Genomic DNA, 72,089 nt, shown 5'->3' with positions numbered 1-72,089 from the left:
AGAATTGAAATAAGACGTTTGAAATATTAGGGATCAAATTAGGATTCAGCCCAAATATTCGGAACCAAAATAATATTTTATCCTTTTTTTATTTTTTAATTTACAAAAAAAGATATTTTAACATAATAACTAAACAGAAAATATTTTTATATTATTATATCAAAATAAAATTAATGAATAAAGAAATATTTTTATATAAAACATTTAAATATTATATTTTTTATTTTTTAAATTAATTTTAAAAAAATTACTTATTAAAAGCTCATCCAAATAAATTCTAAATACAAGAAGCTAATTTTTATTTAGTTAATATTAATCAATTTTTTTATTATAAAATTTAATTTTTTAACCGTCATTTTTAAAAATTTAAGATTTAGAGTGAAGATTTAGTTAGAGCTTAAAATTTAAAATTATAAAATAATTATAAAAATTAATTAATATTAGTATTAATTTTCTAGCTAAACTAGGATAAACCAAGACAATAAAAAAAACCATAAGCCATTTTACCTCTCAAAACCATGTGCCCATAACGTCTATAGTGGCTGGAAAAAAATATTATAAGGAACGAAGGATTTTAGAATGTATATAATTTAATTTAGGGTGAAATATTATTTTGATTTCTCAACGTTTGAGTTGAATCTTAATTTGGTCTCTAATATTTTGAACGTTCTATTTCACTCCTAAAAAATTTTAAACGTCTTATTTCTATTTTAAAAAAGTTTTAAGTGAATTTAATATTATTTCACCATTAGATTTGATACAAATAATTCGCATATTTAAGAGTTAATAGCATTTAATTTCAGTATGTAGTAAGTAAAATCAATCCATCAATAATTATTAATATAAAAATTTTTTCTTTGATTTTAAAGCATTGACGATTGATTGTTAGAATTTGTTGTTTTGTACAAAAAAAAATTACGGAAAAGTAGTCTTACAAAAAAATTTAGTTATATTCTTTTAACATATAAAAAAAATATGGCTCATTCTATTAATTATTAATGTCAAATTTAACGGTATTAGGACAATATTAAAACTGTTTAAAATTTTTTTAGATAAAAATAAAATATTTAAAAGTTAAAAACTAAATTAATATTTAACCTAAACATTAAGAACTAAAATAATTTTTTATCCTTTAATTTAAAACTTCGGAAAGTTACACAAAAATAAAAATATTAAAGAAGGAGAGAGAAAGAGGAGGATAAAAGGACAAAAATAAATTGAGTTGCTATAGCCAATTAACATTAAAATAATGGTTATGGTGTATAAAATTATTTGCCTAACTTATTAAAAAAAAGTTAAAAATTAATATTTAATTTTAAAAGTATAAAAATAAATAATTATTAATTAAATATTTAAAATCTGTCGTAAAAAATAAATTAAAAGAAATTTAGGTACCAAATTTATAGAATTTTTCTAACATTAAATGCTATTAAAAAAGAATAAAAACATTTTTTTAAAGAAAAAAACACAAGTTCATGAATAAAATAAATATATAAATAAATTTATCTAAAATGGTAAAATGTATGAATGAAAATGGCGAAGACAAAGACACTAGAAACAGGCGCTGCCAACAAACTAGAATTAAAGGCAGGCTGTACACGGATCGAATCGGATTGGATATAATCTATAATTTTATTCAATTTGTACTGTATTTATCAGATCGAATCGGATACAATATTCGTATTTTTAAGTTGGATACGATTCGATTCATATACTTGCGAATCAGATCGGATCGGATATCGGGTATATTCGCATAATTTAAAAAAAAATGTTTTAAGGCTCTTTTCTACTTTAAAAAATCTATTTTTTCACCTGTTTCAGCCTATTTACTCCTAAAATATTATTAATAAAAGCTCTCTTGAATAACAAAAGAAAAATAATAACACAAGATCTAAATTTAATTATTCGAAGTTAAAGTACAACAAAAAAATAAAAAAAAATATCATAGAATTCATAAAACAACACACTAAAGTTCATATCACATTAAGATTTACTTTTTTAAACTATACTATTTATATAAGACGTGCGGATATGCAGATCTGCGGATCAGATCCACGGATATAACTACCAAATCAGCAATCCGATCCTACCATAGTGCGAATCAGATAATATCCATAAAATTCAGATCAGATACGAATAATTACCACGAATATGCAAATATTATCCGATCTATGTGCAGCCTTAACTAAAGAAACATACGCATGTTGCAGACATGAATGATGAAAACCCAAGAGAATAGGTTGTTTAGGCATATTAACATCTTTTTTAGATTTATTAAAAATATAACTATTTATTTTATTTTTTTATTAATTTAAATTTTTAGAAATGATATTGTAACATATATAATATCAAAATTCTATATCTAAAAAATTTAAATTTAATTTTTGGTGAATTTTAAAAATAAAAAAATAATAGTATAAGACAAATAAAAAAAAGTTTATACAAAAAATTAAGCATAACAAAAAAAATTATTTAAAAAAATATATTAAAAATATTATCATTTATATTGTCTCTTTCTATGAGTTTAAATTTTAAAAAAAATAACATTATATGACACTGTCTTATAATATTTTTTATTTTATATATTAAAGAAAAATATAATATAATAAAAAATTGAACTATTTATTACTCCTAAATTAAATACTTTCAAACGCATTAATTTCTGGCACAGTATATTAGTCTTGCGTTTTATAAAACTTTGCTTTCAAGTTTCAACTTTTTTAAAAAGGTTACTTTATAATAAATTATTGCAAATAATACTCGAAAACTACAATCATATTCTTCTATTTTTTTATTATTATTATTATTTTAAATTGAGATGAAGAAACTTCTAAGAATATTTATTTTGTCAGAATATATATAACCTTCATAATTATGAGTGGATTTGTTCACAATTGCTTTTATTTATTTTTTAAATAAATATTTAAATTAATTCTAAGAAATTTTAAATTAGATACTTTAATTTTTAACTAATTTTTATTATTTTAAAATTTTTTAAGATGAATGAGTTCCTGTAGACCAATTTACCTTATAATGATATCTGTTAAAAATTTAATTATATCATAAAAATATTATTAAGATCGTATTTGTTCAATACGCATATTAAATATTTTATCATAAATAATAATGGGATCCAAATCGACAAGATAATATTTAGGGACTTCTAAAGTTATAAAGATTTACTAGAATCTAAAATGTCCGATCGGAAATTTATTGAGTATCAATTTGAGTGTACATATTTTTTTTAGAGAAGCTATCCGTTTAATATATTTAACTTTTAGACATACATAATTTTTTCTTTTTCATAAAGACATTCTTTTGATAACAAAAGACACTAGGGCACTCGAAACATTTAGAATTGACATGTTTTAATTATCGATCAATTTAAATATTTTATTATTATTTTTTCATTAATTTAATTAATTAGTAAATGTAATACTATGCTAATTCAAATAATTTTGATGAGATTCGTCTATTGCATTGATCTATCATAATTTTTTTTTAAAAAAAATACATGAATGATTATATACTAATAAATAATAAAAAATAATTTTTTTAAAAAATTTAATTTTGATATACTAACAATATATATATACAGTCGTCTAATCAAATATATTCTTTATTTTAAATGATCATTTTTACGGTTAATATAAAAGATAATTATTTTGTTGATATAATGTTACGTATAATTTAATGCACTTATAAAATAATTTTAAATTAATAGTGTATCAAAGTTAAATTCATTTTCAAATTATAAAATATTATATGTTAATGATGTAAAAAAATTTATATAATTATTTAATCATATTCGCTTTCTTTAAATGACCATTCGGGTTATCAATAAAAAAAGATATTTTTACTAAAATATCACTATGAAATTGAATACATACGTAAATTTATTTTACATCAACAATACATTCAAATTATATATATAATTTAATTTTCATGCATTGTCATAAAATATTTTAATTACGTAATGATACATAATAAAAGTAATTATCCTTTTATATTAACGATGTAAATAATCATCTAAAAAAAATAAATATCATTAAATGATTGTATACAATATTTTATACTATCGACGTACATAAAAAATAAACTCATATATATACTAGCAAATGGCATGTGCCATGCACGTGTGCGTGGAAGATGTTTATTTACTAAATTTCTCTCTTCGATTTTGTTCATAAAAAAAATTTATTGTTATTTTATTAAAAAATACGTGGAACACGTATTGATTCAAAAAAAAAATTAATACTTCAATTATCATTTTTAACAAAAGACACGGTAAAATTAAAAACTTATCAAAATATTATAGTTTGAATAATTTTCCTGAAAAAAAGCATGGCTTGAAGTTGATGATGCTGTCGGCTTGAAGTAGACTTTTGTTATAAATGATAATTGAAACCGAAAACATTACTCACGCATTTAGATTGTTTCCATATATCATATGTTTTTCTGTAAGATTGTAACCGAAAAAAATATCTATGTCTTTAAATAATAAAATTATAATATTTTAATTATCATTAATTTGTATCTTTTTACTATCTTTTTTAATCGACAATTTTTAGGACAAACTTTAACTAAATTAAAAAAAAAATAGATAAATTTATTGTAATAAAAAATAAAATTAACTATTGAGTTTTTCTTTTACTAATTAATTATTAAGATTATTTTTCTTTATAGCGATACTAATTTAAAATTTGAATTATCTTTTTTTATTTGTATAATTATGCCAACTAATATTTAATATATACTTAATCATGTGTTTTAAAAATTAATTACTTCATTTTAAAAAATTACCAAATCTTAAACAAACCTCAAAAGTGAAAAATATAGTCCTTATGATCAACAATTGATTTTATAGGTTTATGATCATTAGTTTATTGTAAATTAAAATAGAATAATCAAGCAAATATAAAATAAACATAAAGTGTAAAGATATTGCCTCCATCTTAAAAGATAAATTTTGATTTTGTTAATATAGGAGAAAGAAAATTAAAATAATAATAATATTATACTATCATAAAAAATGGAATATGATGCTTTATATATTTAGATTAAAAATTTAATCTTGAACTGAGATAAAATACATGAAGAACAAATTCGTTCTCTATAATTTTTTTGAATAAATCAGCTAATATTTTAGATCATTTAATATTTTAATGACAAGTGTAAAAATGCAATTAAAAAATATTTTAAAATTTTGAAGCACAATAAATCCAACTCATATGTTAAATATAATAATTAACAGATAATAAATAATTGAAATCTTTGGCATAAACCTTTCTCTTAGAAATTTCCATCAGTGACACTAAAATTAGGATCTATACTGCAAGTATTGTGGTGACGACCGGTGACCAATTTATTGATTCTATAACAACTACCTCTAGTTCCTTTGTAAAAAGCCATGGTATGCTCAGAAGAGTCAAAGTCACCACCAACATATTAACACAACATTTGAAGTGTAAGAATCATAAGGTTACTGCCGATTGAGATTTATAGAACAAATAGAAATCTCAACAACAACAAACTTATCATACACAAAAATTATTTTTCACCACACCAATTTATATATTCGTCTATTATCTTCAGCCTTGTATATGATAATTTTATCATCATTTAATGCAACAAATTGTGGGGTCAATTATGGCATGTATAAAAAAAGTATGGTATTTAAGATGTCTTAAAAATATCGAGAATTAGATACAATAAAATTTCAATTCAGCGTTAGATAATATAGAACTTTTAACACTATCATATTTTCTATTTGAACCGTCATCTTACAAGTATTTTTACCAAATAACTAATTATGTTTCAACCCTTGTTTTGCAGCATAGAAAAATATTAAGTATCAATTGACATGCTTAAGATAACAAAAATTATAATTCAGAAGTAAATCACTAAAATTCAGTGAGCTTATGAAAATAAAATACACTTAAATCCATTTATCGTTGCGCTTTTAATACTCCTAGAATTCTAATTGTGAAGTTGATTATAAACCTGAGAGTCAAAATCCTATTCTAAATCAACAATAAGTCCCTCGTCAGCTCTCTTAGCTAGAGTTTCATTTAATTGGTACCTCTCAATGAGTGATAACTAACAAACTTTTTTAAAAACTGTAAAAAAATGACTATCAAATAATCAAAATCGTAATTTTAAATTTATTGTATTAGACTATATTATCATTCTAAAATTGACAGACTAATTAATCAATTCTAAGAATAACCCTAAACCCAAACATATAACCATGCATGGCTCATAACTATAGAAGAATTCATTTCCATCTATCAAGTTGTTAAATTACAATTGCCAACTTGCCATTATGATCATGCATGCCAAATACAAAAATAAATAAATATTGAGACACATGGTTGATTTTCTTTTAGTTTGAAATGATATAATATTTAATTCCAAGACATCTAGTTAACTATAAATAAAATAATTTAAAAAGTATCAATATAAAAAATCAAGAGATATATGAGGAATGCTATTAACCAAACAGCTCAAGATATAATACGTTATTCCACAAAGTATATTATTTATTTTTACAAACAAAAAAATTAATTGATGCAGAATAATCTTATGTAATAATCTAGAGATAATAAATCTACTCTTTATCAGCAAGTTGAACATCAGTCATAACATATGGGGATTCTAAAAATTCTAACTTTACACACAACTCTTCCTGAAAACATGTATAATGTGATAGTTTCAAATTAAAAGCTAACAAAATTTCGTATCTAGAAATAAGGGGCTATGGACCAAGGAGAATTAAAGCAGTTATTTTCTTCACATTGGCCTTGTTTATTTGAATATCAAGAACTTCACAAAAGTCCAACAATTCTTCTTTTACACATACATTTGTCAATCATCTTTATCTTTTTCAGCTGTTTTTCAACAAAGAATTATAGACACAAATTTTACTTGCAGGTCAGTCACCACTTAGATGCTCAATGTTTAAGAAATGATATAAAATATGAAAACAATAAGAAAATAAAACAAAGGTCAATCTGTTTGAACTTTCTTAATTTCATGTTCTAATCTCTTTTTAATATATATTTTTTAACTCCCAAACTGACAGGAAGAACAGAAATTGCATCAAAGATTATATATAAATTAAAAAAAAAAAAACTAAGTTCATACTTGCGCTTCTGTCTCATAATTTTTAATGGTAGAGAAAGAACAAAAAAAAAAAAAACAAAATATCAATTAAAAAATAAATTTATCAACAAAGGTAGTAGTCATTGCCACAAAATTGAAGATTGAATGAAGGAAAGCTTTGCAGTCATAATAGTTTGTTTATTGCTTATCTGATCATTGGGTTCTTCATTTCTTCCTATAGCTTTATAGCGTACATCATAACAAAAAATAGCTTCTGAATTTTGCCTAATTGGCTATTTTTAGATTTCTATATGAAGAAAGTTCCATACAACTTTACCCCTTTTTTTTTCTAACTTTTTAAGAATGAAATCTTAATAGTTTTCTGCTCACAGATACAATAATTGTTAAAATACTCCTAATTTGTATGCCTATTCAATATGACTATATTCTTTTGAATTTCTTTTACCATATGCAGCGAGTTGAAGATCACACCTAAAAGATACCATGGTATGTTTCTAAGAGATGAAGATTTTTACAAAAAATCAGAACAAAATCCTATAAATTTCTTAAGTCATTAATTTGTTGGTTTCAGCTGAAATAATTGACCACAGAAAATTTTTAGATATTTTCAAAACAAAATCTTTTTCTTCAAATCAAATCCAGCAGATATAAAAGGATAACATTTTTTAGAAGGAAAATACTTTCAATATATTGTGGTACTGATTTGTTTTGAGTAAAGAAAACATATATGAAACAGTAAAATAAAACAAATTATCAATAATATCATCATGAAAACAAACCAAACCATAAATAAATAGTAAAAGTACATTAAAATGACAAAGAGAACTCAAAAACCACTTCACCTGGCTAAAAAGAATATCATACACAATAAAAATAGTCATAATTCTCAACTTCCTTCCTCATCATGGATATACCTATCTGATGACATGCCAAAAAAATTCTTTAAAAAAATGCACAAATTCGCATCAAAATATAGCATGAAGAACTGAAAGGAAAAAGGAGTGTATCATATGTATGACCTTTTTACGTTCTTCGTTGTGTTTTCTCCTTAAAACTGCTTCTGTGCCACCTTTCTTCTCCTCTTCTTATGCTTGTGAAACCCAGTAACATAGTCTTTTCACAACCAAGCCAAGATCCTCACTTTTATTAGTATTAGTACACACTTATAATCTAAATCACAATCACAATCACAAAAGTTGCAAACTTTTTGCAGCACAAACATAAATTTCAGAAAATTAAGGAATGGGGAATCGCCTATTTTTTTGGCATAAGAAGGAAAAAAATTAGGAAGAAAACATGAAGAATTTTAAGTACCTCATTCTTGTTTGAACACAGAAAATAGACTCTCTTATCTGCACTAATTCAAGAGAGGAATCCTAAGTCAAGAGAGCTTACACATTATAATGGTACAATGCTTTGGATTCTCATGTTTTGAATGAAAAACTAAAAAAAGATACGACAATAATAACGCATGAGACCCACCTCAGTAACTGGAAACTCCACAATATGTTTAGCTACTGGACTCACTGTTTTCTCAATGACAACATCCATCTTTACGAATTCCCCATCTTTGCTTAGCTCTCTATATTTCACTGGAATTTTCTCAACTCTAACGTATTTGGAAATAATACAAAAAATTAAAATTAGATACACAAACACAGGTTTTTGCATGTTGCATTGATTGTGGGATTAAATCTCCTTTTATTATATTGATGTTTAATCTTGATTAAAACATAGGAAATAGAATGCCTAAGATCATTATGAAACTAACTTTCAAATCATGACGAAGTTTTAAATTTTTCTCAAGATTGCTTTTGAAGTTTGATGGGATAGAAAACACACCATGAGTAAATTGGATGTAACACCTTACCACACAGAGCCTTACGCTTAAGTCGTAAAGTAGAGGTGACGAGGTATTACGACATCTAAAAGAAAAGAATTATATAAATATAGTTGAAAGAAATTATATCTAGGAGCCTTGAAGAATAAGTTAAACAAAAGCGAAAATAGAAAATCGTTTCACACTCGCGTGGATAATCGTAAAACAGATAGGTAAGATCAAAAGAAGGCTAAAAACATAATATACAGATCAGAGTTCCAAAACACAAATATCAAGCTCCAGACTTGACCTGCAAAGCTAAGACCAGCCAGAGTATATAATTATATACATATATGTACACCCAAAATAAAACTCAAACTACAAAATAAACACCAATTTCTCTAAGTCAACATTTAGGAGGGACGAAATATAGAATATACATGTGGAGATTCTATAAACATATATACATAGCCTAAAACAAAATATGATAGTCCAAAAAATAGTTCTTCGCCTGTAAGGAGGGTCTCCAAACGCTCAACGAGGCGCCTCTCGACCTTCATCTGAAAAACAACAAAATATATATGGAATGAGAACTGGAGGTTCTTAGCATGGTAAAGGTGCCCGCATAGTTAATATAAAAGGTCTCGGGAAAGCCGAAGGCGTTCCTAGAACTCCGACACTCAGATTTCAGCTTAAAGGTCCAACTAAACTAGAAATTAAGTAAGTTATCTAAGGTATTCAAGTTCTAAATCTAACTTTAACCTAACGCTTTCTGTCTCCTCCAACTCTCCGAATCATTGGTGGAACAACCCTTCCCACACCTCCGCCAAGAAGCGTTTCTCAGAAAACATACACATACAATTCAAACAAGAAAAACACAGACAGAGGTGTATTTCCAACAAATAGAACAAGTAGCAAATAAGCAGAGTTAAGCAATTAAGCAAACCAAAACAATGCACACCCAAACAAAACATACAAATGCACATGATGTATGCCTGTCCTATAGCTGATGAGTCCAATCTGTCCGTTATATAGCTAAACCTGACATGTCCTGGTAGTTAACCATTGGACAGTTCCTCTGTGCGCGCATCCCCAAGCTCAAAAATAATATTCATGGAGTCAAACTCCAAGATCAATAATTTAATATTCCATGCAGTCAAACTCCAAGTTCAATAATTTAATATTCCACGGAGTCAAATTCCAAGTTCAAATTCATATATATATGCGTGCCCATGGGGGTACTGACGAACGGATTCTTGATGGTTTAGAATTTCACAAATGAATTCTCGTTGCAAGTATAGTTCCTAAACCAAACAATAATCCTTTCATACAAAAAGTTGTTTGTCACTAGTACAAACCCCTAAAATTTATAAACCGAAGTATTGGACCTCGGGTCGTTCTCCCTAGGAATTACAATAAAGTGTCTTGTTATTGGTTATGAGTTATTTTGGGATTTTGGATAAGAAGCATGAAAAGTAAATGGCAATGAAAAATAAACTAAAAACTATAAAAGGCTCTTGGAAAGGTGTGAGAACTAGAAGTCCTATCCTAGTTATCCTTCTCAATTGTGATGAGAATTGTTCATTGCTACCATTTAGTTAACCCTTACTAATTAAAGGAAAGTCAAGTGGATGAATTGACTTGAGCCACAAGTCCTAGCCAACTCCCAAGGAAAGACTAGATTTAGTGCATTCCAAACCAATTAGCAATTTCTCCAATTATCAATCAACAAAGGAATTAGATAACTCAAGTGTCACTAATTACTCTACCATAGCCAAGAGGAACAAAATCTATACTAAAATCCTACCAAGCATTTCATCAAACACTTAGAAGGCATAAAAGAAAAGCAAAGTAATTTGATAACAAAAATAGAATCTATCAACAATTATGGCAAGGAATTAACAACAACAATCAAAAGGAACACAATTATTATGAATTACCTCTAATTGAATTGAAAGAAAATAGAAGGAGCAAAAGTAGATCTACAATAAAACATAAGAACAACATAAAGGAAATTACAACTAAAGAATAGAAGAAGATGAATGTAGCAACAAAGAATTGAGAGGTAGAATGAGATGAAAGCATGAATTAAAATCTAGATCTAAGATTATTAAACTAAACCTAATCCTAATTCTAGAGAGAAGTGAGAGCTTCTCTCTCTAGGAACTAACTCTCAAAACTAAACTAAAACTAAAAGTGATTATATGTCAAAAGATGATTAGTCAAAAGTGTTGATTGCCATCCCCTTAATCCTTCATCCTTTTATTCCTTTCCCTTAGCAATTTGGCGCCAAAAATGGGTTCAGAAACCCTCTCAAATCGCCAGGCACGTGTTGCATTTAATGAGGTCATGTGCCATCATCGACGCGTGCGCGCACGGTACGCGTGCGCGTCCCTGGCTAATTCTGTGATGTGCGCGCGAGCGCTTTGTGCGCGTGCGCGTGCATGGCTGACTTTGCTTCTTTGACTTTTTATGCTTCTCTCCACTTGTATGCTTCCTTCCTTGCTTCCTTTGATCCATGCCTAGCCTATTTCAATCCTGGAATTACTAGCAAACACATCAAGGCATCTTATGGAATCAAAGAAGAACTAGAATTCATCAAAATAAGGCTTAAAGAGCATATTTTTACACTTAAGCACAAATATGGGAGAGATAACAAAATCATGCTAATTCCTAGGCTAAATGTGACAAAAGGTTATCAAAATACTCTAAATTCAATGCAAAACAAACCATCAAATTGGGGTTTGTCAACCTCCCCACACTTAAGCCTTAGCATGTCCTCATGCTAAAATAAGAAGGAACTAAGGGTTATGACATTTATTGAATGCAACTAAACTATATGAGTCCTATCTAAATGCAATTATCTAAAGCAATTGGAAATGCTTAGTTCAAACAAATCAATTCCCAAGAGAGCATGTGTAAGCACAAGAGCTAGGCAATAAGGACTAAGTCCAATACCACAATTGTATTGAATTGTCAAAAAGAGTTCAAACTTGCAAGAATATAGATAATATGGGTGAACACATGTGATTGAATCTTTGAACCCTCACCGGATGTGTATCCGCTCTATTCACTCAAGTGTTTAAGGGTTAATTCACTCAATTCTCTTCTAATCATGTTTTCCAAAATTTGATTTTCTTCTAACAATCAACACTTATTCAATGCATGCATACATTCATCATGAGGTCTTTCATTTAGGTTGTAATGGGGTTAGGGTCAAGGTAGGATCATTTATGGTCAAGTGGACTAGGATTTGAATCTTTGATTAGCATAGACTTTCCCACCTAACCTATTTAATGACCTATACAAATGAAAGCTATTCTAACTACCCATTTTTCACTTCTTTTTTTTTTCTTACATACTCATGCATTTTCTTTTCATTTCACAACACTTATGCATTGATTCTTATTGAGCTTCACTTTGGGGCATTTTGTCCCCTTTATTGCTTTTCTCTTTTTTTTTTTCTATATACATTTTTTTTTCTTTTCTTTTCATCATTTTTTTCCTTTATATATAATTTTTTTTTCTTCTTTCAAACTAAGTACAAGAACATCAATGCATAAGGTCTCTACATTTAATCAATACATGAATATGTGCCCAATTCCTAAACATAAAGGTGTACTGCCCCTTTTATCCCATCCAATGTTCCCAAGCCTCACCAACTTTGAATAATAAAACACTCTCACTAGCCTAGGTCAATCAAAGATCCAAACAAGGACTTTTCATTGGTTTTCCGCCTTAGGCTTGTAATGTGCTAAAATAAGAACAAGTTGGTTAAGCATCGGCTCAAAATTGGCTAACAATGGGGAGTAAAAGGTCGGCTATTTGGGTAAGTGGCTAATGAAATAATGGCCTCAATCATATAAATGCACAAACACAAGAAATAAACGGATATATAGAATCAAGCAAATCAAGGATCACAATCATGGAAAGAGAACAATTTCACACAAGAATGGAAAATAAGTGGTTATAAAATGTAACCACATCAATAGGCTCAAGTCTCACAAGCTTGTGTTCTTAGCTCATAAATCATGTTCCACAAAATATATAATTCAAGCAAGTTCTATGAAAAGTTTTCCACTCAAATCAATTGGTGCCCTATAGATAGAAATCCTTGGAAAATTTTATTATTTTGACTAAGCTTATTGTGTATATATATGCAAAAATAAGAAAATGCAACAAAAATCCAAAAAACCTAAAATGAAATGCAAAAGTGTTGGGAGTAGAAATTTGTCACCCAAAATCGCCGACCGGTCGGACGACCTCCCCACACTTAAAAGTTTGCACCATCCTCGGTGCACTCAAAGATGAGTAAGGGGGTGCGGCGACTCTCCGGATTGCTATGTGTTCTTTCTTCCACTTCCATGGTTGCTTGTGGTGCATTCGTTATGAAAAACAAAAATATAACACCATAAGATGAGAAGATATAAAAGCAAGGAAGCATACATTGTTGGAATGAGGTAAATCACTAGAATGAGGTGAGTGAATTAGTGTGACATTAAGAAATATTAGGTGTGTGAATTCTAAATTGCGCGGTTTAGAACACACATTAGTATAAAGAGCTATGTCACAAAAGAAGCATGCACTGTACTCATTCTAGCGTGCTTGAGATGCTTTAAGTAAGCTTGTAAGGTAAGACAAGCATTAGAGAAGCATAAAAGCATTCAAGTCAAACATATGGATGGATATAATCATGAAATACAATGCATTAAGGTAAATGCTCAACATCATCCATCAAGAGATTGCCTAATCAAAGAATACGGTTCAAATCACATGGTGGCTAGCTACAACATGCAATTCAAAAGAGTTATAAGCTCGAAGACAATTCTCATCACTTGGTATTTTTCAAAAGGTAAGCATGAAGAACTCAAAACCAAGTAACAAAATATAACCTCAATCATAGGATCCAACAAAGATTATCTAAAAACATTCATGCTAAAATAGCATTTAGGCAATAAGGGATATAGCAATGTATAGTAAACAAAGTCAATACTCCAACACTTATGATGAAAAGAGAGAAAATAAAATGAAAACTAAACTAAAACTAACTAATTAACTAACTAAAATAAATGGTTATCCATGGTGTTTGGAAGTGTTGGATGAGGGGTAGGAGAAGGGAAGAAGAAAGGAGAAGGAAAGAATTGGAAAGAGGAGAAGAAAAGAAAAGTGGATGGGAGAAAGAAATCCGCGCGTACGCACGCATGGCGCGCGCGCGTCGTTGGCTTATTTCGAGAGTGGCGCGTACGCGTCATGTGCGCGTGTGCGCAAGTGGGGTTTGTGCCAGAGGCACAACGTTGGCGCGGCGCAGGCACAACTCTCTGGAAAATGTATGGAGGTTGGAACTTCTCAATCCGCGCGTACGCACGCATGGCGCGCGCGCGTGGATGGTCGAAAATGCTGGAAGTGTGCGTACGCGCCATGTATGCGTACGCGTGGATGGTGCTCTATTTTTCAAAAAAAAATTTTCTATGTTTTTGCACCAATCCAAGCATTCCAAACCTCCAAACAGCTACCAAAACACCATAAAACCTTATTTAACATATTAAACTACCAATTAAACTCAACTATCTAAACAAACATGAAATTAAACTAATTCTATCAATATGTACAAAAGAGAAAATGAAAGGATTTTACCATGGTGGGTTGTCTCTCACCTAGCACTTTTGTTTATTGTCCTTAAGTTGGACTTATGGGGAGCTTTTCTCAAGGTGGCTTGTGCTTGTACTCATCTTGGAACTTCCACCAATGCTTGGACTTCCAATAAGCTCCATCATTCAAGATTAATATCTCCAAGCTTTGATGGAGTTCTTCACAAACCATGGGCTCCCAATGTTGATCCTCATGTGTTCCCGGATCCCATATTTTGTCTTCACACCCATCTCCAAGTTGATTATCATTAATCCATGTGGGTGGTGAGCAAGGTGAATTCTCAACAAAGTGACCAAACATCCTTCTAGACCCATGTACTCTAGTTATACACCAACCTTTGCTATCAAGCTTTGGACACGTGACCATAATGAACCTAGAATGATGCTTCCAACCACTAACCATCTCCTTTTTACTCTTAAAGCCACTAATTTTTCTAAGTTGACCATCCGTCTCAAGCAAACCATATTCAAGGGGAATAACAAAGCTTAAGTATAAGGAATTTACCCACTTGAATGAGAGAATGGATGGTGGTGGCTTGGGGAGAGGTATCTCCAATGTGCTTGCAAGCTCTACTCCCTTATTTGCTTCCTTGTCAATCTCCACCTCTTCTTCTTCATCTTCAATCCTTTGTTCATCAACTTCCTCTAACTCTTCAACATCACTCAAGTCATAAATGGGAGGTTGAGAGAAATCTACCTCCACATCACTTTTAAATTCATTGGGAGAAGGTTCTTCAAGTTCAAAGGATTCTCCACTACTAGGACTTGATGCTTGCTCTTTATTGCCATGGGAACTCAGTCCTTGCTCTATCCCATCCAAGTCTTTATATGGAATATAACTTGGAAGGTGTGCACTTTCCTCCCTAGCATCAATTTCAATCATCTTGGAGGGGTTTTCTTCAACTCTATGTTCCCATGGAAGCTCTGCATCTCCTAAGTCTTCTACCACTTCTTCCTTGTCTTCAACAAGTAAAGCTTCCTCCAATTGTTCCAATACAAAGCAACTTTCCTCATTTCCCACCGGAGTTTCCAATCTCTCCTTCATGCTATGTCCTTCATTCGTTTCTCCACATGTAGCCATGGGAGTTCCTTGAGTGTTCAAGTATTGGGAGGCTAATTGATTTGTTACCGCATCCAGGGCGGTCATGAAATTTTGCACATCCCTTTTCATCTCTTCTTGCCCTTGAACAAGAACACTAAAGGTTTCATCCATTAGAGATTGGGGTGGGTGGAAGGGTCCATCAAATTGGGGGGAGGGTTCATAGTAGGAAGGTGGTTCTTCTTGGTAGAGTTGTGGTGGTTCTATGTTTTCCACTCTTTCCACTTGTTGCACAACACACTCCATGGTTGCTTGAAATTGATCCAATGCTTCCTTGAGACAATCCCTTGACTCTTGTTCCTCTTGGATAATATGATTAGGATCATGTGGCTCTTGGATCAATGGATATGAGTATTCTTCCATGGGAGGTTGTGGTGGAAAGTAGTATTCATCTTGTGGTTGAAAATTTTCATATATTGGAGGTGGTTCATCTTGGTAATAATGTGGAGGAGGTGACTCTTGAAAATGTTGATGTTGGCGTGGTGGTGGCTCTATGTGTGGTTCATATTGCTCATATGGTTGTTGGTAGGATGGATATGGATTAGGGTCATATGAAGATGGTTGGTAAGAAGGGGCTTGTGAGTATGGTTGGGAGTTATGTTGAGGGTATGGATCATAGGTGTATGGTGGTGGTTCTTGGAAGTCACAAGGGGATTCACCATAACCATTGGATTGGTATGCATCATAGAATGGCTCTTCTTCATAGTGCATTGGTGGAGGTTGTTGCCAAGAGGATTGATCATATGCATATGGCTCCTCCCACCGTTGGTTATCCCATCCTTGATGCACATCTTCATAGAAGTTCCCATTTCCTACAACATAGTTGTAATCACACTCATAGCCAAAGTGAGAATTCATAGTAAAAGAAAAAATAAGAAACAAAAGCTAACAAGAAATAGTGAAACAAAGTCCTAGAACAAGCAAAACTAACAAGCAATCCAAAAATCAAGCTATTCACAATATTCACATATATACAATAACCAATGACATAACACCATTGCAACTCCCCGGCAACGGCGCCATTTTGACGAACGGATTCTTGATGGTTTAGAATTTCACAAATGAATTCTCGTTGCAAGTATAGTTCCTAAACCAAACAATAATCCTTTCATACAAAAAGTTGTTTGTCACTAGTACAAACCCCTAAAATTTATAAACCGAAGTATTGGACCTCGGGTCGTTCTCCCTAGGAATTACAATAAAGTGTCTTGTTATTGGTTATGAGTTATTTTGGGGTTTTGGATAAGAAGCATGAAAAGTAAATGGCAATGAAAAATAAACTAAAACTATAAAAGGCTCTTGGAAAGGTGTGAGAACTAGAAGTCCTATCCTAGTTATCCTTCTCAATTGTGATGAGAATTGTTCATTGCTACCACTTAGTTAACCCTTACTAATTAAAGGAAAGTCAAGTGGATGAATTGACTTGAGCCACAAGTCCTAGCCAACTCCCAAGGAAAGACTAGATTTAGTGCATTCCAAACCAATTAGCAATTTCTCCAATTATCAATCAACAAAGGAATTAGATAACTCAAGTGTCACTAATTACTCTACCATAGCCAAGAGGAACAAAATCTATACTAAAATCCTACCAAGCATTTCATCAAACACTTAGAAGGCATAAAAGAAAAGCAAAGTAATTTGATAACAAAAATAGAATCTATCAACAATTATGGCAAGGAATTAACAACAACAATCAAAAGGAACACAATTATTATGAATTACCTCTAATTGAATTGAAAGAAAATAGAAGGAACAAAAGTAGATCTACAATAAAACATAAGAACAACATAAAGGAAATTACAACTAAAGAATAGAAGAAGATGAATGTAGCAACAAAGAATTGAGAGGTAGAAGGAGATGAAAGCATGAATTAAAATCTAGATCTAAGATTATTAAACTAAACCTAATCCTAATTCTAGAGAGAAGTGAGAGCTTCTCTCTCTAGGAACTAACTCTCAAAACTAAACTAAAACTAAAAGTGATTATATGTCAAAAGATGATTAGTCAAAAGTGTTGATTGCCATCCCCTTAATCCTTCATCCTTTTATTCCTTTTCCTTAGCAATTTGGCGCCAAAAATGGGTTCAGAAACCCTCTCAAATCTCCAGGCACGTGTTGCATTTAATGAGGTCATGTGCCGTCATCGACGCGTGCGCGCACGGTACGCGTGCGCGTCCCTGGCTAATTCTGTGATGTGCGCGCGAGCGCTTTGTGCGCGTGCGCGTGCATGGCTGACTTTGCTTCTTTGACTTTTTATGCTTCTCTCCACTTGTATGCTTCCTTCCTTGCTTCCTTTGATCCATGCCTAGCCTATTTCAATCCTGGAATTACTAGCAAACACATCAAGGCATCTTATGGAATCAAAGAAGAACTATAATTCATCAAAATAAGGCTTAAAGAGCATGTTTTTACACTTAAGCACAAATATGGGAGAGATAACAAAATCATGCTAATTCCTAGGCTAAATGTGACAAAAGGTTATCAAAATACTCTAAATTCAATGCAAAACAAACCGTCAAATTGGGGTTTGTCAGGTACCTGGAGAGTTAAAGTGCCCGGTCACATCTTGCGATAGAGGGTCAACAATTAGTCTCAAATATACAAACCATATAAAAATATTTTTCTTGTTCAAATAACACTTCAAATCAAACTCCAATTTTTATTGAAATTTCGGTAGCATCTCCTCTAAAACTCAACCTTCTGCCACCTTTCAAGGGTTCCAACTACCAAACCAAAAACCTCTCAGTTATTCAAATCATTTCTAGTATCAAATCATTTCAAAATCAAACCAATTCCAATATTAAATCTTTTTCCAAAACCAACTAACTCCAATAACAAATCGTTTACAAAATTGAATCACACATCTCTCAAGCAATCCATTCAATTCAATTTCACAAACCCAACATCAACCCTCAACACATCAACAATCATCATGATTTTATACTCATCAAGGTTACAATCCAACACATACAAATTTATTTATCCTTTATACACACATAGTATACCATATACGTAATCCATTATTAATTCATTCAGTTCATTCTTATCTTATAGTCTTCTAGCCTAAGTTTTCACGTGACATTAAATATTAACTATGAGAAATCAAAATCATACCTTGGCCGATTCCTCAAAAGAGGTTAAAATGGCATTTATATTATGGTGGTTTTGAAGAACCGCCATAATATTTGGATATTCCGGTGTTTTCCATTGCTTCCATAATTGAATTTTGGATTTGTGGCGGTTTTGATAATTAGGGCGGTTTTGAACCACCATTATCACCTAGGTATCAAAGAAGAATTATCAATCCCTAATTTCAGAAACCCTTACTTCGTTAAAACACTACGCCGTGACGCTGTTGCTCCTGGATGGCCTGTGCGACGATCTCCGATTCTCTTGCGTTCTCTGACAATCTTTTCCGGTAACATCTCCTCCGGTATCGATCTCCTTCGGCGACATCTCCTACAGCGGCGATTTCCTCCGATGACGTCTCCTCCAGCTTCCTCTCCTTGTCGTCCTCTGTGTCTTCTCCACCAAAATCGTCAATGCATTCCTCTTCAACGATCTAGGCTAGCTTCCTTTCCTTCCTTTCCTCTCCTTTCCTTCCTCTGTGATGAGTCCCTCTTTTTAGGCCCTTTGCGAGGATTCATCGCGAGTGGAGAAGTTAGTTCCGCAGTTTGCGCCGCCGACAACGTTCCTCCGCAATTTGTGTTCGACTGGTCTCGTTGCACTCCCATCGCCGACGTTCCTCCACTCCTCTACTTCGTGCCTTTGCCGCCGTCCTTTGCTCTTCCAAATGCCTCATTTGTGTTTCGTTTATGTTAGGTATTGTATTTTCTGTTTCAGTTTTCATCCATTTGTAACATTAAACATAAAAATTTGCTGTGGTTTCCTGTTTCTAGTAGCACTTCATCAAGCACCGAGCCTTTCGATGAAGATACAAAGAACCTAGATTGTGAGTTTGCAGTTTCATACCGGACTAATTCGTTGTGGTTTCCTGCTTTGGAATTTTTGCATGGAGTTTGATTGAGTTTGGAGATTCTAAATATGCTAGCATTAATGGGATCATTGATAAACCACTATTTTATGTTTTATTTTGTATTGAATTGAGTGGATTTTGTCAATTATTCTCACACTTATCAATATAAATTGCATGTTTTTAAGTTTTCTTCCTAATTTTGTGCTATGATTGAAAACATGCTTCTTTGACCTTAAAATTGCCAATTCGTAATCTTCTTTTATTACTATCGATGTCGTGATACGTACGTTAAGTGATTTCAGATTTTCTAGGGCAGTAATGGATTATAGGATGGAAAGGAAGCATGCAAAAGTGGAAGGAACACAAGAAATTGAAGTTTTGAGAAGCTGGCCTTGACGCGCACGCGTGGATGATGCGTACGCGTGGCCAGTGAAAAGTCCATCGACGCGTACGCGTGACGAGCGCCGCGTGCTGCAATTAACAGAAAAGGCTGTGGGCGATTTCTAGGCTGCGTTTGACCCAGTTTCAGGCCCGAAAATACAGATTAGAGACTGCAGAGTGGAGCTGGAAATGGGGGGGGGTCAATCACTTTCATACACATACTTTAGGTTTTAGATGTAGGTTTTCTAGAGAAAGAGGCTCTCTCCTCTCTCTAGGTTTTAGGATTTTTAGTTTTATTTCTTCTCCAATTCAGATTTCCATCTTGTTTTAATTTAGTTTCTCTTCTAAATTCTATTATTCTAGCATCTTAGTTTATTTTCTCTTGTTGACTGATGAGCGGATAATTTATACGCTTTTTGGCATTATTTTTAGTATGTTTTTAGTATATTTTAGTTAGTTTTTATTATATTTTTATTAGTTTTTAAATAAAAATCACATTTCTGGACTTTACTATGAGTTTGTGTGTTTTTCTGTGATTTCAAATATTTTCTGGCTGAAATTGAGGGACCTGAGCAAAAATCTGATTCAGAGGCTGAAAAAGGACTGCAGATGCTGTTGGATTCTGACCTCCCTGCACTCAAAGTGGATTTTCTGGAGCTACAGAAGCTCAATTGGTGCGCTCTCAATTGCGTTGGAAAGTAGACATCCTGAGCTTTCCAGAAATATATAATAGTCCATACTTTGTCTGAGATTTGATAGCCCAAACCGGCGTTCCAAGTCAGCTCAAGAATTCTGGCGTTTAACTCCAAAACTGGCACAAAAGCTGGAGTTAAACGCCCAAACTGGCACAAAAGCTGACGTTTAACTCCAAGAAAAGTCTCTACATATGGAAGCTTCAATGCTCAGCCCAAGCACACACCAAGTGGGCCCGGAAGAAGATTTATGCATTAATTACTCATTTCTGTAACCCTAGGCTACTAGTTCTCTATAAATAGGACCTTTTACTATTGTATTTTCATCTTGGTTCTTCTGGTTCCCTCTCTAGGGCCGAAGCCAATGACCTCCATTATCACTTTTGTATTTTTAACGGTGGAGTTTTTACACACCATAGATTAAGGTGTGGAGCTCTGCTGTTCTTCATGAATTAATATAATTACTATTGTTTTTCTATTCAACTCAAGTCTATTTCTTCTCCAAGATATTCATTCGTACCCAAGAACATGATGAATGTGATGATTATGTGACATTCATCACCATTCTCACCTATGAACGCGTGACTGACAACCACTTCTGTTCTACATGCAAACAAGCTTGAATGTGTATCTCTTGGGTTTCTAATCTAAGATTAGAACCTTCGTGGTATAGGCTAGAATTATTGGCGGCCATTCTTGAGATCCGGAACGTCTAAACCTTGTCTGTGGTATTCTGAGTAGGATCTGGGAAGGGATGACTGTGACGAGCTTCAAACTCGCGATTGTTGGGCGTGTGACAGACGCAAAAGGATCAATGGATCCTATTCCAACATGATCGAGAACCGACAGATGATTAGCCGTGCGGTGACAGCGCATTTGGAACGTTTTCACTGAGAGGACGGGAAGTAGCCATTGACAACGGTGATGCCCAACATAAAGCTTGCCATGGAAAGGAGTATGAATGATTGGAAGAAGGCAATAGGAAAGCAGAGGTTCAGGAGGAACAAAGCATCTTCGTACGCTTATCTGAAATTCCAACCAAAGAATTACATAAGTATCTCTATCTTTATTTTATGTTTTATTTAATTATCAATTCTCCATCACCATCTGAATCCGCCTGACTGAGATTTACAAGGTGACCATAGCTTGTTTCAAGCCGACAGTCTCCGTGGGATCGACCCTTACTCACGTAAGGTATTACTTGGACGACACAGTGCACTTGCTGGTTAGTTGTGCGGAATTGTGACAAAGTTTGATTCACGTTTGAGAGCTCCAAGTCCTTTGGCACTATTATTGATGATCATAATTTTGTGCACCAAGTTTTTGGCGCCGTTGCCGGGGATTGTTCGAGTTTGGACAACTGACGGTTTATCTTGTTGCTTAGATTAGGTAATTTTACTTTTTATTTTCGAAATTTTTTTTAAAAAAAAAATACAAATTTTTTTTTTCTATTTTGTTCTTCAGAGTTTTTAAGAATGAATTCTAGAGTTTCATGATGATTTGTTGAAGTCTGGCTGGCTGTGAAGCCATGTCTAATCTCATTGGACCGAGGTTTCAACTTATCATCACAAGAGCTTGTTGATTTCTATCAATTTTGCTGTTGTTAGCAATGATCTGCTAAAGCTTGGCTGGCCATTGGCCATGTCTAGTGTTTTGGACCGGAGCTTTCATTGAAAGCTTGGCTGGCTAGTAAGCCATGTCTAATTCCTGGACCGGAGTCTTAGACTAGCATTGCAATGATTCCTGGAACTCTTATTAAAAATTTTGAACCCCTTTATTTTCTTTTCCACTCAATTTTCGAAAAATCATAAAAAAATGTATAAAATCATAAAAATAAAAAATATTTTGTTTCTTGTTTAAGTCTAGTGTCTAATTTTAAGTTTGGTGTCAATTGCATACCTATAATTTTCGAAAATTACATGCATTATGTTCTTCATTAATCTTCAAGTTGTTCTTGATGATTTCATTGCTCTGATCTTTAAATTCTCTTGTTTTGTGTGTTTTGTTGTTTCTCATATGCATTCTCAATTTGTTAGTGTCTCTTATATGAAAATTTTTAAGTTTGGTGTCCTGCATGCATTGTTTGTTTGATTTGAGTTTCCTAAGATTAGTTGTATTTTGATTGTTTCTCATCATTGAAAAATTCAAAAAAATTCTCAAAACTATGTCTTTTCAAGTCAATAATAAAGAGAATTGAAGATTCAGAACATTCAGCAGAGGAATCAAACAGAAAAAGTTGGGCGTTCAAAACGCCCAGTGAAGAAGGAAAACTAGCGTTTAAACGCCAGCCAGGGTACCTGGCTGGGCGTTTAACGCCCAAAAAGGTAGCATTTTGGGCGTTAAACGCCAGAATGGATGCCATTCTGGGCGTTTAACGCCAGGATGACACTAGAGGGAAGATTTTGTTTTTAATCCAAATTTTTTTCAAATCTTCATAATTTTTCAAAATCAAATCTTTTTCAAATCATATCTTTTCAATCATATCTCTTCAAAATCAATTTCTTTCCATTTTTTTATTTATTATTATTTTTGAAAATCCTTGCTACAATTAATGATTTACTTCAAAAATTTCAAGTTGTTACTTGCCTATTAAGAAAGGATCAAATTTTAAATTTTAAGAATAATATCTTTTAATTTCTTGTTAGTCAAGTAATCAACTTTAATTTTAAAACTTTCTTTTTTTAAAATTGATTTTCAATCATATCTTCTCAATCATATCTTTTCAATCACATCTTTTTCAAAATTAACTCTCAATCATATCTTTTTGATTTCTAATTTCAAAATCCTTTTCAAAAATCACTTAATTTCTTTCCTAATCTCAATTTTCGAAAATCTCAATCAAATTTTCAATTTTTTTTTATTATTTCAAAATCTTTTTAATTTATTTTCAAAAATTTTCTCCCTTCTCACATCCTTCTATTTAAGGGACTAACACTCCTCCTCAAGGTGCAATTCAAACTCTATCCCTCTTGATAAGTTCGAATTCTCTTCTATCTACCTCCTCCTTCTATTCTTCTTTTCCTCTGACACCTCAAGGAATCTCTATACTGTGACATAGAGGATTCCCTACTTTCTTGTTCTCTTCTCTTTCATATGAGTAGGAGCAAAGATAAAGGCATACTTGTTCAAGCTGATCCTGAACCTGAAAGGACCTTGAAGAGAAAGCTAAGAGAAGCTAAAGCACAACTCTCTCTAGAGGGCCTAACAGAGCTCTTCAAGGAGGAAGAAGCCATGGCAGCCGAAAACAACAATCCCAACAATGCAAGGAAGGTGCTGGGTGACTTTACTGCACCTACTCCCGACTTCTATGGGAGAAGCATCTCAACCCCTGCCATTGGAGCAAACAACTTTGAGCTTAAGTCTCAATTATTTTCTCTAATGCAACAGAATTGCAAATTTCATGGACTTCCATTGGAAGATCCTCATCAGTTCTTAGCTGAATTCTTGCAATTCTGTGACACTGTCAAGACCAATGGGGTTGATCCTGAGGTCTACAGACTTATGCTCTTCCCTTTTGCTGTAAGAGACAGAGCTAGGACATGGTTGGACTCACAACCTAAAGAAAGCCTGAACTCTTGGAAAAAGCTAGTCAATGCCTTCTTGGCAAAGTTCTTTCCACCTCAAAAATTGAGCAAGCTTAGAGTGAAAGTCCAAACCTTCAGACAGAAGGAAGGTGAATCCCTCTATGAAGCTTGGGAAAGATACAAGCAATTGATTAGAAGGTTCCCTTCTGACATGCTTTCATAATGGAGTATCATAGGAATCTTCTATGATGGTTTGTCTGAACTGTCCAAGATGTCATTGGACAGCTCTGCTGGAGGATCTCTTCATCTGAAGAAGACGCCTGCAGAAGCTCATGAACTCATTGAGATGGTTGCAAATAACCAATTCATGTACATTTCTGAAAGGAACCCTGTGAATAATGGGACAACTCAGAAGAAAGGAGTTCTTGAGATTGATACTCTGAATGCCATACTGGCTCAGAATAAAATATTGACCCAACAAGTCAATATGATTTCTCAGAGTCTGTCTGGAATGCAAGCAGCAATAGGCAGTACTAAGGAAGCTTCCTCTGAAGAAGAAGCTTATGATCCTGAGAACCCAGCAATAGAAGAGGTGAATTACATGGGAGAACCCTATGGAAACACCTACAATCCTTCATGGAGAAATCATCCAAATCTCTCATGGAAGGATCAACAGAGACCTCAACAAGGTTTCAACAACAATAATGGTGGAAGAAACAGGTTTAGCAATAGCAAGCCTTTTCCATCATCTTCTCAGCAACAGATAGAGAATTCTAAGCAAAGCCACTCTGGCTTAGCAACCATTGTCTCTGATCTAATCAAAACCACTCAAAGTTTCATGACTGAAACAAGGTCCTCCATTAGAAATTTGGAGGCACAAGTGGGTCAGCTGAGTAAGAAAATTACTGGACTCCCTCCTAGTACTCTCCCAAGCAATACAGAAGAGAATCCAAAGAGAGAGTGCAAGGCCATAAACACGTCTCACATGGCTGAATCTGGAGAGGAGGAAGAGGCAGTGATCTCCACTGAGGAATACTTCAATGGACATCCACTAGCCTCTATGGAGTTCCCTGATGAGGAACCATGGGAATCTGAGGCTCACACAGAGACCATAGAGATTCCATTGAATTTACTTCTGCCATTCATGAGCTCTGATGAGTATTCTTCCTCTGAAGAGGATGAAGATGTTACTGAAGAGCAAGTTCCTAAGTACCTTGGAGCAATCATGAAGCTAAATGCCAAGTTGTTTAGTAATGAGACTTGGGAGGATGAACCTCCATTGCTCATCAAAGAACTGGATGACTTGACTAGGCAGAAACTACCTCTGAAGAGACAAAACCCTGGAAAATTCTTAATCCCTTGTACCATAGGCACCATGACCTTTGAGAAGGCTCTGTGTGACCTGGGGTCAAGTATAAACCTTATGCCTCTCTCTGTAATGGAGAAGCTAGGGATCATTGAGGTACAAGCTGCTAGAATCTCACTAGAGATGGCAGACAATTCAAAGAAACAAGCTTATGGACTTGTAGAGGATGTCTTGGTAAAGGTTGAAGGCCAGTACATCCCTGCTGACTTCATAATCCTAGAGACTGGGAAGTGTATGGATGAATCCATCATCCTTGGCAGACTCTTCCTAGCCACAGCAAAAGCTGTAGTTGATGTTGACAGAGGAGAATTGATCATTCAAGTGAATGAAGACTCCCTTGTGTTTAAAGCTCAAGGATATCCCTCTGTAACCATGGAGAGGAAGCATGAAGAGCTTCTCTCAATACAGAGTCAAACAGAGCCCCCACAGTCAAACTCTAAGTTTGGTGTTGGGAGGCCACAACCAAACTTTAAGTTTGGTGTTGAACCCCCACATTCAAACTATAAGTTTGGTGTTGGGAGGTTCCAACATTGCTCTGAACATCTGTGAGGCTCCATGAGAGTCCACTGTCAAGCTATTGACATTAAAGAAGCGCTTGTTGGGAGGCAACCCAATCTTTAATTATCTATGTTAAATTTCTATTTTCTTTTGTTATTTTATGTTTTCTGTAGGTCGATGATCATGTGAAGTCACAAAAACAATTGAAAAAGCAAAAACAGACTGAAAAACAGAATGAAAAATAGAACACCCTGGAGGAGAAACTTACTGGCGTTTAAACGCCAGTAAGGGTAGCAGAATGGGCGTTAAACGCCCAGTCTGGCACCATTCTGGGCGTTTAACGCCAGAAATGGGCACCAGACTGGCGTTTAACGCCAGGAATGGGCAAAAAGCTGGCGTTAAACGCCAGAAATGAGCAGCAGCCTGGCGTTTAATGCCAGGATTGGCAGAAAGGGGCATTTTTGCACGCCACTTGGTGCAGGGATGAGATATCATTGACACCTTAGGATCTGTGGACTCCACAGGATCCCCACCTACCCCACCTCTCTCTCTCTTCTTCACCCATTCACCAATCACCTCAATACCTCTTCCCCAAAAACCCCTCACCTATCAAATCCCACCATTCTCTTCACCACTCACATCCATCCTTCATAAAACCCCACCTACCTCACCATTCAAATTCAAACCACTTTCGCTCCCAAACCCACCCATAATGGCTGAACCTTACCCCCCTCTCCACTCCTATATAAACCCATCTTCACTCCTTTATTTTCACACAACATAAACACCACTTCTCCTCCTTGGCCGAAACACTAAGCCCCTCCATCTCCTCTATTTCTTCTTCTTCTACTCTCTTCTTTCTTCTTTTGCTCGAGGATGAGAAAACCTTCTAAGTTTGGTGTAGTAAAAGCTAAAGCTTTTTGTTTTTCCACAACCATTTATGGCACCAAAGGCCGGAGAAACCTCTAGAAAGAAAAAGGGAAGGCAAAAGCTTCCACCTCCGAGTCATGGGAGATGGAGAGATTCCTCTCAAGGGTGCATCAAGACCACTTCTATGAAGTTATGGCCAAGAAGAAGGTGATCCCTGAGGTCTCTTTTAAGCTCAAAAAGGGCGAATATCCGGAGATCCGACATGAGATCCGAAGAAGAGGTTGGGAAGTTCTCACCAACCCCATTCAACAAGTCAGAATCTTAATGGTTCAAGAGTTCTATGCCAATGCATGGATCACCAAGAACCATGATCAAAGTGTGAACCCAGACCCTAAGAATTGGCTTACAATGGTCCGAGGGAAATGCTTAGACTTTAGTCCAGAAAATGTAAGGTTGGCATTCAATTTGCCTATGATGCAAGGAGATGCACACCCATACACTAGAAGGGTCAACTTTGATCAAAGGTTGGACCAAGTCCTCATGGACATCTGTGAAGAGGGCGCTCAATGGAAGAGAGATTCAAGAGGGAAGCCGGTTCAACTAAGAAGGCATGACCTCAAGCCCGTAGCTAGGGGATGGTTGGAGTTCATCCAATGCTCAATCATTCCTACTAGCAACCGATCTGAAGTTACTATAGACCGGGCTACCATGATTCATAGTATCATGATTAGAGAGGAAGTAGAAGTTCATGAGGTTATATCCCAAGAACTCTACAAGGTAGCGGACAAGTCCTCTACTATAGCAAGGTTAGCCTTCCCTCACCTCATTTGTCACCTCTGCAATTCAGCTGGAATTGACATAGAAGAAGACATCCTCATTGATGAGGACAAGCCCATCACTAAGAAAAGAATGGAGCAAACAAGAGATCCCACTCATGGACAAGAGCATGAGGAAACTCCTCATCATGAAATCCCTGAAACACCTCAAGGGATGTATTTTCCTCCACAAAACTATTGGGAGCAAATCAACACCTCTCTAGGAGAATTAAGTTCCAACATGGGACAACTAAGGGTGGAGCACCAAGAGCATTCCATCCTCCTCCATGAAATTGGAGAAGACCAAAGAACCATGAGAAAGGAGCAACAAAAGCAAGGAAGAGACATTGAGGAGCTCAAGCACTCCATAAGATCTTCAAGAGGAAGAACAAGCCGCCATCATTATGGTGGACCCGTTCTTTAATCTCCTTGTTCTTTATTTTCTATTTTTCGAATTTTTATGCTTTATGTTTATTTATGTTTGTGTCTTTATTACATGATCACTAGTGTCTAAGTGTCTATGCCTTAAAGATATGAAAATGAATCCATCACCTTTCTTAAATGGAAAATGTTTTTAATTGAAAAAGAAAAAGAAGTGCATGAATTTCAAATTTTATAACAGATTAATTATTTTGATGTGGTGGCAATACTTTTGTCTTTCTGAATGAATGCTTGAACAATGCATATTTTTTAATTTGATTGTTCATGAATGTTAAAATTGTTGGCTCTTGAAAGAATGATGGAAAAAGGAGAAATGTTATTAGATAATCTGAAAAATCATAAAATTGATTCTTGAAGCAAGAAAAAGCAGTGAAAAGCTTGCAAAAAAAAAAAAAAGGGATATATGCAGAAAAAAAGGGAGAAAAGAAAAAAAGAAAGAAAAAGAAAAAGCAAGCAGAAAAAGCCAATAGCCCTTTAAACCAAAAGGCAAGGGTAAAATAAAAGGGATCCAAGGCTTTGAGCATCAGTGGATAGGAGGCCCCACAGGAATAAAATCCTGGCCTAAGCGGCTAAACCAAGCTGTCCCTAACCATGTGCTTATGGCGTGAAGGTGTCAAGTGAAAACTTGAGACTGAGCGGTTAAAGTCGTGGTCCAATGCAAAAAGAGTGTGCTTAAGAGCTCTAGACACCTCTAATTGGAGACTCTAGCAAAGCTGAGTCACAATCTGAAAAGGTTCACCCAGTTATGTGTCTGTGGCATTTATGTATCCGGTGGTAATACTGGAAAACAAAATGCTTTGGGTCACGGCCAAGACTCATAAAGTAGCTGTGTTCAAGAATCAACATACCTAACTAGGAGAATCAATAACACTATCTAGATTCTGAGTTCCTATAGAAGCCAATCATGCTTGATACGGATGTACAACTTAGAGCTCTTTGTGGTTTTAAGAGTAAAAGGGGGATGGTTAGTGGTTGGCAACATAATCCTAGGTTCGTTATGGTTGGATGTTCAAGGTCTAAGTGCAATGGTTAGTATAGTTCTCAATTGATTGGGTCTAGGAAGTTTTTGGGATACTTCATTGAGAATTTGGATTGCTTGCCACCGATTGGAACAATGATGATCCACTTAAAGACAGGTGTAGAAACAAGATTTGGGATCCCGACATACAAGAGGATCAACTTTGGGAGCTCAAAGCTTCTGAAGAACTTTATCTAGGCTTGGTAAATTCACTTGGGAATGTTGGACCTTATTGGAAGTCCAAGCGTTGGTGGAAGTTTCAAGATGAGTTAAAGCACAAGCCACCATGACAAGGAGCTCACCAAATGTCCAACTTAAGGACTTTAACTAAAAGTGCTAGGTGGGAGACACCCCACCATGGTAAATTCTTTCTCTTTTCTCTTTTATTTATATTGGTAATAAGTTAAATTTTCATTTTTAGTTAGGTTTATTTAGTTTACATTGTGATTTCGCTTGTTTATTAATGTTTGACATTACTTTGGTAGTCTGTTAATAAAAAAAAAGGCTACTACGTGTGCGCTTGACTGACGCGTATGCGTCAATGCCAAAATTTGGTTCGTGCCCAAACCGTGCTGAAATGGCGCGACAGCGCAGCCTGAATAGAGAGTTGTGCCAGGACCACGCTGGTGGGGTGCTAGAGGCATAGCCCAACCCACGCGTGCGTGTCACTGACGCGTACGCGTCAATTGCGTTTTTTACCATCCACTCATAGGCGTCGACGACGCGTGCACGTCGACGATAAAATTTTGATGGTCCAGTACTTAAACCCAAGTGTTGGGAATAAGGAGTATGACCACAATCCAATCAATCATGTGTCAAATAATTTGTTATTATTATTATTATATTAAAATGTTAATATAATAAGGTCCTTGATTAAATTTAGAGATTTATCATTGTGATAGTGATCATAATATTGAGAGATAAATCTTTTATAATTTAATCTAAATTGTTCTTGGTCATAGGATTATTAAAAAGGACATTAATAATCCAGAAAGATCAATATATATATATATATATATATAATGGTCTTCATTGGATGAAGATTAATAGATCTCATTTATTAAATTATATATATAGATGGTGCATATAGAGATATGACCATTGAACTGACTCACTTTGAGAATTCCTAATGGTTATAATTACCGTATATTTGTCAATAGGATATTCTCAAGATGAACATAGTAATAGAGTTTCCTTTGACCTGCGACTGTCATAGTAATTAACATGTATTTATTATACTTTGATTCCGGACACCTAATACCCTAGGGTGCTAGTTGAATGGATATTGGGTATGATTTAAATACTTGTAGAATTAATGATTAGTCAATAAGAAATCCGTCAACTCTCGATAAAGAGTTTGAGCTCTATGATTATAATGACTGAGATGAATAAAACCTTGGCCAAGGGGATTGAATGAATGAAGAAATGAGTTTCTTAAGTCATTCAGAGTTCATTATAATAATGGTAACAAGTTAGAGTTTGACAATTAAACCATACTCTAAGGGTTAACCTGTAAGACCCAAGAATTTTGAAAAGTTTTATTTTAAATCAATCTCAAATCATGTATTTATTTATAGTTTTAATTTTAGAAATTATTCTTATTAAAGATAATAAGAATTTTATATGATTTGATTTTAGATGATTTATATTTATATCATTTAATACTTTAAGTTAAAGATAAAGAAAATTAATTATATTATATTTAATCCTTTAATTAGAATATTTCATCGAAATTAATTTGTAAATTTATGATTAAATAATATTTTCTTTAAAGATGATTTTGTTGAATTAAAAATTACTTTTTGATTTTCAATTACTCCTAATTTTAGTGAAATGATTAAACTACCCTAACCCTAATTCCCAAATTGGAAACTCTAATTCTAAATCCCTAATTAGAAACCCAATTTCCCTTTCCCAGCCGCCATTACCCCTTTCCCTTTCTGAAACACCAACACAGCCTCACCTTCTCTAATTGTAACAAACACACACGCACACTGAGGGAACGAGAACTAGAGAGAAATAGATCAAAGAGAAGAGGGAGTTCGAGAGAGAAGGAGCACGCCGGTGGAGGGAGGAGCTCGCACCATCCTCGTGAACCACCGCTGCCTCGCGCCGTGAATCTCGTCGCCCCTACAGCAGCTGTCTGTGCCGTCGTCCTTGCCATGAAGCCAGCGCCGCCGAGCCAAGCGCTGTCGCGTCACTGCGACTGTGCCGTCACGGATGAGGAGGGAGGCGACAGAGAGAGACAGAGAGAGAGAGAGAGTCTGCGGTGGAGAAGAGAAAGCGCGCTCGCAAGGGATTCGAAGCTGCGCTCCGCCGCTGTGCTGCGCGAGGTCGCCGCCGTCGCCTCAAGGCTCACCATCGCCATCCTCGGCGGGTGCCTTTGCTGCCGCCGGTGGAGACAAATCTGCCGCTGGTCTGAGCTAAGAAGAAACGCATGGGGAGGTGGTGAACGAAGCCATCGCAGGAACCGCCGTCTAGAAAGGGTTCAGGTCGCCATTGATGGGGCTAGCCGGAACTGTTCCGAGGTCTTTGTCGTTGATTTTGATTTTGTTCTGTTTCGGTTGAAGCCGTTGCTGCCTCTAGTCGCTGGAAAATCACCACTACTCCTTCTGCCCCGCCCCTGTTTCGTTAGGGTTTGCTGCTTTTCATGGTGAGACTGAACTTGTTTTGCCTCCTTTACCATGTCATTTGGTCTTAGTTTCACCTAATATCCACTTCATGTTAATTTTAATTTGTCAAAATAAATTGTTACTATTCGGTGTTGATGTTGCTGCTGTTATTACTGCTAGTTCTAATGCCATTGCTGCTGTTGCTGTTAATTTGGAATAAGTGGGTTTGTCGCCTTTGCCTTCTTGGTAACCGTTTTTACTTCCAGAACTTTTGAAATCAATATTCCAATATAAGTTATTAGAGGCTCTGAGCTGTTGGTATTGTAGGGTTGAGTTCGGATGATTTTATATCAAAGTTAAGGTTGCTGTTGGACCATCGGAGTTTCTGGCCGCTATCGGAGCTGCCACCGGGTCAGCTCAGGATTGCGGCTGTTCCATTTTACTCTTACTGTAGGTATTTCCTATTGCGAACCCTGGTCGTTAGCTTTCTGTTATGTGTTATTAAGGTTTTTGCGATATTTATGTTTTAGGATTGAGTTGTCGGGATTGCCTGTTGCAATTAAAACCGTTTATGCTATTATGGAAGTGAGCAGACCTGCGATTGAAGCTGCAGTTTATTTCGGGCGGAGAGGAATGATTCTTGTGACGCCTTTAATTTATGGGTTCAACTTCCGAGGTAGGGATTTTCTTAAAATTCATTTTATCTTACAGAGTTGTTATAAATAGATATTAATGTGAGAAACATATGTCTGTGATTATGATTGTCTTATAAATGTGGTTGTTTGTTGGACTGAATGACTGATTGCTTGATTGCTTGAGTAGTTGTGATTGCTGAAAAGAAATTGGTTTGAAAGGTTGTTTAGTTGATTATTATGAAAAGTGGCTTTCTTGGTTTTGAAGTTGTTTTTGAGAATGTAAACGAATCGGCTTTGGAAATGATTTGAAATATGAAAATGAATTAATTTTAGAAACGGTTTAATTTTGAGTTAGTCTGACTTTATAAATGATTTAGTATTTGAGCTGGTTTGATTTTAAAAAGAGATTTATTATTGGCATTGATTCGCTTTGAAAATAATTTGATATTAGAATTGGTTGAATTTTGGAAGATGATTAAGATTTGGAAATGGTTGAGAAAAGGTTTGAGAAATGTTTGGATGGAACCCGAAAAGGGTGGCAGAATCCGAGTTTTAGAGGAGATGCTGCCGAAATTTTATAAAATTGGAAGTTGTTTGAAGTAATTGTTTAAAAAGATTTAATTCTTAAACGTTATATGTTTAAGATTGATTTATTTAGAAAAGAAAGAATTATGTTTTGGTTTGAGATTGTTGATTAACGGAAAGAAGGATGATGAGGATTGATTTGAAATATGATTTTTGAATGAATTTGGAAATGGGATATGGATTGACGAATGATGATGATATTGAGAATGGCTTAGATATTGATGAATGATGAATGAATTATTTATGTGGCTTATGAATTTGAAATGTCTGAGATACGAGGTTCCCTGGATTAAGTGCCGTGGCTTGCCACCACGTGTACCAGGTTGAAAACTCGATACTCTGTTGACCCTACGACGTAAGTGTGACCGGACACTATATAAATTCCCGGGAATGTTACCCCCATTGAGCAATATTGATTATTTGAGAAAAAGCTATGCATAGACTCTTGGGGATGCACGTCGGGGGATAGTCTAAGGACAATTCAGACTTGTCGGGTTGGCTGGATAACCGACAGATGAGCCTCATCAGCCATAGAACAGGCATGCATCATATGCATTTGTATGCTTTGCTTGGGTTTGAACTTGTTTTGGTTTGCCTAATTGCTAAACTATTCTTAACTGCTACTTGAACTATTTGCTGTAACTGCTACCTACTTGTGCTTTCCTTGTCTGTCTTGCCTGTGTTTGTCCTGGCGTGCTATATTTGAATGAACTTTGGTGCTGAGTTAAAGATTGTATTGTTTGATTGCGTGGTTGGTTTCTGATTGAGATTTTCTTATAAGAAAGGAAATGTTTTGGATTTCTGAAAGATTGAACATTATTTCTTTGAAAAGGTTTTGAACGATTACCTATTGGTTTTTAAAAGATTCATAAGGCAATGATAATCACTGAGTTTAAAAAACAGTTTTCTTATTAAATATCTTCTTATGACAACTTTGAAACTCCGTGGTGAGACCGTGTGGTTAGGTTCTCACCCCTCTACAGTTTTACCTTTTCAGGAACCGGATGAAGAAGCATTAAGAAGAGTTATACTGCGTTTGGTTTATATGCTGTTGTATTAATTATATTATTTTCTTCCCTCGTCTTTGTTATTACAAGTTTGTAAGAGGGATAGGAATTATATGTTTTATATGTATAATATATTGAATTATTAGGTAAGGAGTCTTGTATATGAATCTATGCCTGTTTGTATTTTTCTTAAGATAAAATATTTATTTCTAGTTTTTTTTCAAAGAAATCAGCGATACAGTGTTGAGTCATAGGCTCCTATTTTAATATTTAGTATGTAAAATAGTCGTAATACTCCTTGCTATCAGAGTGCGCAGCCGAAAGCGTGACTTCTGATAGTGAGGGTGTTACATTATGGTATCAGAGTGGTCTTTTCTGTAGAGCCTTGGGAATGGACAGATTATGCTTCAATTGCATACTCTGAGAGTCTGTCATGTAGTAGGTCTTGTTTGAATAACGAGAATTAGAGCTTTATGCACATGACAGTCTATTGATTAATGCCATTAGTCTTGCATTGCATAATTCCTGGTATTAAGTTTGGCCAGCTTAACGCTAGTGAATTATGTATATGCAAGCATTAATGGGTTATCATAGACGATATGCGAGTCATAGATAACGCGAGTCGCAGGTTTTGGGAACATTAGGAGTTAATTCTTGAGGTTATTCGGTTAGGTGTCTTGAACTCTGCAAATATCACGTATCTTATTCCTGTTTTGTATGCTCTAAGGTTCTTATCTGCGATACGTTTCTTGAAAAGTGATCAGATTATCTTCTAATCCTACTCTCTTGCTCACGTACGCTCTTGTTTGATCCTGACTGCATATGCCTGTTTAAAACCTTTGGCATATTTACCTTCTTTATTTAGGCACTTCCTCTTGAATCATGTACTCTTTGATATACATTAGAATCTGTTTTGATGCAGTACACCTTTTTAAGTTCATATTTTGAGTCCTTTGTAAACAAATTGTAACTTAGTTTTCTTCTTATTTGACGATAATTACAGCCATTCTTTAAATCTTAACAAAACCGCTTTTGATTTGAAATATACAATCGCTTTTAATTTGATATATACTTCTTTATATAAATGTTGAAAGTTCTTATACAGTTTAAAACTAATTGTTTCTAATATCTCGCCTGTTTCTCCACTGATTTATGGAAATGTATATATACTTTAAATACAATTTGATTTTCTAACAATTTTATTAGAGTTTTTATAAATATCCCTATTTGATTATATATTTAGATATTTTTCAAAGAAAGGTTTTTATCTCTTTCCAGTTGGTTTTTGTTTGGTAAACTTCACCTATTTTATTTTTAATTTAAATTTGGTTTAGCATACTACATTGTTTATGCAATTGTTGTTCTTTTAGAAAAAAAAAATGTTGGACTTATGTCTTTCTTCTTGTGAGTAGACCAATTTCTTCCTCAAGCTTTTCATTTATGAGAATGTCATATTTGATTCTGTTTTTAATTACTCTCTTACTTTTTTTTAAACATCATCATTAGTCTTAGTTTTCCATTTCTTGTGAATCTCATGCTCATCCGAGTCAACCTGAATTCGTTTCCATCTAATGAACCATTTGTCCTTTTATTTATCTTTCTTTAGTCAAAGATTATTTCTTGAGAATTTTCTATTGATTAAGTTGTCTTTCCTGGCGCGTTTTGTATTTCTTTGGACCAATTGAAAACTTATTTGATAATCCATGCTTAGTGAGTTCTTGTTCGAATTCCCTTGATTTAAAGATTCTTTCTTCCATGGGCTGATTTCCTTTTAAGCGCATCGTAACTTTCTTAAATGATTTTCTTGCGAGGTGGTTATTTCAAGTATACTTTTAAAATTTTGTTTTGGACCATTTTGACGAAGATTTGAGTTCTTTTGAAGAAATTTAAGTTTTGAATCAACTTTTTAAATTGCTGAGTTCCTTTTTAAGCTTTTCGTTTCTATGAATGACATGCTTTATGAATCCTAATTGAAATCCTTTGATTTAAGTTCCTTTCTTAAAATGAGTTAGTTTCCTTTTTAGCATATCTTAATATTATTGAACATCCTTATAAAGTTGTGACTTCAAGTATATTACTGGAGTTTTGTTTTAAACCTTTTTAAAACAAGTTTTGATTTATTCTTATGCAAAGTTATCCCTGACTTTAAACTGCCTTACTTGAGCAGTGCCTCTCTTTGATGTGATTTGAACTTATTTTGGGGCAATATAACCATCTATTGAAGTTTTAACAAAATCACTTTCAATTCAGCCTACACTCCTTTACCTTATACTCTGAAAATTTCTGTATGTGATTTAAACCTGTTCGATTGTAATGCATTATCTTTTCTTTTATGAGTAAAACTTTATGACAGATTTTCTTCCAACAAGATTGTAGTTTTCATACATGCTTGAAAAAGAAGAGAAAATACAATTTTGTTCTTAGCCAAATTAATCTTTCCATTTACAAAATTTGTGTAATCTATTTCCACTTGAAATTTGTATTGAAATAATGCCACATTTATGCTTTTATTAATCTTTTGAAGGATGTTTGTTACCCATTTTCTCTTTTAGAACATGAAATGATTTCCCTTTAAGTTTTCTATTCTTTTATGAATAATGCATTCGAAAATATTTTTAAACCATACTCTTGAGTTCTATAAACTTTGTCTTTGGTTTGGATATTCTTCTTCTGTAAACCTCCTATTTTTTATTCAGCTTGAATTCGTTTCAAAATACTGTGTTATTTTTCATCTTATTGGTCCTATCGAATCCCTTCGACTCGAGAGTTACCCTTAAAGTTATCAGTTGATTCTCTTTCTAGCATTCTTCATTACTTGCTTATTCTTGTCTACTTGTGATTTCAACAATTTTTTTTCAAATTCTCGCGAATACGGTCCTTGCCGCTTTCCTTTCTTTTCTAAGGTCTATTATCCTTCTGAGTATACTCGAGATTAGTTTTGGTATCTTATGGGACTGTTGGACTTAGTAAACGACACATTAATTCTTTAGGATACGTTTGGTGGACGCAAAAGGTGAAACTCATAAATGTACGACATCATTGGGAATTGTGGAACCTTGTTTTACGTGACATAGTTCTATTGATGTGGAATTCATGACCAGTAATAAGGTTTGCAAAGTGTTTAACGAAGTTAAGAACCGTCAGATCAGTTGCCCAATGAAATACGGTTGAAAATGGTGGAGATAAGTTATGTTGAAATTTGAATAGTTGAGTCTTTGCAGTTGGTATGAGATTAGTATCCGGACGTTGAACACATCATTTTAACCCCGGCTTGTTTTATACCCTTTTGCCGCCTTGCTTTACCATCACACGTTTGAAATATTTAATTTTGTGCATCAAGCTTATCTTGTAACTTTGTTTCACATCATACTTATACCCTTTATATTTTTATGCCATATGAAAATTCTGGTATTTGAAACTATATAAATATATATATTGTGAACTTTTTGCCTTTTCTTTAAATAAGTTCAAGAGTGAAGTAATATGAAATCTCTTTTATTTTGTATCAATTTTTGAGGATGAAAATTTTTATAAGGTGGATAGGATGTAAGACCCAAGAATTTTGAAAAGTTTTATTTTAAATCAATCTCAAATCATGTATTTATTTATAGTTTTAATTTCAGAAATTATTCTTATTAAAAATAATAAGAATTTTATATGATTTGATTTTAGATGATTTATATTTATATCATTTAATACTTTAAGTTAAAGATAAAGAAAATTAATTATATTATATCTAATCCTTTAATTAGAATATTTCATCGAAATTAATTTGTAAATTTATGATTAAATAATATTTTCTTTAAAGATGATTTTGTTGAATTAAAAATTGGTTTTTGATTTTCAATTACTCCTAATTTTAGTGAAATGATTGAACTACCCTAACCCTAATTCTAAATCCCTAATTAGAAACCCAATTTCCCTTTCCCAGCCGCCATTACCCCTTTCCCTTTCTGAAACACCAACACAGCCTCACCTTCTCTCAATGTAACAAACACACATGCACACCGAGGGAACGAGAACCAGAGAGAAATAGATCAAAGAGAAGAGGGAGTCCGAGAGAGAAGGAGCGCGCCGGTGGAGGGAGGAGCTCGCGCCATCCTCGTGAACCGCCGTTGCCTCGCGCCGAGAATCCCGTCGCCCCTACAGCAGCTGTCCGCGCCGTCGTCCTTGCCACGAAGCCAGCGCCGCCGAGCCAAGCGCTGTCGCGTCACTGCGACTGTGCCGTCACGGATGAGGAGGGAGGCGACAGAGAGAGAGAGAGAGAGAGAGAGAGAGAGAGAGTCCGCGATGGAGAAGAGAAAGCGCGCTCGCGAGGGATTCGAAGCTGCGCTCCGCCGCTGTGCTGCGTGAGGTCGCCGCCGTCGCCTCAAGGCTCGCCATCATCATCCTCGGCGGGTGCCCTTGCTGCCGCTGGTGGAGACAAATCTGCCGCTGGTCTGAGCTAAGAAGAAATGCATGGGGAGGTGGTGAACGAAGCCATCGCAGGAACCACCGTCTAGAAAGGGTTCAGGTCGCTATTGATGGGGCTAGCCGGAATTGTTTCGAGGTCTTTGTCGTTGATTTTGATTTTGTTCTGTTTCGGTTGAAGCCCTTGCTGCCTCTAGTCGCTGGAAAATTACCACTACTCCTTCTGCCCCGCCCCTGTTTCGTTAGGGTTTGCTGCTTTTCATGGTGAGATTGAACTTGTTTTGCCTCCTTCACCATGTCAGTTGGTCTTAGTTTCACCTAATATCCACTTCATGTTAATTTTAATTTGTCAAAATAAATTGTTACTATTCGGTGTTGATGTTGCTGCTGTTATTACTGCTGGTTCTAATGCCATTGCTGCTGTTGCTGTTAATTTGGAATAAGTGGGTTTGTCGCCTTTACCTTCTTGGTAAGCGTTTTTACTTCCAGAACCTTTGAAATCGATATTCCAATATAAGTTATTAGAGGCTCTGAGCTGTTGGTATTGTAGGGTTGAGTTCGGATGATTTTATATCAAAGTTAAAGTTGCTGTTGGACCATCGAAGTTTCTGGCCGCTGTCGGAGCTGCCACCGGGCCAGCTCGGGATTGCGGCTGTTCCATTTTACTCTTATTGTAGGTATATCCTATTGCGAACCCTCGTCGTTAGTTTTCTGTTATGTGTTATTAAGGTTTTTGCGATATTTATGTTTTAGGATTGAGTTGTCGGGATTGCCTGTTGCAATTAAAACCGTTTCTGCCATTGTGGAAGTGAGCAGACCTGTGATTGAAGCTGCAGTTTATTTCGGGCGGAGAGGAATGATTCTTGTGACGCCTTTAATTTATGGGTTCTGTAAACCCCGGTTAAATTAGTAGATAATTAGTTAATAAATTAGTTTTTAATAAGGAGGATTAGAAATGTGAATATTATATTAAATTAGGATAGAGCTCATCGAAACGAGAATTTTGACAACAATTTCGAAGAAAACGGTCCAAAATTGGACCGAACGGGCCGAACCGATTGAACCGGACCCGAACCGGGCTATCGGTCCAACCGGACCAGCCTTTTTAAGTGAACCCAAGCCTTCATCCCCCTCATTTCAACGTAAACGAAGCTGAAAGCTTCCAGGGAAATGAAGAACGAAACATTCCCGTAAACCCTCACGTAAATTTCCAACTCCCGTAACTTCTCCGTCCGAGCTCCGATCGCCACACCGTTTGCGGCCACGCGTTCACCGCGTCGAGCTCTACGTTTCTACTGGAACAATTTCATAGGTAACTTGATATTCCACTTCAGCCTCTCATTTCCCCCAATTTTCGAATTTTAAGTGGGAATGTTGAATTTCTTTGATTTTTGATGTTTTAGGATCCAATTAGCTTGAGAAAAACGTTCACTCTTGCTTATGTGAAGCTTGGGTAAGGTGAGGATACGATAATTCTATTTTATTTTCATTGAATTTGAGCTTTGAGTATTAAATTGGATATATATGTGTTATGAATGTGTACTAGGTTGTGAATAAATAATTGGAGCTTGAAATTGTGAATACTGGAACTTGGAGGAAGCGGATTAGTTGAATTTTGAGGGGCTGTCTTGGTTTTGAATAAATAGCTTTGGTCGTTACGTGGGAATCGGCTAAGGTATGGTTTAGGTTTCTTGCATTTAATATATAATGTTCTGTGAAAACTTAGGCTAGATGACCATAGGATAAGTTGGAATGCAGGTGTATGTTTAATATTTAGTAATTTGTCGATGAATATAATTGGTTGAAGTTTATTGGATAATTAGTTATTAATTTTGGATGGTGAATGTTGTTATGTTAATTTGGAGAGAATTATAGTTGAATGTTATTGTTGATGAACATGGTTGGTTTGGTGCTTGTTGATTAATTAATGATTCGGTGAATTATTGATTTGAGGTATTTTGTGTTAAAAGCATAGGATTTGTGAACTATGATTCTTAGTTGAATTTTGGTTGTTGGATTTGAATATTGTATGAGTTTAATTGTTGATATGAGGTAGATTTATTGTGGTGATTGTTATGATGATAAGGAAGGGTATGTTGAATTGAAAAGAAAGCAGGTTTGGACCCGAAAAAGGTGGCAAAATCTGAGTTTTAGAGGAGATGCTGCCGAAATTTTATAAAAATTAGAGATTTTATTTATATGATTATTTAAAAAGATTTAGATTCAAAGGTTATATGGTTTGATTTTGAGTTATTAAGAAAATGAGCATGTTTTAAGTTTAGTTCATTTAGAAAAGAATGAATTATGTTTTGAATTGGAACTATTGATGGACGAAATGGGAGGTGTGATAATGAAGGATATGGATTGAATATGATTGATGTATGATGATGAATGAGATGCGATTGAGAATGATGTGGATGTTGATGAATTATAATTGAATTATTTATATGGCTTATGAATTTGAATAATCTGAGATACGAGATTCCCTGGATTAAGTGCTGTGGCTTGCCACCACGTGTACCAGGTTGAAAACTCGATACTCTGTTGACCCTACAATGTAAGTGTGTGACCGGGCACTATATAAATTTCCGGGAATGTTACCCCCATTGAGTATTATTGATTATTTGAGAAAAAAACTATGCATAGACTCTTGGAGATGCACGTTGGGGGACAGTCTAAGTACAATTCAGACTTGTCGGGTTGGCTGGATAACCGACAGATGAGCCTCATCAGCCATAGGACAGGCATGCATCATCTGCATATTACTTGAATTACTTGCTTGTACATTAATTGGGTGTGCCTATATGTTCTTGCCATGTTAAATGTGTATTTGTTACCTGCAGTAACTGTAACCTTCCTGTGCTTGCTTTTATCTGTTTATTTGTCTGTGAAAACGCATGATGGAATTGGAGGTATGGAGGAATGGTAGTATGGGACTTAGATTTTAAGGTTAAGTTAAGTTAGGTTTAAATGTTCTTAGAAAACCACCTTTTATGGCTTCTATTTAATACTTTAAGCTCTATTATCTGAGTGTCGGCATTCTAGGATTGCCTCTGGCATTCCCAGGACCTTATATATTATGTGTGTGGCACCTTTACCATACTGAGAACCTCTGGTTCTCATTCCATACTATGTTGTTGTTTTTCAGATGCAGGTCGAGAGGCATCTCGTTAGGCGTCTGGACTCTTGAAGCGGAGTGGTTACATAGTTATTTTGTTATGCTATGATGTATATATATATGTACTTGGTTTTCTCTCCGCATAACTTGTTATTTTGATCCTCTTAGAGGTTTATGGAGAGGTAGGATTGTGTATATGTACTTTTGGGTTTTGGATATGTATGTACATATATGTAAATATTCTCCGGCCAGTCTTGACTTCGCAGGCTGAGTTAGGAGCTTGTTATTTTGTATCTTTGGCACTCTATTCCCACTTCTGTTATCTTATGTTTAATAGTTATGATTTTCTTAGCTCGCAAGTTAACTCATTCCTTGAGCGTTGCGCTTTTATCTTGAAATTCTTATTTCCCCTATTTTTCAAGGCTCCTAGCATATTATAATTCTTCTTCTATTATATGTACTCATTTTATTTTAGAGGTCGTAATATCACACCACCTTCGTTTTACGACTTAAGCATAAAGCTTAGTGTGGTAGGGTGTTACATTATGGTATCAGAGCGGTTCGTTCCTATAGAGCCTGAAAGACGGACTGATTGTGCTTCTGTGCATTCTCTGTATATGTGTTTATGTGCTATTAGGATATCTGATTGATATATATGGCATAAACGTTTGTGAGCATGCATTTGGAACTTAAAGCATTAGACCTGCGATATTGAGACTGATCAACTTAATATCACTTGTTTGGTGTGTATAGGGACCAGATGTCGACTCGCGAACGCGGTCGCGGGCGAGGTAGAGGTAGGACAGGCACCGTTACTCCTGCTCCCATAGAGACTGATCCAGTAGACTTTATGGCTGCCCTGAGAAATATGGCTGCAGCTATGCAGGCAACAGCGGAGGCATTGGGTAATCAGATAAATCAGGGTAATCATGGGAATAATAATGATGAGGATGGTCCTATGACACTTGCTACATTTCTGAATGTTCATCCTCCGACTTTTAGAGGAACCTCAAATCCCACTGATGTAGATAACTGGATTCAGGCTATGGAAAGGGCGTTGCAGGCCCAACAGGTTCCTGAAGAGCAATGGGTTAAATTTGGAACTTATCAGCTGCAAGGTGAAGCTCAGTATTGGTGGCAGGGAACACGACGTATTATGCAGCCTGATGGTGCTGTAATTCCTTGGGAGGTTTTTCGAACAGAATTCTATAAGAAATACTTTTCTAATTCAGCCAGAAATACCAAGGAACTTGAATTAATGCAGTTAAAGCAGGGACAGATGACTGTTGCTGAGTATACCAGTAAATTTGAGGAGTTATGTCGCTTTTCTCGTATCTGTCAAGGTGCGCCTGAAGATTTTGCTGAATGGAAGTGTATTAAATATGAGGGAGGTCTTCGGAGCGATATTCTGAGCTTCGTTGCCCCAATGGAGATCAGGGTATTTTCTGAATTGGTGAATAAGAGTAGGGTGGCTGAGGATTGTGTGAGGAAGGCGGCAGCAGAGAAAGGGAGTTTGAGGATGCCTTTTCAGAGGCCTTCAGGGAGGAACTTTGCTCCGAGAGGTAGAAACTTCAAGCGTGGAGGCTTTGTTCCGCAGCAGAATCAGGGTCAAGGTAATTACAGAAGGCCGAATACCAATGCTAGTCAAGAAAAAAGGTTTGGGAAGCAGCCACAGCAAGATCTGAATTGTCAGAAGTGTGAAAGGTATCATCCTGGAGTTCCGTGCAGATTCGGACTTGGAGTATGCTATTCTTGTGGACAGCCCGGGCATATGGCCACCAATTGCCCGGAGAAGAAGAAGTATGAGACTGGTAGGGTGCAGCAGCCAGGGAGAGTATACACCACTTCTACCATAGGTGCTGAGGGATCTGAGACACTGATTAGAGGTAATTGTGAAATGGCTGGTAAAATCTTAAATGCTTTATTTGATTCAGGAGCAAGTCATTCATTTATTGCATTTGAAAAGGCCCATAAATTAGGATTGAGAATGGTGGTTTTAGGTTATGATTTGAAAGTATATAATGCTACTCATGAAGCTATGGTGACTAGGATAGGATGTCCACAAGTTCCCTTTCGAGTACAACAGCGTGAATTTGTGCATGATTTGATTTGTTTGCCTATGACTGGTCTTGATCTCATCTTGGGGTTGGATTGGTTATCCAAGAATCATGTTTTGCTTGATTGTTCTGAGAAGTCAGTACAGTTTATGCCGGAAGGGTCTGAAGCACCGGTTGTGGTGAATAGTTACTATTTGAATTCTATGATAGTAAACTGTTCTGGAACTGAATGTCAGGGTATTATGTTATTAACTGCGGGAGTATCAGGTGATGATCAGAGTTTAGAGCAGATTCCCGTTGTATGTGAATTTCCAGATGTGTTTCCGGATGATATTAATGAATTCCCACCTAACCGAGAAGTTGAATTTGCAATTGAGTTGGTACCTGGATCCGGTCCAATTTCAATTACTCCTTATAGGATGTCGCCTTTAGAAATGGCTGAACTGAAGGCTCAGCTGGAAGATCTGTTGGGTAAGCATTTTATCCGACCAAGTGTTTCTCCGTGGGGAGCGCCAGTGTTACTGGTAAAGAAGAAGGATGGGAGTATGCAGCTGTGTGTCGATTATCGACAATTGAATAAGATCACTGTGAAGAATAAATATCCATTGCCTAGAATCGATGATCTAATGGATCAGTTACAGGGTGCCGGTGTGTTTTCTAAGATCGACCTGTGATCCGGGTATCATCAGATAAGGGTTAGAGATGAGGATATTTCGAAAACTGCTTTCAGAACGCGTTATGGTCATTATGAGTATACAGTGATGTCTTTTGGGTTAACTAATTCCCCGACAGTATTTATGGATTATATGAACAGGATTTTTCGACCGTATCTGGACAAGTTTGTTATTGTCTTCATTGATGACATTCTTGTTTATACTAAGACTGAAGAGGAGCATGCTGATCACTTGCGAACTGTGCTGCAAATTCTGAGAGATAGGAAGTTATATGCTAAGTTATCTAAATGTGAGTTCTAGAAGAGTGAAGTGAAGTTTCTCGGCCACGTGGTGAGTAAGCAGGGGATAGCTGTGGATCCTGCTAAGGTGGAAGCAGTGATGAATTGGGAGCGACCAACTTTAGTGACAGAGATCAGGAGTTTCTTAGGTTTGGCGGGGTATTATCGCAGATTCATTAAGGGATTTTCACAACTCGCCTTACCTTTAACTAAATTGACTAGGAAGGATACGCCTTTTATCTGGACTCCGGAATGTGAAGAGAGTTTCCAAGCATTGAAGCACAGGTTGACTACTGCACCTGTATTGGTATTACCTGAACCAAGTGAACCGTTTGAAGTGTATTGTGATGCATCACTAAAGGGTCTAGGGTGCGTTCTGATGCAGCACCAGAAAGTTGTAGCATACGCCTCACGGCAGTTAAGGCGGCATGAGATGAACTACCGGACACATGATTTAGAACTTGCTGCTGTTGTGTTTGCTTTAAAGATTTGGAGGCATTATCTCTATGGTGTTAAGTTTCATGTTTTCTCAGACCATAAGAGTTTGAAGTATCTTTTTGAGCAGAAAGAATTGAATATGCGTCAGAGGAGATGGATGGAGCTTCTGAAAGATTATGATTTTGAATTGAATTATCATCCAGGAAAAGCGAACGTTGTGGCGGACGCCTTGAGTCAAAAATCTTTATATGTAGCTTGGATGATGCTACGGGAAGAAGAATTACTAAAGGCATTTCAAGGTTTGAATTTGGGAATTAGAGAAGAATCTGGAATCCTGTGTTTGAGTCAGTTGCAAATTTCTAGTGATTTTAAATCAGAACTTCTGAAGGCTCATCGAGACAGTGAAGCATTACGTAAGGTATTACCAACAGTTGAACAAGGAAAACAGTGGAGAGTGTCAGAAGGACAGGATGGTTTGTGGAGGTTCAAGAACCGGATTATTGTGCCTAATGTTGGAGACCTGCGACAAAGTATCTTGAAGGAAGCTCATAAGAGCGGGTTTTCAATTCACCCAGGGAGCACTAAAATGTATCAGGATCTGAAAGCAATGTTCTGGTGGCCAGGTATGAAGAATGATGTGGCATTGCATGTATCTAAATGTTTAACGTGTCAGAAGGTTAAGATTGAGCATCAGAGACCATCAGGGACCCTTCAGCCTTTGGAGATTCCACAATGGAAATGGGAGAGTATTGCAATGGATTTTGTGATAGGTTTGCCTAGAACCCGGTCTGGTTGTGACGCTATTTGGGTGGTTGTGGATCGACTGACAAAATCAGCTCACTTTCTTCCTATCCGAATAAGTTGTACAATGGAAGAATTAGCTCGAATGTATATTAAAGAGATTGTCAGGTTGCATGGTGTGCCTTCTACTATCATATCTGACAGAGATCCTCGTTTCACAGCAAGGTTCTGGGGAGCTTTTCAGCGTGCATTTGGGACTCAGTTAAGCTTGAGTACTGCGTATCACCCTCAGACAGATGGTCAGTCAGAAAGAACTATTCAGACCTTGGAGGATATGCTAAGGGCTTGTGTTTTGGACCAGCCAGTGAGTTGGGATCGGTATATGCCATTAGTAGAGTTTGCTTATAATAATAGCTATCATGCGAGCATCGGAATGGCTCCGTATGAGGCTCTGTATGGCAGGAAATGTCAGTCTCCACTACGTTGGTATGAAACTGGAGAAAGGAGTTTATTAGGGCCTGAAATGATAGCTGAAACGACTGAGCAGATAAAGAAGTTTCGTAGTCGAATGCTTATAGCCCAAAGCCGCCAGAAGAGCTATGCTGATCAGAGGCGAAAGCCTTTGGAATTCGAAGAAGGAGAACATGTCTTTCTGAAAGTTACACCAACCACTGGCATGGGAAGAGCTATTAAGACCAAGAAACTGAATCCCCGTTATATTGGACCGTTTGAGATTCTGAAGAGAATTGGACCATTGGCTTATAGAATTGCCTTACCGTCGTACCTTTCGAATTTGCACGATGTATTTCATGTATCACAGCTTCGAAAGTATACCCCTGATGCAAGTCATGTTCTAGAACCAGAACCAATCCAAGTGAGAGAAGATCTAACACTCCCAGTAATTCCGGTGAGGATTGATGACACCAGTGTTAAACGATTACGAGGAAGGGAAGTATCATTGGTAAAAGTAGCTTGGAGACGAGCTGGTATCGAGGAACATACTTGGGAACTCGAATCAGATATGCGAAAGGACTATCCACATCTCTTTTCAGGTAACTAGATTTGAATTTTGAGGGCAAAATTCTTTATTACGTGGGTAGGATGTAAACCCCGGTTAAATTAGTAGATAATTAGTTAATAAATTAGTTTTTAATAAAGAGGATTAGAAATGTGAATATTATATTAAATTAGGATAGAGCTCATCGAAACGAGAATTTTGACACCAATTTCGAAGAAAACGGTCCAAAATTGGACCGAACGGACCGAACCGGTTGAACCGGACCCGAACCGGGCTATCGGTCCAACCGGACCAGCCTTTTTAAGTGAACCCAAGCCTTCATCCCCCTCATTTCAATGTAAACGAAGCTGAAAGCTTCCAGGGAAATGAAGAACGAAACATTCCCGTAAACCCTCACGTAAATTTCCAACTCCCGTAACTTCTCCGTCCGAGCTCCGATCGCCGCACCGTTTGCGGCCACGCGTTCACCGCGTCGAGCTCTACGTTTCTACTGGAACAATTTCATAGGTAACTTGATATTCCACTTCAGCCTCTCATTTCCCCCAATTTTCGAATTTTAAGTGGGAATGTTGAATTTCTTTGATTTTTGATGTTTTAGGATCCAATTAGCTTGAGAAAAACGTTCACTCTTGCTTATGTGAAGCTTGGGTAAGGTGAGGATACGATAATTCTATTTTATTTTCATTGAATTTGAGCTTTGAGTATTAAATTGGATATATATGTGTTATGAATGTGTACTAGGTTGTGAATAAATAATTGGAGCTTGAAATTGTGAATACTGGAACTTGGAGGAAGCGGATTAGTTGAATTTTGAGGGGCTGTCTTGGTTTTGAATAAATAGCTTTGGTCGTTACGTGGGAATCGGCTAAGGTATGGTTTAGGTTTCTTGCATTTAATATATAATGTTCTGTGAAAACTTAGGCTAGATGACCATAGGATAAGTTGGAATGCAGGTGTATGTTTAATATTTAGTAATTTGTCGATGAATATAATTGGTTGAAGTTTATTGGATAATTAGTTATTAATTTTGGATGGTGAATGTTGTTATGTTAATTTGGAGAGAATTATAGTTGAATGTTATTGTTGATGAACATGGTTGGTTTGGTGCTTGTTGATTAATTAATGATTCGGTGAATTATTGATTTGAGGCATTTTGTGTTAAAAGCATAGGATTTGTGAACTATGATTCTTAGTTGAATTTTGGTTGTTGGATTTGAATATTGTATGAGTTTAATTGTTGATATGAGGTAGATTTATTGTGGTGATTGTTATGATGATAAGGAAGGGTATGTTGAATTGAAAAGAAAGCAGGTTTGGACCCGAAAAGGGTGGCAAAATCCGAGTTTTAGAGGAGATGCTTGACAAACCCCATTTGTAGGGTTTATCTTGTATTGATTTTTGGGGATTTTATCAACTTTTACCCACATTTATTCAATGAAATAGCATGGTTTTATAACTTCTCCCTTAATTGTGCTTAAGAGTGAAAACATGCTTTTTAGGTCTTAAAATAGCTAAATTTAATTCACCTTGATTCCATTAGATGCCTTGATATGTTTGCTAAGTGATTTCAGATTTAGAAGGCAAAGATTGGATCAAGGGAATGAAGAAAGAAGCATGAAAAGGTGGAGAACTCATGAAGAAATGAAAGAACCGGAAAGCTGTCAAGCCGACCTCTTCACACTTAATCGGCCATAACTTGAGCTACAGAGGTCCAAATGATGCGGTTCCAGTTGGGTTAGAAAGCTAACATCCGGGGCTTCGAAAAGATATAAGTTTGCCATAGTTGCTACACGTATGGTGGCGCGCACGCGCAAAGTACGCGCACGCGCCGTTGCTGCCACCTAGTTCACTTAAAGCAAAACGTGGCCAACGAATTCTAAAGCCTTGTGGGCCCAATCCAACTCATTTCTGATGCTATTTAACCCAAGGAGTGAAGAGGGAAACATATGTTAGTTACCAATTAGTTTAGTTTAGCTTTGTAGTTAGTTTCTAGAGAGAGAAGCTCTCCCTTCTCTCTAGAATTAGGATTAGGAATTAGGGTTAGATTAGGATCTCATAGTTCTAGGTTTAATTCAAGTCTCCTTCTACTTCTACCTTCAATTGATGATTGCTACACTTTGGTTCTTCTCTCTATCCCTATTCTTTTGTTGTAATTTCTCTTATTTTGTTTCTAGGTTTTGTAATTGAGATACTCTTGTTCTCTCTATTTTCTTTCAATAATGCAATTTGAGGTAATTCATGATAATTGTGATTTCCTTGATTGTTGTTGTTAATTCTTCACATTCAATTGTAGTTAGAATTCATTCTTATTGTGATTGACTATACTTTTCTTTTGTGCCTTCCAAGTGTTTGATTAAATGCTTGGAAGAATGTTAGACTAGAATTTTATGTTCTTGGCTTGAGAAGGTAACTTAGGATTTCTTGAGTCACTAGTGTCCAATTGATTGATAGTTGATAGCCATTAACTCTAGCCTTCATTAATCCAATTAGTGGAAAGCTAGGACTTATGGACTAGGATTGATATAACTCACTTGACTTTCCTTTGTTAATCGATTTAAGGATGACTAAGTGGGATTAATCCTTGCAACTACCATACTTGTGGCTAGTGATAATGATGAAGATCCTTGACAACCAAACCTTGCCAAGACCATTTTGTGAATAAAGTTTTCCTACCATTTACTATTCACATTCCTCATCCAAAACCCCAAAATAAACAAGTCCATAACCAATAACAAGAACACTACCCTGCAAGTCCTTTGAGAGACGACCCGAGGTTTAAATACTTCGGTTTATAGAATTTAGGGGTTTGTACTTGTGACAAACAAATTTTTGCATGAAAGGATTATTGTTGGTTTGGAGACTATACTTCAACGAGATTTTATTTGTGAAATTCTAAACCGTCAAAAATCCGTTCGTCAATGTTGCCGAAATTTTATAAAAATTAGAGATTTTGTTTATATGATTATTTAAAAAGATTTAGATTCAAAGGTTATATGGTTTGATTTTGAGTTATTAAGAAAATGAGCATGTTTTAAGTTTAGTTCATTTAGAAAAGAATGAATTATGTTTTGAATTGGAACTATTGATGGACGGAATGGGAGGTGTGATAATGAAGGATATGGATTGAATATGATTGATGTATGATGATGAATGAGATGCGATTGAGAATGATGTGGATGTTGATGAATTATAATTGAATTATTTATATGGCTTATGAATTTGAATAATCTGAGATACGAGATTCCCTGGATTAAGTGCCGTGGCTTGCCACCACGTGTACCAGGTTGAAAACTCGATACTCTGTTGACCCTACGACGTAAGTGTGTGACCGGGCACTATATAAATTCCCGGGAATGTTACCCCCATTGAGTATTATTGATTATTTGAGAAAAAAAACTATGCATAGACTCTTGGGGATGCACGTCAGGGGACAGTCTAAGTACAATTCAGACTTGTCGGGTTGGCTGGATAACCGACAGATGAGCCTCATCAGCCATAGGACAGGCATGCATCATCTGCATATTACTTGAATTACTTGCTTGTACATTAATTGGGTGTGCCTATATGTTCTTGCCATGTTAAATGTGTATTTGTTACCTGCAGTAACTGTAACCTTCCTGTGCTTGCTTTTATCTGTTTATTTGTCTGTAAAAACGCATGATGGAATTGGAGGTATGGAGGAATGGTAGTATGGGACTTAGATTTTAAGGTTAAGTTAAGTTAGGTTTAAATGTTCTTAGAAAACCACCTTTTATGGCTTCTGTTTAATACTTTAAGCTCTATTATCTGAGTGTCGGCGTTCTAGGATTGCCTCTGGCATTCCCAGGACCTTATATATTATGTGTGTGGCACCTTTACCATATAGAGAACCTCCGGTTCTCATTCCATACTATGTTGTTGTTTTTCAGATGCAGGTCGAGAGGCATCTCGTTAGGCGTCTGGACTCTTGAAGCGGAGTGGTTACATGGTTATTTTGTTATGCTATGATGTATATATATATATATGTACTTGGTTTTCTCTCCGCATAACTTGTTATTTTAATCCTCTTAGAGGTTTATGGAGAGGTAGGATTGTGTATATGTACTTTTGGGTTTTGGATATGTATGTACATATATGTAAATATTCTCCGGCCAGTCTTGACTTCACAGGCTGAGTTAGGAGCTTGTTATTTTGTATCTTTGGCACTCTATTCCCACTTCTGTTATTTTATGTTTAATAGTTATGATTTTCTTAGCTTGCAAGTTAACTCATTCCTTGAGCGTTGCGCTTTTATCTTGAAATTCTTATTTCCCCTATTTTTCAAGGCTCCTAGCATATTATAATTCTTTTGCTATTATATGTACTCATTTTATTTTAGAGGTCGTAATATCACACCACCTTCGTTTTACGACTTAAGCGTAAAGCTTAGTGTGGTAGGGTGTTACAGGTTCAACTTCCGAGGTAGGGGTTTTCTTAAAATTCATTTTATCTTACAGAGTTGTTATAAATAGATATTAATGTGAGAAACATATGTCTGTGATTATGATTGTCTTATAAATGTGGTTGTTTGTTGGACTGAATGACTGATTGCTTGATTGCTTGAGTAGTTGTGATTGCTGAAAAGAAATTGGTTTGAAAGGTTATTTAGTTGATTATTATGAAAAGTGGCTTTCTTGGTTTTGAAGCTGTTTTTGAGAATGTAAACGAATCGGCTTTGAAAATGATTTGAAATATGAAAATGAATTAATTTTAGAAACGGTTTAATTTTGAGTTAGTCTGACTTTATAAATAATTTAGTATTTGAGCTGGTTTGATTTTAAAAAGAGATTTATTATTGGCATTGATTCGCTTTGAAAATAATTTGATATTGGAATTGGTTGAATTTTGGAAGATGATTAAGATTTGGAAATGGTTGAGAAATGTTTGGATGGAACCCGAAAAGGGTGGCAGAATCCGAGTTTTAGAGGAGATACTGCCGAAATTTTATAAAATTGGAAGTTGTTTGAAGTAATTGTTTAAAAAGATTTCATTCTTAAACGTTATATGTTTAAGATTGATTTATTTAGAAAAGAAAGAATTATGTTTTGGTTTGAGATTGTTGATTAACGGAAAGAAGGATGACGAGGATTGATTTGAAATATGATTTTTGAATGAATTTGGAAATGGGATATGTATTGACGAATGATGATGATATTGAGAATGGTTTAGATATTGATGAATGATGAATGAATTATTTATGTGGCTTATGAATTTGAAATATCTGAGATACGAGGTTCCCTGGATTAAGTGCCGTGGCTTGCCACCACGTGTACCAGGTTGAAAACTCGATACTCTGTTGACCCTACGACGTAAGTGTGACCGGGCACTATATAAATTCCCGGGGATGTTACCCCCATTGAGCAATATTGATTATTTGAGAAAAAGCTATGCATAGACTCTTGGGGATGCATGTCGGGGGATAGTCTAAGGACAATTCAGACCAGGGATGGCAAAATTCTCCGAGACGCGGGGATCCCTGCGGGGACTGCCCCGAATGGGGATCCGATTGTGGGGAATTTTCTCCGCGGGGATGGGGATGGGGGACAAAATTCCCCCGAAGCAGGTGCGGGGACCCGAGCAGGGATCCCCGCCCCGTCCCCGCTATTCCCCGAAATTTATGAATTCCTTGAATTATCCTTAATAGTTTATTTCTCATATATGTTTTTTAGTCATTTCTCACACACACATATATAGAGAAACCCAAAACTCCTAATCTTTATTTGCATAACCCTTTTTCAATTCAGAGATCCCTAAGGTTGTTCATACTCCATCCAACCTCTCTGCAGCTACCCCGTCGTCACCCTTCTCATCGCATCGTCACACTTCACCGTGCCATCACCCTTACCGCGTCGTAATTTCTATTTGTGGCGTTCCTTTTCGTAACTCTGCCGTCGTGTCCATTCTCCTCTATGTTGCCGCATCTCCCACCTCGTTCACTGCTTTGTCCTTTGGCTCGTCGTTGCGTCCCCCCATTGTGTTATTTCGAAAGAAGTCACCATCGTGTATAAAATCTTGCAGTTTTTGTATAAGATAGATACTTGCAGCTCTATTCATATGGAAATTAATAATTAGTTAGAACTATTATGTAGATGGGGAATGGGGTCCCCGCGGGGAATGTGGCCCCGTGGGGAATGGGGATGGGGAGCAATATTCCCCCACGACGGGGAATGGGGCGGGGATGGGGAACAAATTTGAGGGCGGGGATGGGGAGCAGGGAGGCATCCCCCGCCCCCGCCCTGCCCCATTGACATCCCTAATTCAGACTTGTCGGGTTGGCTGGATAACCGACAGATGAGCCTCATCAGCCATAGGACAGGCATGCATCATATGCATTTGTATGCTTTGCTTGGGTTTGAACTTGTTTTGGTTTGCCTAATTGCTAAACTATTCTTAACTGCTACTTGAACTATTTGCTGTAACTGCTACCTACTTGTGCTTTCCTTGTCTGTCTTGCCTGTGTTTGTCCTGGCGTGCTATATTTGAGAATAAACTTTTGTGCTGAGTTAACGATTGTATTGTTTGATTGCGTGGTTGGTTTCTGATTGAGATTTTCTTATAAGAAAGGAAATGTTTTGGATTTCTGAAAGATTGAACATTATTTCTTTGAAAAGGTTTTGAACGATTACCTATTGGTTTTTAAAAGATTCATAAGGCAATGATAATCACTGAGTTTAAAAAACAGTTTTCTTATTAAATATCTTCTTATGACAACTTTGAAACTCCGTGGTGAGACCATGTGGTTAGGTTCTCACCCACCTATAGTTTTACCTTTTCAGGAACCGGATGAAGAAGCATTAAGAAGAGTTATACTACGTTTAGTTTATATGTTGTTGTATTAATTAGATTATTTTCTTCCCTCGTCTTTGTTATTACAAGTTTGTAAGAGGGATAGGAATTGTATGTTTTATAAGTATAATATATTGAATTATTAGGTAAGGAGTCTTGTATATGAATCTATGCCTGTTTGTATTTTTCTTAAGATAAAATATTTATTTCTGGTTTTTTTCAAAGAAATCAGCGATACAGTGTCGAGTCATAGGCTCCTATTTTAATATTTAGTATGTAAAGTAGTCGTAAGACTCCTTGCTATCAGAGTGCGCTACGGCCGCTACCGGAAGCGTGACTTCTGATAGTGAAGGTGTTACATAACCAAGAGCTGGAAAGATGGAAGGAATTATACTTTGTTCTTCTAAGGTTCTTAGTAAAATATATTACTTCATACTATCGGATCGTTGAGGAGTGTTGCTAGACGCTAACCTTGATTAGTAAATTTAGTATGACTAATTTACTACCCGCTTAGTATTGAACCTATGGGGTCACACACTAACGAGTGTTCTAATCTTTGTTGTAGAATTATTTAATTATTATTTTGATTTGATCAAATAAATAATTATATTAATTCAAATGGAATATTATTATATTCTTTGCTAGCACCAAGAATATAATAATAGTATGATAATTGAGAATATTAAATGAGATTTGAGAATAATTAGTTATTCTATTTCTGAATTTGAATTATAAATTTGGATGAGATCCAAATCGATTATATTTTAAATTGTTATGATATGATTCATAAAATTTAAAGGATTCAGATTTGGAATTTAAAGATATGATTTAAATTTGAATTGAGAATCAAATTTAAAATTAGTAACAAATCTCATACTATATATATGTATGCCAAGAGTAGAGGAACATGGTGAATAAAGAGAGAATAACAAGAGTTTTATTTCTTTACCTCTACACGCATAAATGTATGTGAGCCTAATTCTTGGAGAAGAATTTTATGGCGTGCAAAAGTTGCAAAGAGGTTCTCAATTTAGATCAGATATCCATTGGTCAAAGAGATGACAGCAAAGGTTGGTCTCGGTGTGGATACGCATAGCGCCTTCGTACCATCGAAGGAGAAAGTGATTTTTACTAAAGCGTCTAAAGGTATTTAGATCTAATCTATATATTATATTTATATTATTCGAATAAAGTTTAAGCACAAAATAGATCTTTAAGGATTACTTTCTTTTTCTTCCGTTGCGTGTAATTTGGTTCGTGCCCAAACCGTGCTGAAATGGCGCGACAGCGCAGCCTGGATAGCGAGTTGTGCCAGGACCGCGCTGGTGGGGTGCTAGAGGCATAGCCCAACCCACGCGTGCGCGTCAGTGACGCGTACGCGTCGATTGCGTTTTTTACCATCCACTCATAGGCGTCGACGACGCTTGCGCGTCGACGATAAAATTTTGATGGTCTAGTACTTAAACCCAAGAGTTGTGCAGGAACTGTGTGAGTGTTGTGCGAGGAGCACAATTCACTTCCACGCGTACGCCTGACTGACGTGTACGCGTCACCTTCTAATTTCTGCTTCTCACACGTACGTGTGACCTATGCGTACGCGTCGTCTCCCCATTTTGCAACCCACGTGTGTGTGTGGATGACGCTTACGCGTCGCTTCTCTACCCCATTTCTTTCTCCTTTCTTCTCTCCTCTCTCTTTCTTTCTTCCTCCTTTCTTACTTTCTTCTTCTTCATTTCTTTAACTTCTCATCCTAATTCTCTTTTGTTCTCTTTTGTTTATTGCATTTGCATACTTGCATTCATTGCATTTTAACTTTGTTATTTGTTCCCCTTTTCTTTTCTATATTTGTTAATTTAACAGTTGGTGTTAAATGTTCTTACTCATTTGTGGAATATTTCTTCCATTGTTTTGGTGCTTAGTGACTTGTTTTCTATTGTTGGGTGATATTATTTATAGGTCAATGCTAATCTTTCATGACACTTGTATTTCTTTTGCATTGATATGAACTTATATTGTCTTTCATGACCCATTTTCTCTCCCCCATTGTTGCAATTCTTGCACTATTGATATGCCATTTGCCTGTACTGCTTTCTCACTTGCATGTTGTAGCTACCATATAGTTGAGAACCTCATTATTATTTGGCATTAGCCCACCCATATTTTATTTATTTTCATATCTTTGTTTGTAGGTTATTCTTCTTCCTTTTCCTCTTCTTTCAGGATGGCCACCAAGAAGGGAAATGGAAAACTTCTAAATGGGGCGACAAACAAGTACCGCCGCACAATCTTTTGAGAAAGCGCATCAGTTGAAGCAACCCGTCCACTTGCACATCTTTATATGCACCGAGGACGGTGCAATCTTTAAATGTGGGGAGGTTGATACCGACTTCCGTGGGTAACTACTTCCTGTCTCAACACCAATGTTTATTTTCTTTGTTAGTTAGTTGTTGCATTGCATAATAGATTGCATGTGTAGTTCGTTGCTTGCATGTATGTACTACTTGGTTGAAGTGATGAATTCTTTTCCACGAAACTATTTTATAGCATTTCACTAATTTGAACTAAAATTTTTGCTTTTGTTGAACTTGCTTGAAGAAATTTATTTTGGAACATGGTTTAGAGCTCGAACACACAAAACCAGTGAGATTTTGAACCTATTTGATTGGTTGCATCTTATCAACCAATGTTTTATTATGGTGTGTGTCGTTCTCTCTAAAATTGTGATCTTTGTCTTGCTTGATTCTATATTTTCACTGTTTGATATATGCATACACTTACGTGATTGAGGCCTTGTTTCACTATAGCTCACATACCCATATAGCCTTACCTTTTCATTATCTTTTGCAAACCAATGTTGAGCCTATTTTACCCCATTTGTTCTTTATACTTTAGCACATCATTAACTCTAAGAAAAAACAATGAATAACCTTAATTTGAATCTTTGGTTAGCTTAGACTAGTGAAAATATTCATGATTTAAGTGTAGGGAAGTTGGGTTTGGCAATATTTGGTTTGGGAATAGAGTATGTTAGACTTTTTTTGTGAAAATATAAAAAAGATAGTTGAGCACATATTCTTGCATTCAATACCTTAATCATATGCATTGAGAAAAATAAGAAAAATAAAAAGAAAAGAAAAATAAAAAAAAAGAAAAGGAAAAGAAAAATAGCAAGCAATAAAAAGGGGACAAAATGCCCCAAAGTAAGTGGTGGTAGCAATGCATGTGAGTTGTACTCAAAATTGGGATGCATGAATATGTGGTAAACATAGTTAATGGGTAGTTAGATTTTATATTCTGATTACATGGATTGTCTTAAGTTAGGTGGGAAGTTTAGGTTAATTAAGGATTCGGATTTTAGTGCACTTGACCAAATACAATCCTACCTTGACCCTAATCCCATTATAACCCTTGAAAAGACCTCTTGATATGTGTATTTGTGCATTAAATTTTTATTGATTAGTAGAAAAAGAGCAAGCCTTAGAAAGCAAGATTAGTAGAGGATTGAGAGAATTGAACCTTAAACACTTGAGTGATTAGAGTGTATACACTTCCGGTGAGGGTTCGATGCTCGATTCTTTGTTCCCGACTTTCACGAGTTTTCTTCTTGCAAGTCTATGTGTACTTTATTTTATGATTTGAATTAGTGGAATCCAGTTCATATTTATTTTTGGATAATTTGATTTACTTTTAACCAAGTAGGTAAAAGCATTTTGCATTTAGTTGCATTCATATAGATAGGTTGCATTTCATAAATTCCACCATTCCTCTTCCCCCTTTATAGCTTCCCTTGAGCTTAGCATGATGACATGCTAATGTTTAAGTGTGGGGAGACTGATAAACCACTATTTTATGATTTATTTTGTATTGAATTGAGTGGGTTTTGTCAATTATTGTCACACTTATCCATATAAATTGCGTGTTTTTAAGTTTTCTTCTTAATTTTGTGCTATGATTGAAACATGCTTCTTTGACCTTAAAATTGCCAATTTGTAATCTTCTTTTATTACCATCGATGCCGTGATACGTGCGTTAAGTGATTTTAGGTTTTTTAGGGTAGGAATGGCTTAGAGGATGGAAAGGAAGCATGCAAAAAAGGAAGGAAAACAAGAAATTGAAGTTTTGAGAAGCTGGCCTTGACGCGCACGCATGGATGATGCGTACGCGTGACTGGTGCAGCAGACAAACAACATGCACGCATGGCTGACGCGTACGCATGACCAGTGAAAAGTCCATCGACACGTACGCGTGGCTGACGAGTACGCGTGACGAGCGCCACGTGCTGCAATTAACAGAAAATGCTCGAGGCAATTTCTGGGCTGCGTTTGACCCAGTTTCAGGCCCGAAAATTCATATTAGAGGCTTCATAGTGGAGCTGGAATGGGGGGATCAATCACTTTCATACACACACTTTAGGTTTTAGATGTAGGTTTTCTAGAGAGAGGGGCTCTCTCCTCTCTCTAGGTTTTAGGGTTTTTAGTTTTATTTCTTCTCCAATTCAGATTTCCATCTTGTAGTAATTTAGTTTCTCTTCTACATTCTATTATTCTAGCATCTTAGTTTATTTTCTCTTGTTGACATCTTTACATTCCTAATTTAATTTATGAACTCTTCATGTTAGATTCAATTTCCTTTTTAATGCAATTTGAGGTATTTCATGCTTATTGCTTCCTTCTTCATTTGTTATTATTGATTCCTTGCAATTGTTGGTCTTAAATTTTACATTCTCTTATTACTTTTCTATGCTTTTATTTTGTGCCTTCCAAGTGTTTGATAAAATGTTTGGGTGGATTTTAATTTAGATTTTTATGTTCTTGACTTGGATTGATTATTTAGAGACTCTTGAGTTATCAAAAGTCTTTTGTTAAATGGTAATTGGAGATTGCCCGTTAGCTTGAATTTCACCAAAGCTAGTCTCTCACTGTGAGTTGACTAGGACTTGTGAACTCAAGTTAATTGTATGCACTTGACCTTCCTCCATTGGTTAGAGGTTAACTAAGTGAAGGCAATTCACATTTACCATCACAATTGATGATGATAATAAGGATAGGACTTCTAATTCTCAATCCTTGCTAAGAGCCTTCTTAGTTATTAGTTTATTTTTCTCGCAATCTATATTTTCTTGTTCCTCATTTCAAAAACCCAAAAATATATTTTCCCAAAACCAATAATAAACATACTTCCCTGCAATTCCTTGAGAGACGACTCGAGATTTAAATACTTCAGTTAATTTTATTGGGTTTGTATTTGTGACAAACAATCTAAACATTGATTGAAGTTTAATTGTCGGTTTAGAACTATACTTGCAACGCGATATTTTTTGTGAAAATCTATACCGACATTTTTCCTCCATCAAGTTTTTGGCGCCGTTGCTGGAGAATTGCAAATGTGTACCTTATTACTGCTTATTGTGAATATTGTGAATATGCTTACTTTTTGTTTCTTCAGAGTAGTAACTAAAGAACTAAGAACTACAACTAGAATTATACATGTAATAGCTCGATATAAATTGTTCAAGCTCAAATTGAGATAAAATGTTGTTCATTTCAAACTAAAGCAAATGCATTTATCCACACACAAAAAATCACAAATAGAATAGATTTGTAGAACAAACTCAAAACATGTGATCGAATCCCTAAGCTAGAAATTAGAAACATTTAAATAGAAAAAAGAGAATGAAAAAGGGCAAAATTTCCATCTGTTTCGAGATACCAGTATGTGAAGATGAACCTCTTTCATCATTACAACTATAACAAGTTCAATCAGTATGAACAACAATAAGAAGATAGCAACTGCGAAGAAAATTTGATAAACCTAAAATTGACGTAAAAAAATTGAGCCCTAAGCAACAGAATCACAAAATCAGAGTATACCTGAAATTCATGAAGGGAGCAGATGCGACGAGAGTGGCAGCGAAGAGAGCTCTGCGATGATGGTGATGAAGGGAACAGACGCGACGAGAGCGGCGGAGAGAGCTCTGCGACGATGGTGACGAAGGGAGCAGGCGCGACGAGATCGGTGGCGGAAGGGGCTTGTGTGACACAAGGGATGACAGAGATCGATCGTGTGACGCGAGCAATGGCGGTAGCGGTGGAAGAAGCTCGTGCTTTATTTATGTGGAGTGTGAATGGAGCTCAAGAAAGTGGGTTTAAGTTAGGTTTAACTCAATATTTTCTTACGGAATATTTTAAATTACAGACAGATTTTCTTTCTATAATAATTTAATAAAATGCAACATTTTGTTCATTTAAATACAGATGGATTTTCTGTTGGTAATTATTTTCCACAAAAAAATACTAATTTTTTTGATAGAATTATCGACAGATTCTATTTTACGTCTGTAATTCATTTTAATTCATTTTTTTTTTATTTTTGACGAAAATTTTTTTACAAAATTTGTCTCTATTTTTTTGAGATAAAATCTATCAAAAATATTCATGTCTAATAAGTAATTTTCAAATAGTGGTTGTTTATGAGACTGATAGCCTTGACGCATTCATCTTGATTTCTTCTCAGATTGCCGAGATAAGTCGGTCGAATATTGCTGATATTCTAACTCGATGGTATTCATTTGGAGTGGGTGGGTTTATTTCAATGTTGTTTCTAGGGAGATAAATTCTGTGGCTGATTGGGGGTTAATTGACTCTATGGAATGGTTTGCCCCGCTGGATGAGGTTCGAGAGCGTGTGACTATAAAAGCAGTGACCCCCGTGTGACCATCTTTTAGCTTAATTGGGTTTTTTCTGTTTCATTTTTTTCTTTCTTCCTTTGTCCTTTTCTTTTTTCTTTACTCTGTCTCTACCAAAAAAAAAAGTCTTTAGAATATTGACCTACCAAGCTTATGATGCCAAGCAAAATTGTTTAGTTGTTTAAAGCTCCCTTTAATACATGACTGAGAACTGAAAAGAAATAATTGACTTAGGATCTTGGTTTATATACTGAAAAAATTCGGATCTCTTAATTTATGGTAATTTAATTTTTGGTGAACTTTGCGGGTAGTGTAATAATAATGAGAGAACGAGAGAGAGAAACAGAGAGAATGGTTTGTGAGAGAATTGGTGATTCTCATTATGACTGAACCTGGTGCTTGATTGAACTACAAGCTAGCTATTTCTAGTAGCTTCATATATATAACACGTGAAACTATCTGCTTATAATTGCATGCAGAGACTACTACCTAACTAACAGTAACAAACCGAAACAAACTGGTGACCCACGTCACTAGCCTTCTAACTAACTTCAGCTCATTCCACATGCTTCTAGAACTTTCTTCTTCTCATTACTCGTGAAAGAGAATATGATCACACCCTCATAAGAAGAAGAGAAATCCACATACATACATATATAGCTGCGGTCTGCGGAGAGTAAAAGTTATTAGTTACAGTTAGTAAATTAGTTACAAGGAGCTGCTTAAGTTAGTTATACTTGCTGAGTCAGCTATTGTTGGTTAGTGAGTCATGTAAGCTACCTATAAAGCCTGACGTTTGACTAGGTATAAAAAAATAGGAATATATTATTTTAATTAAATAATAATTAAATAATATTAAAAACTAATCAAAAGCTAAATTTTGAAAGACAAATAACATTTTCTAAAACTGGTTCGTAATTAATTTTGATTCAAAATTAAGTTTAAGATTTTATTTTATCATTTTCTTATATAATTAGTTACAACTACCGCATCTGATATTCAAATAAAGAAAAAAATAAAAATGATACAATTTATCTGCTTTTATATATTTAGTGCACTAACAAGTAAAATAATTTATTAAATATGTAAAATAATAATAATCATAAAATTAATCAAAATGGCATATACGTTACCTTATATTTTAATTAAAAGACCTTGAATAAAAAAAATAAAAGAGGGCTACAGTACCTAATAAATACAATTATAATATGTGTATATCAAATATCAGTAATTAAATTAATCATATGTATAAAATATAAATTTATATATAAATATATAGTAACTGTTTTATAATATTTACATGATACTTTTTTATTATTTGTTAGTATATTATATAAGACAAAGGTCTGACATTAGTAAAACAGTGTATGCAATTTAAAAATTAATTATATTAAATATATATTAAAAATAAATTAAATAATATATATATATATATATATATTTATTTATACACAAATATATCAGTAGAGATTGTAATGTATGGATAATATTTTTTCCAAAATAATAGCTAAAGTAGCGAATTCACGGATTCTAACCGACATCAAAGAGTTAGACCATTTTCAATAGGGAACTCATCCAAATTCTTATTTATGGCCCACCTGTCATAAAAAATAATTTCACATCAATTTTTGTGTCATAAACAGTAAATATGAACTCAAAGCATCTCTCTTCTTCATTAAGAGGAACTAGTTTTAGTCCCTATTATGGTCCCACTTAATTAATTAATTAAAATAATTAAAATTAATATAATTATTATTTCTTCCAATAATATTTTTTAAATTTATAAATTCAAAAATAATTCACTATTAAAAAATATTAATATTAAAAATATCATATAGAAAAATAATACAAAATATATAATTCGAGATTATAATAATTTATTAACGACTAATTTTACAATGACTAACTTTAACAATGTAGTTAGCATTTTAAATTTTAAAAATAAAAATAACCAACCCAACCAAAAATTATTTTATAAGGTATAAAAATTAAATTTATTTTTTAATATAAATAAATTTAATTAATTATAATTTAATATAATAATATAAATAATATTCAATATTAATTATAACTAAAATAATTAATATAAATTATTAATTAAATAAAAATTTAATTATTTAATCTAATTAATTATTATTTAAATAATTAATATAAATTATTAATTAAATAAAAATATAATTATTTAATATAATTAATTATTATAATTATTTAATTAATTAAAATTTTATATAATTATTTATTTTTGTAATAAGTTATCAAGTAGCAAGTTATTATTGGACATTATGAATCCTTATTTAAAAAGATTCTCTGTTCTCAAAACTGCTGGAACTCTCTCTTTTCTCCAATGCTAAGTTCCTGCTTCTCTCAGGAATAGGGCCTGAACGTTTTGACCAACACAACCTCTTATTATAAAAATCCATAATAAGTTAATAACAAATTGAAGTTGTTATTATGACTCTGAAAAACCAGGTGGAGCATCGGTAGTGGAGAATTTGAAGAACAGAAGATGGTTGTAAGGCTTTCTCGGCGTGACAATCGTTGACGGAAAATTGGGATGGTTGACGGAGTCAGGGAACGCTTGAGTCTCCAAACACAACGCCGATCGCGGCTGATACACAAACCCGTCTTTCCCCTTCTCATTCTTCACGGAATTCGCAGTGTAGAATTGCAATCCCGGTTGATTCGTCGCAATCTTCATCACTCTCCCTGACCTCTTATCCGTGACAATAGCCGCAACCCTAATCTCATCCTCGTCATTGTCAAGAACATAATTTATGTCATAGCCATTGGTCTTGGATAACTGGTCAATCCTAGAGCCAACAACTTGTGGCTTACGGAAATCGTATGGGGTTCCTTGGACGGACGAGAAGTTTCCAGTGGGAATGAGGTTGTCATCGACCGGTGTGAATTTGGACCCGAAGATTTGAACAACTTGGTTAAGGATGTTGCCGCTGTTGTGGTTTCCTAGGTTCCAATATGCATGGTTAACCAGGCTCACTGGTGTTGCTTTGTTTAAGGCTTTTGCTTTCATGACTATGCTCAAACTCGATTCTTCACTTAGGATGTAGCTCACCGTTACCAATAGGTCACCGGGAAATCCTAAAACATAAATTTTCAATATTCTCATTACAAATTTTATCAACATCGGATGAAGATGTCTTAAGTCATATTTACAGAGAAAGACATATTCATATCAGTGCAACGACCATTTTTTATTATTAATTGTTTTATATATTGTAAGTGAAATTCATATAAAATTACTCATAAAAGTTTAAATATTAACCCTATTGTATAATGATTCAAGTGAAAAACATTCGGTTTATTACCTTCTTCACCATCAAAACTGTGGTAGCTGAATTTGATTTCGGGTCTATCACCATCTCTTTGATACTTTATCACTTTCCAAAGCACATCACTAAATCCTCTAGGTCCACCTAAGTAAGTTGAGGACAAGCACAATTATGAGACAATCTTTATATGTGACATGTTTAATTTCTTCATCAGATCTTGTTATTAGCAGTAATAGAAATTAATTAAATTAGAATTATATGTTTTCAAATTAGGGAAATAAAGTAGACGTATATAGTACTAGCACTAGTATATATGTACCATGAAGTGTATTGTTTCCTTCATTAGCAATTAATTTGTAATGGATTCCATTTAATGTAAACTGAGCTCCTCCAATTCTGTTAGCAACCCTGCCAATGGTAGCTCCAAAATATGTTGTATCGTTCTGCAAATTAAACATATAGTTATTGATTTTGTACATAGAAATGCTTTAATGATATATATTGAATTATTTATTCAATCATGTAGTGGTGAATCTTACTTTACAAATGAGAGCAACGTTGCTTATATATACTGTAAAAAAAATAATTTTAAACGTTGATTTTAATTAATATATTATATTCTATCTCCTTTTACTGTTTTTGGAACAAAATAGTACATTGCATGCAATTATTGTACCACATGAAAGTATCTGCCAGTAATCATTTTCCGGTACAGGCACAGCTGTGAAAATGTCTGTTTTTTTTTATTGTCAGATTTTTTTATGAATTTTTCTTTTGGCTTCCTTCCTTTAATATAAGAGAAATTTTAGTTGAACATAGTGAAAGTAATTTTATGAATCAACTTTAATTTAGCCAATTTTCTATTTTTTTTCATTAAAAGTATTCATCTTCTATCATTTTTTTTAACTAAAACTATTCATCAATCATCATATATTTTTAAGATTTAATTCTAAGATATCTTGATGACCTAAATCCAATAATTTTTTAGTTAGAATATAAGATGTTTATTATTCTAATAACTAATTTATCATTTTTATTATGCACGTTTAACTAATAAATAAAAAAATTAATATGCTAGTTATATATATAATGCAACTATACATGCACATTTTTATTTTTAATATTGGGTTAACAATAGTATTTTTTTAAATTGTAATTTATTGTGGTATTTTTTGAAGATGTGAGATGATTTAATTTACGGAGTACAAATCGGACCGTCCAATTTTTAACAAATATAGAAATCAGACCTTTCAATTTATGTACCCCAAATTTTTAAAATTTTTTAAACACAAATCAAATCTTTTGATTTGTGTACCTTCCATAATTTTAAAAAACATAAAAAAATTACCATATTAAAATATAACAATAGTCCTATTTTCATATCTAAATTTTTTAGCCACTATACATGGGGTTGGTTGTCAACTAATTATTTTATGGAAAAGTAAGCTGGCGACAAAGCTAATAAGTGTGACAAGTGGTAAACTATACAGTACAAATGTTAGCTATCACATGTTTGTGTTTGTGTTTTGTCACAGTCCAAATTATTTTGCTGCCAATAGATGAATATAATACAGTTCGATTCATCATTGGGCTTCTCCAATTTAGAGGAAAAAAATACAACATTGAATTATCAATTAAAAAATCAACGATTTAAATATTTTATAATAATTGAATACTTATAATTAGTATATGTGGTAACTCCTTTAAAAATAATTATGCATGTTGTGTTTATAGTTCATTAACTCTAAATTTAATCATTCTTTTCCATCAAGAGAATAGTTTAGATATTTTAGTTTATTAAAAGCAAAACAATCTCAAACTTCTATTGAGAATGGTTAGAGATATAATTTTTTATTTTATCTTTTTTTATAAATTTAAATTTTTAGAAGAAATAAGATCATGACATGATATTAGAATTTTATGTTTAAAAAATCTAGAGTTTGATTTTTGTATTGATGAATTTCAAAAAAAAAAAAACATAAAATAAATAAAAAAGATCCTAAATAAGATATCAAACAAACTCAAATTTTTCTTTTTAAGAGAATATTTAAACAAACAAGCATAATATATATAATTAACTACTAAATTAATTATTTGTATAAATACATATTAAAATAATATAAAAATATTAAAAATATGCGTGGTAATATATATATATATATATATATATATAAGTTAGTAGTTAAATTTTTACGTAAAGATAATATTTTTGTTGATAATTAAAGAAATAATTTATTAATCGTATATTAAAAAAACAATAGGCTTACAGTGTATGCCTCGGGAGAATCATATCCAAGAACAATGTCTCCCAACTTTCCTAAAACAAACAACATTGCAGGAAAAGAAAAATGAAGTTAGTGAAAGGCTTTTGAAAAAATAACGAAGCAACATATAGAAACCTGGAAGATTTAATTATAGTTCTTTTGAAGATGAAATGTGAAAACTAACACACACGCACACACTGAAGAGAGATTGAAGCATATGTACCATATTTGTCGGGAAGTACCAAGGAAACAAGTGTGGCACCCCAGTTAGTGACCTTCAAAGTAAGGTCACCCTTCTTTAATTCAAAGACCCTAATTTGGTCTTTCTCCTTCTTGATGATAGATCCATTAACAAACCCAGAAGCAGCTAACCATACGACATATAATAATATCACTAAGAACTTGCTCATTTTTCTATTAATGTTATATTCAGACTGATAATAATTACAATAATAATAATGGGCTATAGAGAAGGATATAACTAGCAAAAGAAGAACATTGAAGTAAAGAAGAAGGACAAATTGGTCAATGTAAAATGTGCGTGGCTTTCAGACTTATTCATCAGTTGTAATAGGCCGTGGCCTTTTTATATACCTATGTCTGGATTCCAAGTATATTTTTGAGTTATATTACGGGTAAATTGAATTTAGGTCGAAATTATATTTTATAATAGTAATATTTTTATATTATATACTTTTATTTTTGTTTTAAAATAATTCAGTTTGATATGAATATTATATTTTATTAATTTATTACATAAAATTTATAAAATTATATATCGAATTGACTCAATTTATTAATAACCTAATTTATTTCAGATTATTTTATGATTGAATTTAACATTTTAAAATGCATCTAATAAAATATTATAATCAAATTTAAATCTTAACAAAATTCGACCTGGCTTAGCCCTTATAAATACCACTACACAATTGTATCTACATTTTAATACTAGTATATTAATAATTACAGTAATTTATTATTTTATTTATTAAATGCGTAAAAAATAATAATTGTAATATTAATCAAAATAATAAAAGCTTATATTTGAACCAAAAAAACTTGAAAAAAATAGAAATAAAGGGAGATACTAAGTTATGTATAGTTAGTTAGTTAAAGTGGAGGGGAAGACTCACATAAAGATGTCCAAAACAACTTTTTTCAAAATTGCTGATGTGTCATTCTGCGATTGGTTGTTTATTAAGAATCGGTTAATGAAATCGTCTTTAAATCAGGTACTTTAATCTCCGGTTCGATCTGTCCGGTTTAAATAAACTGATCCAAGTCATTTTTTCCCATTAAATCAATCTATGACACTACGTCGTTTCACCATCCTCTTCTCCTCCCTTAACATTATTGTCACAGCAGCTCTCTCATCTCTCACTGTGTGTCTGTGCCACATTGCTCTCGAACTCAAGTTTTCTCCCTCTCTCGGCATCGGTCTCTCTCACTGTCTCCGATAAACTCGTCGTTGCTCTCCTACGGTCTCCGGTCTCGCGCTCCTTCCCTGTCCTCGTCGTCGCCGGCGACAGTAGCAGCAACAGCTCCCGGGACTGGACATCGTCGTCGCTCCCTGTCTTGTCACCGCCTCGCAGTCAGTCTCGCGCCATCGTTGCGCCCATCGTCGCCGAAGACAGAAACAGCAGGTCCCGGGATTTCCTCCTCGTCTTTAGTAACTCTCGCCGTCAGCTTCCTCCCCGTCGTCGGCTTCTTTCGCACAACCTGGTCCCAATTTGGTGAGTTCCAACAAATTTCTCTGTTCTTCCATTTTCTGTTTTGTTGCTGTCTTTGATTTTTTTTGCTGAAAATATCAATGAATTAGTCTCTTTGTTGCTGAAAATAATCACATTGATTATGAACCTTGAATACTTTATTGATGAAAATTCACTGAGCTAATTTTTTTGTTGACGAAAAATCATTGAGATAAATTTGTTATTGATCTGAATTTTGAATTTGTTGTTGTTCTACTCAAATAATTACTTAGCTACATCTTTTCGTCGCTAAAAATAATCGAATTTGTTAAATAATTTGTTGATGAAAATTCACTGAGCAAGTTTTTTTTGTTGCTGAAAAATCATTTTGTATGAATTTGGTATTGATAACATTCACTGAATTTTGAATTTGTTGCTGTTCTACTCAAATAATTACTTAGCTAAATCCTTTTGTTGCTGAGTTGAATTTTGGGAAAGCGATCTTGCACTGGACAATCTAGCACAAAAAGTTCAAGAATCCCTCTCCCTTGAAAGAAGATATAAATTTTGGGAAACCCAACATGTCGGACAGTTCAAGGATGTAGGGGACACCAGTTTGCCTGAAGGCCCTATTGAAGCTCCAACTCCCTTGTCAAAGGTCAAACAAGACCCCCTTGCTTCAACTGATGAATGATGCTCTCATTGTAGCAAAACAGAAGGACTACAGTGTCACCAATGCATTGGATGTCATGCAGAATGAAACCTTCTTGAAAGAACTGAAATTTGGACTAGGTGATGGGAAGCTTCATTATTATCTTTACAACTACCGGATAAGGAATGGGTTGAAGCCATCAGAACTTGGCCTTGTGCTTCTGTAATTTAAAGTTTTCAGAAAATTTATTGCAATTTATGGATTTTGAATTACAATGGTTTTGCTGATAGACTTTGTATCGTGGTTGCACATGATGCTAGACTTTAAATTTTACCTGACCATCTGAAGAAAACAAACCTGTTAGACATTGAATTTTCATGGTTATGAATTTCATACTAAGTTATGTCTTTGTGAGCGACAAGGACCTATCTGCTTCAGTTCATGCCTCTCATCTCCATCTATATTTGTTTCCCTGCCTTTGCTCAACTGATTTATTTTCTTTAACTTTCTAATTGTCATGACAGGTTTATTGTCTTAGTTGACTATGAATATTTTCATAACAGATTAAATATGCTTTAGGTGTATGCAAATATTTCTTGTGTTTTACATCAAGTCTCATTAATTTGATAATAAAAGAAAAGTAAGGCCGATGACTAAGTACCAAAAGAAAAGGATTTATTTTACTTAAGGAAAAGAAAGTGTTAAAGTAAAGTAATCCTACCCAAACAACCAGGATGTACCTTTCCCTTACTACTTCTTCAATGCCTAGTGCATTTTCTGATCACTTTCAATTTTAAGCAACTAACATAGTAAAAGTCATTTTGTGTCAGTCAACTTCAAGTAAATAAAGCAATTATAAATAAACTTATTTTTCAAGGCCATTTTACTTGAATACTCTAGAGCTTTTTATTTAGAACACAGTTATCTATGGTTAGTTCAATAATCACTCTTGCTTTCATCTTGTGCGTGTAAAGGTGCAAAGCTTCTTTCCTGCAAACAAAAGAACAGACAAAGGGGCTAAGATGAAGTCCAATACAGTGATTGAAGTAATATTTAGCTCATTCACCAGATAAATGGATTGAAAATGATGAAGCACTAATTGACAAATAAATTTTGTTACATAATTCAGATTGTGAGACTATTCCTGTTACACTCGTGAATCATTTTTTTTTTTGCTTTAATACTTCAAAACCAAAATATCATAACATGTCACAAATTAAGCACAAAAAAATTGATGATCGAATAAATTAGAGGTACAAGTTTAGAAATACAAACTAGAAACAAAGTGCTACTCGATGCTTTCCTATAGTTAAGGAATATAGGAACTGCAACCTACCTTCTTCATGCACTACATCATGATAGACACAAGTTTAGAACAACAAGGGGCACCATCTTCCATCTTACACCAACTTGATGGTAAAATATTAACTTTTTTCCCACTAACCACCAATGCCTGCCGTGGTTCCATTTCCTCTGTTCTTACCACCACTAAGGCCTACTCTGTTTCCATTTTCTCAGCTCTTGCCACCACAATAGCCGGTGATTTTTTTTTCTTTTTCTTTTCCTACTTGGTTCAATTATAATAACAACATTAGTAATGGTCTTTTTTAAAAGAACCAACTAAAAAAATAAAATATAACATAATTAAAATAAAGATATTAAAATGAGTCAATGCAACACCAAATCATATGAATTGCTGCAAGTTCTTCTTTAATATCTATATTGCATATACAAAACTTCAAGATACAAATATGCATGACAACAATAAATTCAAATTCAACAATGGCATAAGATTAGTTGTTTACACAACAGCTCACTAATTTTGTAATTCAAATTCAATGGCATAAGAGGTACACACACTGAGCCATTTTGTTTAATCATTCTTAACTCTATTTGAAAACAACATAAATAATAGTACTTTTTCAGCAACAACACCCACAATCATCTCATCATCATCATTAATCAATAAAACTAATCAGCACCCTCAATAACATTCTTGCTATAATAATGATTCCATCTTCTTTATCAGCATTCCTTGGTCTTTAATTACCACACTCCATTAAGGTCAGAAGACACGCCCACTAAATAAAATCACAGAAGACTACCAAAAGGAAGAGTCGCAAAGAGGCTGACGAATGAGCTGCAACTAAGACCAGCGAAAATGGTTCTGCAGCGGCGATGAAGACCGAGCTGGAGGTGGCGTCGTTCAGGCTACAACGAGGGAAGGCAACGATTCTACTTCATCCTTCAGATGCGGGAAGACGATGATTTTGCAGTGAAATTGTGAGAGTGAGAGACGATGGCACAGTAAGAGCGGAGGAGCGTGGCGGTGAGGGAAAAAACCATGAAAAAACTGGTTATAACCAAATAAAAAGAACCATTAAAGGTGGACAGTATTTTAATTTGACCAATGCTACATGTCAAAAATTAATTGATAGAATTAATATGTCTTTAAAAAAAGTTGTTTATTGTGTCTTTATGTGAGTGGCGCCCTAAAATGGAACACCTTTATTACAGATAGTAGAGTACTTATAAGTTATAACTATAAACACTTAACATCAAATACACTTTACATCTCACTATGCTCATCATTTGTGGTCAAGAATGCCAAGATCACTTGGTGAAAGAGAAGGTTCCAATTAGATTCGCCACTATCACCGGTGAATTCATGGGAATTGAGACAAAGCAATCAATGTCAATTCTTGACTTTTTGCATCAATGGATGCCTCATTCAAACACAGAGTCATTGGCTATCAATTTGCATACCAAGTGTGGGACAGAATTCACATCTACTTTGCTTCACAAACAAAAGTACGAACTTCAATTGAAAACCATCAAGAAAGTTTGTTTTGCATCAGAGTATCTTCTCAAGATCAAGAAGCTCGTTGATCACTAGCAGCTATAGGCGCACCTCCGAACGCACCAATGCGATTCTTGATGGGTTGAGTGAAGAATATCATTCTTTTATCATAATAATGATCACTGCAAATAAATGACCCACCATACATCATTTTTAACCTTTTAATGGCTCAAGAAGAAATAGTTGAGAGATTCAAGAAGCCATATGCATCTGTGGTACAAGTTTACCTCTCACAAGCTTCATTATTCTTTTGCAAATGGAAACTTTCTTGGAAGAGGACAAGCTAAGGGATGAATAGACCATAATATTAAATTTATGGCAAACTTAACCATGTCGCAAGCTATTGTTATTTTAGGTTTAATTAAGCATACAATCATGCACAGAAAAACACCATACCCCTGCCACTTTCATGCATAATGCTCTCTCACCACCACCTTCCTTTCACAATCCACGTGCTATGGTTGCCACCCTGTCATCAGTAGCTGATCAATCCTGATAGTGTAGACAAAAGAGCCACTCATCACTATACACTAAACCCAAATAATCTTCAACAATCCTATGACTACACTAGACATGAACATGTATATGTTGGTAATGCCTTAGGTATGCATATTCAACGTGTTGGTAATTCTCTATTACATTGTTCTTGCATTCCTAGAAAATATGAATTGTGTGGTTTGTGCGTGTTGTTTCCCTTAATTACTTAGAATTTAGTAAGTGTATCTCATTTGCAAAGGACAATCATGTATACTTCTCATTTTGGCTTGATTTTTTCTTCGTAAAAATATAGGATACCAAGACGATGTTTCTCCGAGGAAAAGCTGAAAAGCGCATGTATAAATTTAAGAAAGTTAATATTTCCAAAATTGTATCTACCCATACTAGGCTTGTTGTGATAAGTGTGTCATGGGATATGTATTATAGAAAATTTGGACATTCCTCCTTACAAATTACAAAATCCATTCTTAATAAAGTGGCTTACCTACTAATTCTATTTTT

General features: G+C 34.7%; 3 protein-coding genes across 3 annotated transcripts; 2 read left to right on the top strand and 1 right to left on the bottom strand.

The window, feature by feature from the left end:
- The first annotated feature begins 32,038 nt into the window (after window positions 1-32,038).
- On the top strand, window positions 32,039-34,032 carry LOC148581900 (uncharacterized). Its single transcript, XM_088495417.1, has 4 exons — window positions 32,039-32,129; window positions 32,211-32,337; window positions 32,414-32,559; window positions 34,007-34,032. Exons 1-4 carry the CDS (start codon window positions 32,039-32,041, stop codon window positions 34,030-34,032), a joined length of 390 nt encoding a protein of 129 aa, XP_088351543.1.
- Window positions 34,033-46,349: 12,317 nt separating this feature from the next.
- On the top strand, window positions 46,350-50,778 carry LOC148581899 (uncharacterized). The gene is made up of 2 exons (XM_088501776.1): window positions 46,350-46,878; window positions 50,753-50,778. Exons 1-2 carry the CDS (start codon window positions 46,350-46,352, stop codon window positions 50,776-50,778), a joined length of 555 nt encoding a protein of 184 aa, XP_088357902.1.
- Window positions 50,779-62,717: 11,939 nt separating this feature from the next.
- LOC107623025 (uncharacterized) lies at window positions 62,718-66,447 on the bottom strand. The gene is made up of 5 exons (XM_016325146.3): window positions 66,111-66,447; window positions 65,891-65,940; window positions 63,943-64,066; window positions 63,660-63,767; window positions 62,718-63,432 (listed from the first exon to the last, which is right to left on the bottom strand). The coding sequence occupies exons 1-5, from the start codon at window positions 66,295-66,297 to the stop codon at window positions 62,783-62,785; spliced, it is 1,119 nt and encodes a 372-aa protein (XP_016180632.1). The 5' UTR covers window positions 66,298-66,447; the 3' UTR covers window positions 62,718-62,782.
- Between the last annotated feature and the right edge of the window lie 5,642 nt (window positions 66,448-72,089).

This window comes from Arachis ipaensis, chromosome B10, assembly GCF_059453495.1.
Source record: "Arachis ipaensis isolate K30076 ecotype BB chromosome B10, ASM5945349v1, whole genome shotgun sequence".
NCBI classification, from domain to species: domain Eukaryota; kingdom Viridiplantae; phylum Streptophyta; class Magnoliopsida; order Fabales; family Fabaceae; genus Arachis; species Arachis ipaensis.
This window is presented reverse-complemented; position numbering and strand designations above follow the sequence as displayed.

Excerpts from the sequence above, each read along its gene's own strand:
- LOC148581900 (XM_088495417.1), top strand. The coding sequence starts at position 32,039 with ATGTTGCTGCTGTTATTACTGCTAGTTCTAATGCCATTGCTGCTGTTG. Across the intron at positions 32,130-32,210 it reads TTGTCGCCTTTGCCTTCTTG|GGTTGAGTTCGGATGATTTT; the intron begins GTAACCGTTTTT and ends TTGGTATTGTAG. Across the intron at positions 32,560-34,006 it reads TTATGGGTTCAACTTCCGAG|TTTTCTTATTAAATATCTTC; the intron begins GTAGGGATTTTC and ends TTTAAAAAACAG.
- LOC148581899 (XM_088501776.1), top strand. The coding sequence starts at position 46,350 with ATGATAGCTGAAACGACTGAGCAGATAAAGAAGTTTCGTAGTCGAATG. Across the intron at positions 46,879-50,752 it reads CTATCCACATCTCTTTTCAG|ATGCAGGTCGAGAGGCATCT; the intron begins GTAACTAGATTT and ends GTTGTTTTTCAG.
- LOC107623025 (XM_016325146.3), bottom strand. The coding sequence starts at position 66,297 with ATGAGCAAGTTCTTAGTGATATTATTATATGTCGTATGGTTAGCTGCT. Across the intron at positions 65,941-66,110 it reads GGTACTTCCCGACAAATATG|GAAAGTTGGGAGACATTGTT; the intron begins GTACATATGCTT and ends TGTTTGTTTTAG. Across the intron at positions 63,433-63,659 it reads CAGTTTTGATGGTGAAGAAG|GATTTCCCGGTGACCTATTG; the intron begins GTAATAAACCGA and ends TTTATGTTTTAG.